This window comes from Triticum aestivum, chromosome 2A (genome assembly GCF_018294505.1).
Source record: "Triticum aestivum cultivar Chinese Spring chromosome 2A, IWGSC CS RefSeq v2.1, whole genome shotgun sequence".
In the NCBI taxonomy this organism is placed as follows: domain Eukaryota; kingdom Viridiplantae; phylum Streptophyta; class Magnoliopsida; order Poales; family Poaceae; genus Triticum; species Triticum aestivum.
Genome location: NC_057797.1, coordinates 142,781,897 through 142,853,360, shown reverse-complemented (window position 1 = coordinate 142,853,360; position 71,464 = coordinate 142,781,897). Strand labels below are relative to the sequence as shown.

Below are 71,464 nucleotides of genomic sequence, written 5' to 3'. Positions count from 1 at the left end.
TCCGAAAAGAAGCTGCAAAGCACAAGGCCACAAAGGATTCTCGGAACAACGGAGAGTACTAGTGGTATCTCGTAATAACAGGAGCAACTAGGGATAAAGGTACAAGCGGCAAGGATGTTATTCAGGGGGATTATCAGTGGTCAAGAACTGCAAGGCAGTTGGCACAGGGTCTCAAGAAACATCGAGCAGTATCCGCAGAATCTTCTCGCGAAGCAAGCAATCATCGATAATGTTGGGGCTCTCCGGGAGGAAGTGGGTATGAGAACCTAATGTCAGAGTTAGTAAAATGTTTAACCCGAATAGACGAGAGATCAGAGTCCCAGAGTATAGACGAGGAATAAAAGATCCTAATACCACCCAATGGCGAAGTGGGCCCGTAAGACACACAGCCAATGTTAGTAAAAGTTTTTTAGTGACTAGACTCAACTTCGGCCAAGGAGTTGGAAAGGGGACTACCTACAGGCAGTCGGCTCTGATACCAACTTGTGACACCCTCGATTCAATCGTACACTAATCATACACGCAAATGTGTACGATCAAGATCAAGGACTCACGGGAAGATATCACAACACAACTCTAGACACAAATTAAAATAATACAAGCTTTATATTACAAGCCAGGGGCCTCGAGGGCTCGAATACATAAGCTCGAAAACAAAAGAGTCAGCGGAAGCAACAATATCTGAGCACAGACATAAGTTAGACAAGTTTGCCTTAAAAAGGCTAGCACAAAAGCATCTACGATCGAAAAGGCAAGGCCTCCTGCCTGGGAGCCTCCTAACTACTCTTGGTCGTCGGCGTCCGTCGCGTGATAGTAGGCACCCTCGGGTAGCAGCCGTCGTCAAAGGTGGCATCTGGCTCCTGGACTCCACCATCTGGTTGCAACAACCAGAAAGAAGAAAGAAGGGGGAAAAGGGGGAGCAAAGCAACCGTGAGTACTCATCCAAAGTACTCGCAAGCAAGGATCTACACTACATATGCAACATTATCAAAGGAAGGCTGTATATGTGGACTGGGCTGCAGAAATGCCAGAATAGAGAGAAGGTCTAGTCCTATCGAAGACTAGCATCTTCTGGAAACCACCATCTTGCAGCAAACAAGAGGGAGTAGAGTAGCATAAAGTAAAGTGGTAGTAGTGTTATCAACCTCGGCCAGAGATCCTTTCTCGACTCCCTGCGAGAAAGCAATCCCAGAGCCATACTATCCAGTTATCATCACAATCAAATCCTCATCACCATCCAGTTCTCATCACAAGTATCCAGTTCTAGTTGTATCGATCGGGATACAACTCCAAGTGTCCGTTACCGTAGGACAGGCTATCGATAGATTAGTTTCTTCCCTGCAGGGGTGCACCAACTTACCCACCACGCTCGATTGACTCCGGCCGGACACACTTTCCTGGGTCATGCCCGGCCTCGGCCAAACAATACGCCGCAACCCGACCTAGGCTTAATAGAGAGGCCAGCACGCCGGACTAAACCTATGCCCCCAGGGGTCATGGGCCATCTCCCCGGGAACTCCTGCACGTTGCGTGGGCGGCCGGTGAGCAGACCTAGCTACCTCCCTAAAAAGGCAGGAGCTTACCAGTCCAACCCGGCGCGCGCCGCTCCGTCGCTGACGTCTATTAAGCTTCGGCTGATGTACACGACGCAGAACGCCCATACTATGCCCACGTGATGGTTAGTGCTATCAGGCCAGAGGCCCCTCGGATCAAATATCCAAATCGTAGTGGATTAGGAACGCGCGGTAACAAGCAGAGACTCACGAAAGATGTGACCCCATTGCCCCGTCTCGAGGACTTGCGGCAAGGGCTAAGAATGCCCGGCCACGCCTCGTAATTATCTCACGGGCACCTTCCAGGTCAACCCGTCTCCACATCACTTTCCAAGTAACAGTTGTAAAGTCCAAGTATCCGTGTGTCCAAACATCAAGAGGAAAACCCAAGGAATCACCCTCGGTGGGTTCCACTCAATGTAATCATCAAGGTGAACGTAGAGGAATCACCCTCGAGGTTCACACTTGAGGGGTTGCACGACAGAGTCGTATCGAAAGTGGTTAAAGAGGAAATCACCCTCGATGACCACGACCGAATAGCTACACTACAGGGTTAACATCAGAAGTGTTGTAGAGGTCTCACCCTCGGCACTCGATAGTATCCCAGCAGTGTCGAGCAACTAAGGGGAAAGTGATGTGCGGTGCCGGGGCCTGGTCTTCAATCCCGTTGATCGGGTCTTCAATGATGAAGCAGGGGCAACAAGGACAAGGTGGGGGTCACTGATGGATCACTAACCAACCTATACTAAGCAGTTTAGGATAAGCAGGTAAGGTGCAATAACAGATACAAAAGCAGGCTATGCATCAGAATAGGAGCATACAATAACAGTAGCAAAATCTAATGCAAGCATGAGAGAATGGAATGGGCGATATCGGGATGATCAAAGGGGGGGCTTGCCTGGTTGCTCTGGCAAGGAGGGGTCGTCGTCGACGTAGTCGATCACAGGGGCAACATCGGTCTTCGGGTCTACCAAAGAGAAGAGGGGGAAGAAACAGTAAATATAAAGCAAACATAGCATCACAAAGCATAACGTGGAAGGCAATAAGCTGTGCCGGGTGTGACCTAACGTATGGCTACACGATATAGGTGAAGGGGGAATTCAACCGGGAATGTATTCCCGGTTCCGGACCTGTGTCAGCCAGATGACCGGAGGGGAAAGTTCCATGTTCAGATAGTTAGAGGCATCCGACCGGTAAACAGACCGCGTATTCGGATTCGTCTCGTCGTTCTGAGCAACTTTCATGTACAAAGTATTTTCATCCGAGCTACGGTCTATTTCCTATGATTTTTCGAAGTTTAAACAATGTTATTGAATTTCCTGAAAATTGGCTAAGTCTGAGAATTGTTCAGTTTTTTTAGCATCACTTAGCTGTTTTCCAGAGGCTATAGCTAGTGTTCTGTACATCCTATGAATTAGTGCCTTTTACCAAATTTTATCATCTTTATGTGATCTACATGACAGTATCATTGACATCCATTTTAGAGTTGAGTTGCTTGATCGAAATTGTATTTGAAAAGTGCCACTTAAAGTTAATTCTAGAAACTGTTAAAATATACGAACATAGGATTTTGTGATTTTCATAGGATTTAATCGTTACATATTTAGAATTTGGACCAATGGGATAAAACGGAGTTTGTCAAGTGTACTTACTGCGAGTATTATCTTACCCACATTAGAAGTCGTTTCGTTGTAGTTTTGCTGCAGTACAGAGGGGTAATCAGTGTGATCGTAACAAAGCTAGCTACTGCTACAGTAACATTCAGTTACTGTAGCAGAGCAGCAGAGTGTGGCGTACCACACCACACACATAGCCGCACTTGGCCATGGCTATGGCCGTCAGCGGCAGCAACAACTAAGCAACAGCGGCGGCTAGCATCATCTACAAAACAGCGACAACAGCAGTAGCATAGCTGCGGCGAGCATCGGCAGTAGCGGCAGCTACAGCAGCAAGAAGCAAGCAACGAGCAGCAGTGCACGGGCATGGGGACAAGGACGCGCAGGGGCGTGGCCATGAGCGCGAGGGGAGGGGCGGTCAGCAGCGCCAGGCGCGGTGTCGCGCGCGTGGACGGCGATGGCGGCCACGGCCAACGCGTCCAGGTGTGGCGGAGGCACGGCAACGGGTGAGCGCGGGGCTGCACGGTGCATCAGTCCAGGGCGCTGGCCTGGACGGGGTGGCCAAGAATGACGACGACGTTGACGGCCGAGCGGCAACAGCGGTGGCGCTCGACGGGATCGAGCTCGAGCCCTTGGGCTCGGATTCGACGAACCGAGAGACTAGGCGGCATCTACACTGCTCCTGTAGCACGCACGCATCGAAAGAGGGAGCTAGGGGACACGGCAGCGATGAGCCCGCCGGCCGTGGTGGACGGCCGAGCCGGAACTCGCGAGGATGAGTGCTAGGTGACGAGCTCGATGGCGAGAACAGAGGGGAAACCATGTGGTGCTCACATCGGTGACGAGGAGCAACTTGGTGCAGTCGGAGCGGGTCGAACGGCGGCGGATCGAAGCGACGATGAGCGGTGGCCGGAGCTTGAAGGAGTTGATGTAGGCGATGCAGGGGTCCCGGCTTGATTCAGTGGGCGAGGAAGACGTAGCAGACGACGGCGGGGCTCCCAGACTCAGTCCCACGGTGCGGGGAGGACAGGGAGCGTGCGAACGATAGTGGCCATGGCGGGGAGCTTCGGGCGATGCGCGTGGGAGAGGGAAACGGCGCGAGGAAGGGGGGGAATGGGGCTAGGTTTTTCAGGGGAGTGCGAGGCGATGCTCTTAACCTCCAGGGAGGGCCGCGGGATGGCCAGCGCGTGGCCGGTGGCCATGGTGGATGGCCTCCACGCCCTCTGCCTCCACTGTAGCGGAGAGGAGAGGTGGAACTGGGCTGGGCTAGGCACAGTAGCTAGTGGGCTCACGTGCACAGTAGTCGATAGGCCTTTCCCTCTTTTTTTTCCTATTTTGCTTTTGTTTACAGTTTTGTATTTTTGTTGAACTAATAAATGAGTATAGTTAAATGTGCCATTTAGCACATAAATACTAGGCAAGGTTTTGAAGCAGAACACAAAGTTCCAAATTATTTTGAACTACTTAACTATTTGTTTAAGTTGAAAAGGTTCAAATAAATACTAATGATTTAGTTTTAAAATAGGTTACGACCACTGTAAATATTCAAAAGAGGTTGGCTCCTACATGACAAATAGTTAGGGAATATTTTCAACCCATCGAACATTTTCCCTAGCCAGTTTGAAGAAATAATAATTTGACTTGTTTTTGGAATTGAATTTGAGGTCGGTTTAGGACAAAGTGATGATTAGCAAATATTTAATTATGATGATGTGGCACCATTAATAGGAGTTTACTGTAGCATGTCACCCGGGGTGTTACAAATCTCCTCTACTACAAGAAATCTCGTCCCGAGATTTTAGTGGGGAAGAGAAAAGTAACTTTGGGAGAATTGACCCTTATAGGTTTTTTTTATCTGGTGAACAATTCAGGGAAAGTGGCAGAAGTATCTCTCAAGTTGAAACTTAAGAAAACATCGAGAGCAAAATAAGAAGGTACCATGGGAAGTTTTAATGGGCAGGCAATCATTCGATGCCTAATCAAAAGGTGAAAGGGGTTCAGAGCAACAACAACAAAATTATTGCGTCTGGTACTAGAATAGATCACTAGGAAGGTGGCTCATGAATTACATACAAAGGCAAGTGAAAAAGGATACTTTGAAATCAAGGATGTACAGGAGTCAGGTTTCGATCCTGTGGAACTGTGGGTTATGGGCCCACCATGTGGTTCAAAAGTAGGAAGGACGCTGACATATTGCACGGTCATGGTAGCAAGGCATGTCAGAGGATAGCCTGTCAGTTATGTTGGCAACAACGTTGGTACCAAGGGCGAGGGACGAAGAGAACCATTTTCCTGATCGTAAGACGAGGCGGACCAATAGGCAAAGTTCTCGTCCATCGGTGGTTACCGGAATGTCACCAGCAATAGTAACAGGGTCTTACTGATAGAGTTGTACACCGAGGTGCTTACTTAAGCATGGATTTATCTCTGCTCAGACAAGTTAGATTACAAGAAAGGTAAAACAAAACAATGGAAAGGAAAATGTGTTTAAGCACAAATATCAGGAGCACATTAATCCCAAGGACAGCAGAGGATGAAATCCATGACAAGGTAGTAGATTACCTTTTAGGTAAAGGGGGGAGGAAATTCATGACGTTACCCATACAACAGTGTTTGGATAAGTGATCAAGAAACATTTAGCATTGCGCCTCCAAATGTTTTTAAAGAGGTTCGGAGTACCACAGTCATGCTTTGGGAAAGCATTGTCATGGTCATCAGGTAAAGGTCAGACCTTGGGAACACAAAGGGTCCATCGGAATTTTTAGAACATATCATGCTATTTTATCAGGGAAAAGATGAGGAGGTGGCCGATGGGTTCAGTAACAATCCATCGACACGTCACAAAGGATGTATTCCCAAAATTTATATGAACAAGTTTGTTGGGGGGGGACAAGAATGTTGTCGATGATAACACAAATCATCGAGGGGTGAGGATGGCATTTCTCATCATGAATTCGATTGATATCCTGAAACAGGTCAGTATATTGATGGGGATCACGACAGATTTTGTCAAGGTACTATGAAGAGGCCATCGAACAACGACAACATCAAGCAAAAGGAATGATGAAGCGAAAGGCTATTGGAACCACGGATGCGACACAAGCTCGAAATCAAGCTTGTTGTTTGAGGTGAAATGACAAGATGAGGAAGATCGACGTAAGCTTCGCTCATCGTCGAAAAGTTGTGCTCCAAGAATAAGGACCAGGTAGCACAGTTAAAATTAGCACGATAATGATATATCCGATCAGGCTAGGAATGATGTGACGGAGTATCACTCCAATTAAGAATTTACAAGAGGTAGTGCAATGACACAATATCCTCGAGATAACATGAGGCAATACTTGAAGGTAGATCAAATTGGAGGTGGACAGATGAAATGACTTGCAGGAGACAAGTATTTTAACTTGTCCGGGAAATGGAATTAAGGAGAAACTATGGTCGGAACCATGATTATGAATGATCAAACCATCGATACAAGATGAACTTATAACAAGGGGTAAATATTTTTACGAGCAGCTTCCGTGATAAGTTCTACATCGGGTCCATGGGCATGAACACAAAGTTCAAGGTCGACTCCCACTTCTTCAATGCATAACCTTTCATTCACTCCTCGTTTTTGAAGAAATTGTAGTGCAGAGGATTTATCTGGCGAAGTACCGGAAGAGTAAGACTCGGGAGAACTCTCGGGTTCACACAGATTATGGAAGGCATAAGTTCAAACCATCGGGGCATTTTTACGAATCTATACAACAAAAAACCAAGCAAAAGATACGAGTTCAAAAGTAGAGTATCGGAGTCAAAGCAGATGATACAATTTACCGAAGGTATTATGTATCAGGGAAAAACTCACAAGACTTTGGATGTGAAGGACATTGTCGGATAACAACCCAGCAATGGATCTGGCGATTCACGACAGAGTTGATGTGAGTATCGGTAATCAATCAGATGAAGAAGGGGATGTAAAGGCATCGGCTTATAGAAATGTCTGAATGATTCGATGCTTGGGTACAAAGGAATTATGTTTTCAAGACGAAGGATCAGAAGCAGAGGCTCTGAACAAAAGATGAGTAAGTCGAATAGACTTAGAGGTGTACCCGATCAAATCTAGATTGGGCAAGAACCAGCTCATATCTCGAAGGATGTCTGAGCCGGAAAGAAAATTTCCAAGGATTGATTGATGATTGCGAGTATTCGCACACACGCTGAATCCATAGGAACAAAATGACAATCACAAAGAATTTTAAAGAATATTGCTAGACATATGGAATTAATCCTAATGCAAGCAAGAAAGGAGAATCAAGAGCAATAGGTTGCAAAGGATTTTGAAAGATCAGATAGCCTTTTCAGGTATTAGGAAAGCAAATGAACAACTAGGGATGAACGAACCCCGGTTAAGTGAATTATCCGCAGTCCGAAAAGAAGCTGCAAAGCACAAGGCCACAAAGGATTCTCGGAACAACGGAGAGTACTAGTGGTATCTCGTAATAATAGGAGCAACTAGGGATAAAGGTACAAGTGGCAAGGATGTTATTCAGGGGGATTATCAGTGGTCAAGAACTGCAAGGCAGTTGGCACAGGGTCTCGAGAAACATCGAGGAGTATCCGCAGAATCTTCTCGCAAAGCAAGCAATCATCGATAATGTTGGGGCTCTCCGGGAGGAAGTGGGTATGAGAACCTAATGTCAGAGTTAGTAAAATGTTTAACCCGAATAGACGAGAGATCAGAGTCCCAGAGTATAGACGAGGAATAAAAGATCCTAATACCACCCAATGGCGAAGTGGGCCCGTAAGACACACAGCCAATGTTAGTAAAAGTTTTTTTAGTGACTAGACTCAACTTCGGCCAAGGAGTTGGAAAGGGGACTACCTACAGGCAGTCGGCTCTGATACCAACTTGTGACACCCTCGATTCAATCGTACACTAATCATACACGCAAATGTGTACGATCAAGATCAAGGACTCACGGGAAGATATCACAACACAACTCTAGACACAAATTAAAATAATACAAGCTTTATATTACAAGCCAGGGGCCTCGAGGGCTCGAATACATAAGCTCGAAAACAAAAGAGTCAGCGGAAGCAACAATATCTGAGCACAGACATAAGTTAGACAAGTTTGCCTTAAAAAGGCTAGCACAAAAGCATCTACGATCGAAAAGGCAAGGCCTCCTGCCTGGGAGCCTCCTAACTACTCTTGGTCGTCGGCGTCCGTCGCGTGGTAGTAGGCACCCTCGGGGTAGCAGCCGTCGTCAAAGGTGGCATCTGGCTCCTGGACTCCACCATCTGGTTGCAACAACCAGAAAGAAGAAAGAAGGGGGAAAAGGGGGAGCAAAGCAACCGTGAGTACTCATCCAAAGTACTCGCAAGCAAGGATCTACACTACATATGCAACATTATCAAAGGAAGGCTGTATATGTGGACTGGGCTGCAGAAATGCCAGAATAGAGAGAAGGTCTAGTCCTATCGAAGACTAGCATCTTCTGGAAACCACCATCTTGCAGCAAACAGGAGGGAGTAGAGTAGCATAAAGTAAAGTAGTAGTAGTGTTATCAACCTCGGCCAGAGATCCTTTCTCGACTCCCTGCGAGAAAGCAATCCCAGAGCCATACTATCCAGTTATCATCACAATCAATCCTCATCACCATCCAGTTCTCATCACAAGTATCCAGTTCTAGTTGTATCGATCGGGATACAACTCCAAGTGTCCGTTACCGTAGGACAGGCTATCGATAGATGTTTCTTCCCTGCAGGGGTGCACCAACTTACCCACCACGCTCGATTGACTCCGGCCGGACACACTTTCCTGGGTCATGCCCGGCCTCGGCCAAACAATACGCCGCAACCCGACCTAGGCTTAATAGAGAGGTCAAGCACGCCGGACTAAACCTATGCCCCCAGGGGTCATGGGCCATCTCCCCGGGAACTCCTGCACGTTGCGTGGGCGGCCGGTGAGCAGACCTAGCTACCTCCCTAAAAAGGCAGGAGCTTACCAGTCCAACCCGGCGCGCGCCGCTCCGTCGCTGACGTCTATTAAGCTTCGGCTGATGTATACGACGCAGAACGCCCATACTATGCCCACGTGATGGTTAGTGCTATCAGGCCAGAGGCCCCTCGGATCAAATATCCAAATCGTAGTGGATTAGGAACGCGCGGTAACAAGCAGAGACTCACGAAAGATGTGACCCCGTTGCCCCGTCTCGAGGACTTGCGGCAAGGGCTAAGAATGCCCGGCCACGCCTCGTAATTATCTCACGGGCACCTTCCAGGTCAACCCGTCTCCACATCACTTTCCAAGTAACAGTTGTAAAGTCCAAGTATCCGTGTGTCCAAACATCAAGAGGAAAACCCAAGGAATCACCCTCGGTGGGTTCCACTCAATGTAATCATCAAGGTGAACGTAGAGGAATCACCCTCGAGGTTCACACTTGAGGGGTTGCACGACAGAGTCGTATCGGAAGTGGTTAAGGAGGAAATCACCCTCGATGACCACGACCGAATAGCTACACTACAGGGTTAACATCAGAAGTGCTGTAGAGGTCTCACCCTCGGCACTCGATAGTAACCCAGCAGTGTCGAGCAACTAAGGGGAAAGTGATGTGCGGTGCCGGGGCCTGGTCTTCAATCCCGTTGATCGGGTCTTCAATGATGAAGCAGGGGCAACAAGGACAAGGTGGGGTCACTGATGGATCACTAACCAACCTATACTAAGCAGATTAGGATAAGCAGGTAAGGTACAACAGTAGATACAAAAGCAGGCTATGCATCAAAATAGGAGCAAACAATAACAGTAGTAAAATCTAATGCAAGCATGAGAGAATGGAATGGGCGATATCGGGATGATCAAAGGGGGGGCTTGCCTGGTTGCTCTGGCAAGGAGGGGTCGTCGTCGTCGTAGTCGATCACAGGGGCAACATCGGTCTTCGGGTCTACCGAAGAGAAGAGGGGGAAGAAACAGTAAATATAAAGCAAACATAGCATCACAAAGCATAACGTGGAAGGCAATAAGCTGTGCCGGGTGTAACCTAACGTATGGCTACACGATATAGGTGAAGGGGGAATTCAACCAGGAATGTATTCCCGGTTCCGGACCTGTGTCAGCCAGATGACCGGAGGGGAAAGTACCATGTTCAAATAGTTAGAGGCATCCGACCGGTAAACAGACCGCGTATTCGGATTCGTCTCGTCGTTCTGAGCAACTTTCATGTACAAAGTATTTTCATCCGAGCTACGGTCTATTTCCTATGATTTTTCGAAGTTTAAACAATGTTATTGAATTTCCTGAAAATTGGCTAAGTCTGAGAATTGTTCAGTTTTTTTAGCATCACTTAGCTGTTTTCCAGAGGCTATAGCTAGTGTTCTGTACATCCTATGAATTAGTGCCTTTTACCAAATTTTATCATCTTTATGTGATCTACATGACAGTATCATTGACATCCATTTTAGAGTTGAGTTGCTTGATCGAAATTGTATTTGAAAAGTGCCACTTAAAGTTAATTCTAGAAACTGTTAAAATATACGAACATAGGATTTTGTGATTTTCATAGGATTTAATCGTTACATATTTAGAATTTGGACCAATGAGATAAAACGGAGTTTGTCAAGTGTACTTACTGCGAGTATTATCTTTACCCACATTAGAAGTCGTTTCGTTGTAGTTTTGCTGCAGTACAGAGGGGTAATCAGTGTGATCGTAACAAAGCTAGCTACTGCTACAGTAACATTCAGTTACTGTAGCAGAGCAGCAGAGTGTGGCGTACCACACACACCAAGCCGCACTTGGCCATGGCTATGGCCGTCAGCAGCAGCAACAACTAAGCAACAGCGGCGGCTAGCATCATCTACAAAACAGCGACAACAACAGTAGCATAGCTGCGGCGAGCATCGGCAGTAGCGGCAGCTACAGCAGCAAGAAGCAAGCAACGAGCAGCAGTGCACGGGCATGGGGACAAGGACGCGCAGGGGCGTGGCCATGAGCGCGAGGGGAGGGGCGGTCAGCAGCGCCAGGCGCGGTGTCGCGCGCGTGGACGGCGATGGCGGCCACGGCCAACGCGTCCAGGTGTGGCGGAGGCACGGCAACGGGTGAGCGCGGGGCTGCACGGTGCATCAGTCCAGGGCGCTGGCCTGGACGGGGTGGCCAAGAATGACGACGACGTTGACGGCCGAGCGGCAATAGCGGTGGCGCTCGACGGGATCGAGCTCGAGCCCTTGGGCTCGGATTCGACGAACCGAGAGACTAGGCGGCATCTACACTGCTCCTGTAGCACGCACGCATCGAAAAGGGAGCTAGGGGACACGGCAGCGATGAGCCCGCCGGCCGTGGTGGACGGCCGAGCCGGAACTCGCGAGGATGAGTGCTAGGTGACGAGCTCGATGGCGAGAACAGAGGGGAAACCATGTGGTGCTCACATCGGTGACGAGGAGCAACTTGGTGCAGTCGGAGCGGGTCGAACGGCGGCGGATCGAAGCGACGATGAGCGGTGGCCGGAGCTTGAAGGAGTTGATGTAGGCGATGCAGGGGTCCCGGCTTGATTCAGTGGGCGAGGAAGACGTAGCAGACGACGGCGGGGCTCCCAGACTCAGTCCCACGGCGCGGGGAGGACAGGGAGCGTGCGAACGATAGTGGCCATGGCGGGGAGCTTCGGGCGATGCGCGTGGGAGAGGGAAACGGCGCGAGGAAGGGGGGAATGGGGCTAGGTTTTTCAGGGGAGTGCGAGGCGATGCTCTTAACCTCCAGGGAGGGCCGCGGGATGGCCAGCGCGTGGCCGGTGGCCATGGTGGATGGCCTCCACGCCCTCTGCCTCCACTGTAGCGGAGAGGAGAGGTGGAACTGGGCTGGGCTAGGCACAGTAGCTAGTGGGCTCACGTGCACAGTAGTCGATAGGCCTTTCCCTTTTTTTTCTATTTTGCTTTTGTTTACAGTTTTGTATTTTTGTTGAACTAATAAATGAGTATAGTTAAATGTGCCATTTAGCACATAAATACTAGGCAAGGTTTTGAAGCAGAACACAAAGTTCCAAATTATTTTGAACTACTTAACTATTTGTTTAAGTTGAAAAGGTTCAAATAAATACTAATGATTTAGTTTTAAAATAGGTTACGACCACTGTAAATATTCAAAAGAGGTTGGCTCCTACATGACAAATAGTTAGGGAATATTTTCAACCCATCGAACATTTTCCCTAGCCAGTTTGAAGAAATAATAATTTGACTTGTTTTTGGAATTGAATTTGAGGTCGGTTTAGGACAAAGTGATGATTAGCAAATATTTAATTATGATGATGTGGCACCATTAATAGGAGTTTACTGTAGCATGTCACCCGGGGTGTTACATTTTGGTAATTAATGTCAACATATCTCTTGTTGGACTAACACTTTTACCTAGTATGTTTTAGATAAGTTCAACAATGGAGTGGCATGGACTAAAGGATGTGGAACCCTTTCAAGATGCTAAGGACAAAGGATTGGCTCAAGCTTCAAGATCAATACTCTACATTTTCTATTTTAGTGATCCAAGATCACATTGAGTCTATAGGAAAAGCCAATACTATCAAGAGGGGATGAGGTGTTTCTTAACGGCTTGCTTGCTCAAAGTGCTTAGTGATATGCTCCAAAACCCTCAACTACCATCCCACATCCACATATGACCTAAACCAAAAGTCAAACTCAACCCCACCGATTCTTTCTATCCGGCGCCACCGAGTTTCAAATGTCATATCCACTGTCACAAACCCTAGGAAAATCGGTCTCACCGATAGGGATCTCGGTCTCACCGAGATGGGATTGTAATCTCTCTGTTTCCCTTCATAACGTTTCGGTCTTACCGAGATGAGCGATTGGTCCCACCGAGATTGCAATGTAAACTCTCTATTTATCTTTTGTAACACTTCAGTGTCACCGAGATGAGCGAATCGGTCCCACCGAGTTTACCTGACCAACTCTCTGGTTAGCTTATTACCAAAATCGGTCCTACCGAGTTTGTGTAATCGGTCACACCGAGATTACATTATGCCCTAACCCTAACCATATCGGTCCTACCGAGTTGCATCTTAGTCCCACTGAAAATCCTAATGGTCACTAGGTTTGCTGAATCGGTCCGACCGAGTTTAACCATTCGGTCCCATCGAGTTTGGCAAATTGTGTGTAACGGTTAGATTTTGTGTGGAGGCTATATATACCCCTCCACCCACTCTTCATTCATAGAGAGAGCCATCAGAACATACCTACACTTCAAATACACATTTTCTGAGAGAGAACCACCTACACTTGTGTTGAGGTCAAGATATTCCATTCCAACCATATGAATCTTGATATCTAGCCTTTCCCAAGTTGCTTTCCACTCAAATCTTCTTTCCACCAAATCCAAATCCCGTGAGAGAGAGTTGAGTGTTGGGGAGACTATCATTTGAAGCACAAGAGCAAGGAGTTCATCATCAACACACCATTTGTTACTTCTTGGAGAGTGGTATCTCCTAGATTGGCTAGGTGTCACTTGGGAGCCTCCAACAAGATTGTGGAGTTGAACCAAGGAGTTTGTAAGGGCAAGGAGATCGCCTACTTCGTGAAGATCTACCGCTAGTGAGGCAAGCCCTTCGTGGGCGACGACCATGATGGAATAGACAAGGTTGCTTCTTCGTGGACCCTTCGTGGTTTGAGCCCTCCATGGACTCGTGCAACCGTTACCCTCCGTGGGTTGAAGTCTCCATCAACATGGATGTACAATAGCACCACCTATCGGAACCACGACAAAAACATCCGTGTCTCCAATTGCGTTTGAATACTCCAAACCCTTCTCTTTACATTTTGCAAGTTGCATGCTTTACTTTCCGCTGCTCATATACTCATTGCATGCTTGATTGATATGTATTGTGTTTGTTAAACTTGTGCTTAAACTCCACTTAAACTTAAGAATATTGAAAACTGCAACTTTTGGCACTTAGTGTCTAATCACCCCCCCCCCCTCTAGACACCTCTTCTCGATCCTTTCAATTGGTATCCGAGCTTTGGTCTCCATTGCCTTAGTTTAAACACCATTGGAGGAAGATGGATGTGTCTACTTTGGGGAGTCTTAGACATAGAGTGCCTATTCTTGATGGAGAGTATTTTCATGAGTGGAAAAATGAAATGCTTGAGATTTTCAATGAATATCATTTGAACACGTACATTACTAGCCCTTGTGCACCTCATGTTGATCCTTTGCACCCTACCCTAGATAAAGATATTGACATGATTCACAATCTTAGAACTATTGAGCTCATCATTAGAGGCTTTCCTAGAAACTTGATTAGATGTTTGCCTACTCTCAAGTGTGCCTACACCATATGGAGATTTCTTGAGGAACGATTTCCAGATTATTCCTTGAAAATTTAGACGAAATTCTCCATAAGTCTATTGCCTTGAGTAAGATGAACTCTAGTGATCCTAGCTTTGGTGATTGTCTATTTGAGCTTACCAATCTCATGCGTGCTAAAGGAAATGTTGGAATCATTAGCGATATCATATCCGAAGCTATTAGAATTCATAAAGGTAAACATTGTGATGATCATTTATCTAATGAATTACCCTCTCTAGGAATTGATCAATCACAAGATGATGTTGAACATGGATACTATGATGAAGATGATGATAGTGACTATGATCTTGATGATGCAATGAGGCATTTTGGTCTTATGGCAAATCTTCGCGGCTACATGGCTGGAGGAAAGGAATGGGTCCTTGATAGTGGATGTACTGATCATATGACCGGAGATAAAGATATGTTCCGTGAGCTTGCTGAAAACGACGGCCCTCGAAAATATGTCACTTTTGGTGATAATTCAAAGGGTAAGGTGGTTGGCCTTGGTAAGGTGGCCATCTCACATGATAGCTCCATACAAAATGTCATGCTCGTTGAATCCCTTGGATACAATTTACTTTCAGTTTCTAGACTTGCGGATTTCGGTTTCAATGTCTTATTCACTGAAGTAGATTGCCAAGTGTTTCGTAGAGACAATCATAAAATGGTCTTTACCGGTATACGTAGAGGAGATCTTTACATTGTTGATTTCACTAAAAAGGCTCAACCTAGAACTTGCTTAATTACCAAATCTTCTAAAGGCTGGTTGTGGCATAGAAGACTAGGTCATGTTGGTATGCGAAATCTTGATAAGCTTATTAAAGGTGATCATATCCTTGGAATAAAAGATGTCATATTTGACAAGGATAGACTTTGTAGTGCTTGTCAAGCAGGGAAACAAGTTGGAGGAAGTCACCGCGCGAAGAACATCATGACCACAAGAAGACCACTCGAGCTACTTCACATGGATCTCTTTGGTCCAAATGCCTACAAGAGTCTCGGTGGTAACTCATTTGGTCTAGTCATAGTTGATGATTTTTCAAGATTTACGTGGGTGTTCTTTCTTGATGACAAATCGCAGGTCCAAAAGATCTTCAAAAACTTCGCTAGGAAGGCCCAAAATCAGTTTGACGTGAAGATCAAGAAGGTTCGGAGCGACAACGGAACGGAGTTCAAGAACGCAAATGTGGACACCTTTCTTGACGAAGAAGGGATTTCACACGAGTTCTCGGCTACGTACACACCTCAACAAAATGGAGTTGTTGAAAGGAAGAACCGGACTCTTATCGAGATGGCAAGAACGATGCTTGATGAGTACAAAACGCCAAAGCACTTTTGGGCGGAAGCGGTTGAGACAGCTTGTCATGCAACAAATCGCTTGTATCTTCACAAGCTACTCGGCAAGACGGCATACGAGCTCCTCACCGGTAACAAACCCCAAGTTGGATACTTTCGAGTATTCGGCTCAAAGTGCTACATTCTTGATAAGCATCGTCGTTCTAAATTTGCTCCTAAATCTCATGAAGGTTTCCTACTTGGTTATGGCTCAAACTCTCACACTTACCGTGTCTACAACAATTTCACCCGAAAGGTTGAAGAGACGGTAGATGTGAAGTTTGATGAATCTAACGGCTCGCAAGTAGAGCAATTGCCAATTGATGTAGGAGACAAAGACCCTTCGGAAGCAATTCAAGACTTGTCCATTGGCAAGATTCGTCCAACGGAAGTGAAGGAGAGTACCTCGTCCGTCCAAGTGGAAGCTTCTACCTCACGACAAGGTGAACCAAGAGTTGATACGGAAGCATCCACAAGTGGGACACGCCAAGATGAAGAAAACGAGGAAGCGCACCAAGATGAACATCAACAACCTCCTTCTCCACCACGACAAGAGAACGACAACGTCAACAATGAAGAAGGCCAAGAAGAAGCACAAGATGAAGAGGATGTTCCACCCCGACCCAAGCAAAAGCTTTCACGAGTTCGAGCAAGAATTGCTAAGGATCATCCCGTCGAGCAAATCTACAATGATATCCAAACCGGGAGAATCACTCGCTCTAAAACTCGTTTAGCTAACTTTTGTGAACATTACTCATTCATCTCTAGCATTGAACCTATGAAGGTTGAAGAAGCATTGGAGGATCCGGACTGGATAAACGCTATGCATGAAGAGCTACACAACTTTGAGAGAAATCAAGTGTGGACATTGGTCGAGAAGCCCGACAACAACCACAACATCATTGGTACCAAATGGGTGTTTCGCAACAAGCAAGATGAAGATGGACAAGTGGTTCGCAACAAAGCACGTCTCGTCGCCCAAGGCTACACACAAGTTGAAGGTATGGACTATGGTGAGACATATGCTCCCGTTGCTAGACTTGAGTCCATTCGCATCTTACTTGCTTATGCTAATCACCATGATATCACCTTGTACCAAATGGACATTAAAAGTGCTTTTCTAAATGGCAAAATTGAGGAGGAAGTTTATGTTAAGCAACCTCCCGGCTTCGTCAATCCTAAGAAACCTAATCATGTTTACAAACTTCACAAAGCCCTTTATGGTCTTAAACAAGCTCCTAGAGCATGGTATAAATGCTTGACCAAGTTCCTTATTGAAAAAGGCTTTGAAATTGGTAAAATTGATTCTACTCTTTTTACTAAAAGGGTTAATGGAGAACTATTTGTGTGCCAAATTTATGTTGATGATATCATATTTGGTTCAACTAACCCTCATTTTAGTGAGAAGTTTGGAAAGCTAATGTCGGAGAAGTTTGAGATGTCTATGATGAGTGAACTCAAATTCTTTCTCGGTTTGCAAATCAAGCAAACTAAGGAAGGTACCTTTGTCTCTCAAACGAAGTACACCAAGGACTTATTCAAGAAGTTCAATATGCAAGAATGCAAAGGTATGACTACACCCATGCCTACTAGTGGACATCTTGATTTGACCAAAGATGGTGAACCGGTTGATCAAAAGGTTTATCGCTCTATGATTGGTTCATTGTTATATCTATGTGCCTCTCGTCCCGATATTATGCTAAGTGTGTGCATGTGTGCACGATATCAAGCTGCTCCTAAAGAGTGTCATCTTAAGGCTGTGAAAAGGATAGTGAGATACCTAATCCATACACCAAATTTTGGCATTTGGTATCCTAAGAGGTCCTCTTTTGATCTTGTTGGCTACTCCGATTCGGACTATGCCGGAGACAAGGTTGATAGAAAATCCACTTCGGGTACTTGTCAATTCCTTGGTAGATCTCTTGTGTCTTGGTCTTCCAAGAAACAAAACTCGGTATCCTTATCCACCGCCGAAGCGGAATACATTGCCGCTGGTTCATGTTGTGCTCAATTACTTTGGATGACCCAAACTCTTAAAGATTATGGGATATATGTGAAACATGTTCCATTGCTATGTGACAATGAAAGTGCTATTAAGATTGCTCACAATCCCGTGCAACATTCTCGAACTAAGCATATTGAAGTTCGTCATCATTTCATTCGAGATCATGTTGCAAAAGGGGACATTAACCTTAAGCATGTTCGCACCGATAAGCAATTGGCGGATATATTCACTAAACCACTTGATGAGAAAGTGTTTTGCAGGTTGAGAGGTGAATTGAACATCATTGATGCTTCAAACTTGGAGTAGGAACTCCATTTGATACATGCGGGGCATGAGCCTATGACTAATCCTCGATATTTCTCTTATGATGCTATTCATATGTCTTGGATATATTTGTACCTTGCATGTTATCTAACCCGTGTAGGTACTTGGTTGAATCTAAATCTATGAGATTGCAACTCACTCACATCTTGAGCAATCTCTACATCACCAAGTCTCTACACAATGGTGGTTGAAGACAAGGAAGCACGAAACCATTCAAACATATCCTTTGGCAAATTCTATGTTGAGTCTCATGATTGTCATTTTGGATACACAAGTGCTCTTCCTTGCAAAGCTAACCCATGTAGGTAGATGAACTCAAACTCCAAGTGGTGCTCCCAACCCTTGATGAACTACATCAACCTTGAGCAACCCACACAAGTTCAACTACATGAGCAAGATCAACACCACCACCCAAGGTATGTTATTCCATCTTAGAGAAGCTTTACTCCAAGTCATGAGTCAAAGCAACTCGACAAGATGTGAATACATCAAAGGCTTAAACGAAAAATGGTAACCCCATTTTGAGCTTAAACGATGAGTATGACCTATGATCAAGTGCTCTCACTTGACTCCTAAGTCAATATACTCTAACATAGGTGACTTTGTCACCGACCATCTCTAGATGAAGTTCTCGTGTGTTCTCCGTGCTTTTGCATCTTGCATATTTGTTTCCCCTTTCAAAAAAACTTCATCTAGAACTTTTAGTTTCTTTTCTTTCCTTTTTGTTCTGCATTTTCTGCATCCAATTCATTGCAAATCTTTCAGTAAATTCCTTGCATATCCTTGTGAGATCTTACTTGTCTAGTGAGCTGAGGTGACAAGTGGTTTCACTCTAATGAACTCGGTCACACCGGTTTGTTCTCTTCGGCCCAACCGAAATCTTTCGGTGCAACCGAAGCACACAACTCGGAGTCACCGATTCCACCACAGGAAAACCAACTTGCCACTTATTCCTGATTTCTGTTTGCTCCAGCTCCACTCAATGATTCTTGTCCTCTACCAGCATCATATTAGACATGCTGCTTTGCTCTGTGACTCGAGGACCAACCCATTTGTATCACATGTCCAGAAGAGCCCTTCTTGGAAATTGATGTCAAAGGGGGAGAGAGAGATCACATCAAAGCTTAATCCTTCCTATAGGGGGAGAAAGAGAGAATACTCAGGGGGAGAGAGTTTCTCAACTAGGAGAAAGTAATATCATCAAAGACCCCAGATGCTTGGTGTTCAAGAGGAGAGATGTCACATGTCTTTAAGAGGGGAAAGACATGTTTGGTTGCTTGCTTTAGCTCAAGCTCTGTTGTTTCTTTTTTGTTGCTCTGATTTTCTGTTCCCTATCTTCTCCCAATATCCCATGCAGATTCAGGGGGAGCAAGACATCTAAGGGAAGGAAATCTCTGATTTTATTGCATATCTTTACCTTTGGGGACATGTCTATATCCAATGTGGTACTTAGTACTCACTCTACATGTCATCCCAGTCTTGGTTCTCTTGTGGTTTCTCTTGCTTGCTCTGGTCAGTAGGTGTATCTGTGTTATTTAACCTTGTTTGCGCAGGTTCATCCCATCCTAAGCCAACTCAAGACCACAAGGTAAGTATATGCATCACAGTCATGTGAATGAGAAGTTCTTGCTGATGTACATACTGTTTGCAAGAAGGACTCATGAGCATGAAGGTACATTTCTCACATTCACATCATTTGCTCTGATGCATATAGCCAAGATACATGTAACACATTGCTTACTCTGTCATGTTTACGCATTCACATGCTCCTATATTCAATATTCACATGATTGCATACATGTAGGGGGAGCCTATGCATGTTACATGTCTTTCCAAAGCTTTACTTGCTATTCTCTATATCTTTATCTAAAGCTTTGATGTATGTTGTCATCAATTACCAAAAAGGGGGAGATTGAAAGCACAAGTGCTCCCTGGGTGGTTTTGGTAATTAATGTCAACATATCTCTTGTTGGACTAACACTTTTACCTAGTATGTTTCAGATAAGTTCAACAATGGAGTGGCATGGACTAGAGGATGTGGAACCCCTTCAAGATGCTAAGGACAAAGGATTGGCTCAAGCTTCAAGATCAAGACTCTACATTTTCTATTTTAGTGATCCAAGATCACATTGAGTCTATAGGAAAAGCCAATACTATCAAGAGGGGATGAGGTGTTGCTTAATGGCTTGCTTGCTCAAAGTGCTTAGTGATATGCTCCAAAACCCTCAACTACCTTCCCACATCCACATATGACCTAAACCAAAAGTCAAACTCGGCCCCACCGATTCTTTCTATCCGGCGCCACCGAGTTTCAAATGTCATAGCCACTGCCACAAACCCTAGGCAAATCGGTCTCACCGATAGGGATCTCGGTCTCACCGAGATGGGATTGTAATCTCTCTGTTTCCCTTCGTAACGTTTCGGTCTTACCGAGATGAGCGATCGGTCCCACCGAGATTGCAATGTAAACTCTCTGTTTCCCTTTTGTAACATTTCGGTCTCACCGAGATGAGCGAATCGGTCCCACCGAGTTTACCTGACCAACTCTCTGGTTAGCTTATTACCAAAATCGGTCCCACCGAGTTTGTGTAATCGGTCACACCGAGATTACGTTATGCCCTAACCCTAACCATATCGGTCCTACCGAGTTGCATCTCAGTCCCACCGAAAATCCTAACGGTCACTAGGTTTGCTGAATCGGTCCGACCGAGTTTAACCATTCGGTCCCACCGAGTTTGGCAAATTGTGTGTAACGGTTAGATTTTGTGTGGAGGCTATATATACCCCTCCACCCACTCTTCATTCGTGGAGAGAGCCATCAGAACATACCTACACTTCCAATACACATTTTCTGAGAGAGAACCACCTACACTTGTGTTGAGGTCAAGATATTCCATTCCAACCATATGAATCTTGATCTCTAGCCTTCCCCAAGTTGCTTTCCACTCAAATCTTCTTTCCACCAAATCCAAATCCTGTGAGAGAGAGTTGAGTGTTGGGGAGACTATCATTTGAAGCACAAGAGCAAGGAGTTCATCATCAACACACCATTTGTTACTTCTTGGAGAGTGGTGTCTCCTAGATTGGCTAGGTGTCACTTGGGAGCCTCCAACAAGATTGTGGAGTTGAACCAAGGAGTTTGTAAGGGCAAGGAGATCGCCTACTTCGTGAAGATCTACCGCTAGTGAGGCAAGTCCTTCGTGGGCGACGGACGTGATGGAATAGACAAGGTTGCTTCTTCGTGGACCCTTCGTGGGTGGAGCCCTCCATGGACTCGCGCAATCGTTACCCTCCGTGGGTTGAAGTCTCCATCAACGTGGATGTACGATAGCACCACCTATCGGAACCACGACAAAAACATCCGTGTCTCCAATTGCGTTTGAATACTCCAAACCCTTCTCTTTACATTTTGCAAGTTGCATGCTTTACTTTCCGCTGCTCATATACTCATTGCATGCTTGCTTGATATGTATTGTGTTTGTTAAACTTGTGCTTAAACTCCACTTAAACTTAAGAATATTAAAAACCGCAACTTTTGACACTTAGTGTCTAATCACCCCCCTATAGACACCTCTTCTCGATCCTTTCACCTCGTCATGTCCGTGATCACATCCGGGACACCGAACAACCTTCGGTACATCAAAACACAAAAACCCTAGATCGTCACCGAACTTTAAGCGTGCGGACCCTACGGGTTCGAGAACTATGTATACATGACCAAGACACGTCTCCGGTCAATAACCAATAGCGGAACCTGGATGCTCATATTGGCTCCTACATATTCTACGAAGATCTTTATCGGTCAGACCACATAACAGTATACGTTGTTCCCTTTGTCATCGGTATGTTACTTGCCAGAGATTCGATCGTCGGTATCTCAATACCTAGTTCAATCTCGTTACCGGCAAGTCTCTTTACTCGTTCCGTAATACATCATCCCGCAACTAACTTATTAGTTGCAATGCTTGCAAGGCTTGAGTGATGTGCATTACCGAGAGGGCCCAGAGATACCTCTCCGACAATCGGAGTGACAAATCCTAATCCCGAAATACGCCAACCCGACAAATACCTCCGGAGACACCTGTAGAGCACCTTTACAATCACCCAGTTACGTTGTGACGTTTGGTACCACACAAAATGTTCCTCCGGTAAACGGGAGTTGCATAATCTCATAGTCATAGGAACATATATAAGTTATGAAGAAAGCAATAGCAACAAACTAAACGATCAAGTGCTATGCTAACGGAATGGGTCATGTCAATCACATCATTCTCTAATGATGTGATCTTGTTAATCAAATGACAACTCATGTCTATGGCTAGGAAACTTAACCATCTTTGATTCAACGAGCTAGTCAAGTAGATGCATACTAGTGACATACTGTTTGTCTACGTATTCACACATGTATTATGTTTCCGGTTAATACAATTCTAGCATGAATAATAAACATTTATCATGATATAAGGAAATAAAAAATAACTTTATTATTGCCTCTAGGGCATATTTCCTTCACTAACATATTAATCCAGTGCATAATGTCAGTTGCTATTTTCTACTTGTTTTTTGTTTTCCAGAAAATCAGTAACAAATGGAGTCCAAACGCTACGATTTTTTTGAGAATTTCTTCTGAACATAAGAGACCCTAGAAGGTTCGGGAGGAGACCAGAGAACGAACGAGGAGACGACAAGGCAACAGGGCGCACCCAGGGGGTGCGCTATTGCCTTGTGGGCCCTCGAGGCTTCGTTTGACCTAATTCCCCTTCTATAATTCTCAAACATTGAGAAACCCCCAGGGAGCCACCCGAAATACTTTTTCCGCTACTTCAAGCTTCTGTTCTTCTGCAATCCCATCTAGAGGTCTTTTTCGGTACTCTGCCAGAGGTGGAATCGGTCACGGAGGGCTTCTACATCATCCTTGCCACCTTTCGATGATGCGTGAGTAGTTCACCACAGACCTACGGGTCCATAGCTAGTAGCTAGATGGCTTCTTCTTTCTCTTTGATCTTCAATACAATGTTCTACTCGATCTTCTTGGAGTTTTATCCGATGTAATCTTCTTCTTTTTTGCGGTGTGTTTGTTGGGATCCGATGACTTATGAGTTTATGATCAAATTATTCATTAAAAGTAATTGCGTCTTTTCTAAACTTTATTATGCATGATTGTCATAGCTTTGTATTTCACTACAATCTATCCGCTTGGTTTGGCCAACTAGATTGATTTATCTTCAGTGGGAGAGGTGTTTTGTAATGGGTTCAATCTTGCAGTGCTCTACATCCTAGTGACACAAGGGGACAAGACACGTATTTGTATTTTTTTCATTAAGGGTAAAACAACGAGGTTTATTCATATTGATTGGGTTTACTTTGTCTACATCATGTCATCTTGCTTAAGGCGTTACTCCATTTTTTATGAACTTAATACTATAGATGCATGTTGGATAGCGGCCGATTGGTGGAGTAATAGTAGTAGATGCAGGCAAGAGTCGGTCTACTTGTCTCGAACGTGATGCATATATACATGATCATTGCTGTGAATACATCCTAATTATGTGCTTTTCTATCAATTGCCCAACAGTAATTTGTTCACCCACCTTATGTTCTGTGTTCGAGAGAGAAGCCTCTAGTGAAAACTATGGCCCCCGGGTCTACTTTTATCATATTATAAAAACTAAAATTCCTTTGCTGCAATTTATTTAACTTTATTTTATTTTGCAATATCTATCTATCTATAAAAGATTTAAGTCTTGCAAGTAACGACTTCAAGGGGATTGGCAACCATGTTATCCACGTTGGGTGCAAGTATTTGCTTTTGTATGTGTATGTGTTGTTCACGAGGCTTTGCATGATTCTCCTATTGGCTCGATAAACCTTGGTTCTCATTGAGGGAGACACTTATCTCTACTGTACTGCATCTGCTCTTCTCTTCGGGGAAAATCCCAACGCAACTCACAAGTAGTAGGAAGAATTTCTGGCGCCGTTGCCGGGGAGACATCATCAAATTCTTGTAAAGTTCCTACATACAAATTATCATTTACTTGCTCTACTTTTTATTTGCCTAGTCATGTCATCACACCAAAACAGAAAGTAAAAGTAAAGACATATGGATCCTCATTCACTTGCTAATCTTTTCAAACTTGCTGCATGTTGCAAACCAATAGCTAAAAATGAAGAAGTGATAAAAGAAAATATTATTGGGATACATCTATTGAATGAAAAGCATGATTTCAATTCCGTTAGTGTAAATCCTATTAATGTCAATTGTGCTAACGATCATGATTGGCGTGATAATTATGATGTTTCTTGAGATCTTGAGAATTCCGAGCCTCGTAATGAATCTTTTATTGAGATAAAATTTGCAATACTATTAAAAATGGGTTTGGAAGAGCGTAAATTTTAGGTAATAATGATCCCACTACTTTGGAGAATTATTAATCTTGTGAATTTTCTGATAAAGTGAGTTTGGAGAGGTCATGACTTTAGTTGATGTTAATCCCACTATTTTGGATGATGATAAAACTTTTATGCATGTGGATCGTGAAGAGAAAATTTTATATGATAGCTATATTGTTGAATTTGATTATGATCCTACAAGTAATTATTATGAGAGAGGAAAATATTGTTGTAGAAATTTTCATGTTACTAAATTACCTCTCGTTATGTTATTAATTTGTTTGCTTATAAAATACCTATGCATAGACAATATGTTAGACTTAGGTCCTGTTTGTTTGAGCTTCAGGAACCAAATTTAGCTTTGTCAGCGAAGCTAAATCTGAAATCTGAAACAAACAGTTATTTCAAATAAGCTTTACCTGTCAGAATCGGGGCTCCGGGGACCCAAGAGGTTCGAACTCTAGGGTGCACTTGTTCCAACCGCCCTGCTCTACCCTCTCAACCCCACGGCGACGCTGCAGCGAGCACGAGCTAGGAAAGAAGAACAATGGACACTGAAGTTACCCAGGTTCGGGCCACCTTACAGTGTAAAAACCTACTCCTACTTGTGGTTGGATTGCCTCACGAAGGAGAATGAGAGTAGAATGGTGTGGCTCTAGCCGCCAAAGTGAATCGATCGAACCTTTGGTGAGATAAAAACAGACATTGCGAAGGTGGGAATTGCCTGAGCGCATGCTTTTATCAATAATTCCTTTCCCACCTTCATGAGAATCTTTTGTTTCCACCCTTGAATGTGTTGCCATATTCGATCTTTCAAATACGCGAATACTTTCATTCGGGACTTCCCAACATACACCGGCAGCCCCAGATATCGTTTATTCCAAGTCTCCCTTATCAGCCCTAGTCGGTCCATCATGCGTCTTTTGTTCACTCCTTTGGTGTTTTTACTAAACATAATCATTGACTTTTCCACATTGATAGTTTGCTCTGGGCATTCCTCGTACAAATTAAGAATATCTTGCAGATGAAGTGCACTATCTTCTAAGATCGAGAAGAATTAACGAGTCATTAGCAAAGAATAGATGATTAAAGCTCGGTGCATCACAACACACTTTTACTCCCTCCAGCACACCTCCTTGTTTAGCGCTATTCAGCAGGCTCGAAAAAGTTTCCGCACAAAAATAGAAACAAATACGGTAATATAGAATCTCCTTGCCTCAAACTTCTCCTTGGAACAATCTCCTCTGTCAAAGTATCAATGAATCTGAACCGGAATTTTGCTATTGTACAATACTTCATGATTAAACTTATCCAAGACTCGTAAACCCCAACTTCTTCATCATTGCTTCGAGAAAATGTCACTCAGCCTTGTCATAGGCCTTGCTCATATCCATATTTTTTATCAGTATACCCAACAGCCCCTAACCTTTTATTCTGCATAAAGTGTGTGACTTCATAAGCGAGCAAAATATTATCTGTGATTAGCTCTGATTTGGGGCAATGGTCTCCGGTAGGATTAGCAAAATATTAGTCTTCAATAGATGATATAGACGTAAAAATAACTAACTTTTGCACCTCCGAAGCCCCAAAACTCTTCTCCAACAGATGATAATGTAGATGTAAAAAAATCACATCTCCACCTCCTAGAGATGTAAACTATAACACCCCGTGGTGCTTTTTTTTTGCATCTCCACCTGCAGGAGTTGTAAAAACGCAACCACACGCCAATTGCCCAACTGTCGTTTATTTCACTTCCACGCGACCAGTCGCTACCAGCCGACCACTGCCCGGGCCACGGCCAACTCCGACGACCCCGCCATTGGTCTGCCCACCCCGCCGCGCCGCCGTAGTCGCTGAGGAGCCACCGATTGGATCCCATCCCACCGCACTTCCGCCGCCGCGACACTTGCCCATTGCACCACGCCACCGCCGCCCCAGTGCCAAATCTGGCCTCTCCACCACCCCTGCTGCCGGTTCCGCTGCTACTCTGTCGCCGCCCTCCTCCAAATCGACCGAATTGTCGCTTCTTCGCCGAATCGCCGCCGCATGATTTGAGCTCGCCCCTCTCTCCCGCCGAATTCAAGCCGCACACTTGCCTCCACGTCGCCGCCACTTTTCCGCTGCCAGACTCAACCTTCTTGCGCCGCACGACCGTCTCCCCGTCGCCCCTCCACGACCAATCCGCCGCTCGATACACAGCCACACCGCCCGCCATTCAAGCTTCGCCCGCCGCATTCGACCTTTAAATTTGCATCTTTTATTGGAGATGCAAAGGCACTTTTTGAAGATGTAAATTTTTACATATCTTGTTTTACATCTTTAAATTTGCATTTTTTATTGGAGATGCTCTTAGATACTAGTACTATTTATAGACTACATTTACATTTAGATGCTCTTAGAGAAGAGAAGAAAGAAAAATAGAGGTTTCAAGATGATTATTCGTTTCCTTATTTCTCACGTACACGAACCCAAACCTAGCAACCTAACGGCGAAGCTCTCGAGCTCTCGGCGGCCATGGAGATCGGCGACGACGACTGCCCTCCCCTCGCTGTCGAGCTCCCGCCGCAGACGGCCTCTCCTCCGTTTCCCGCTTCCTCCTCCGCCTCCGCCTCCGCGCCGGTCGGCGTCACCGTCATCACCGGCTACCTCGGCGCCGGCAAGTCCACGGTGAGATTCCTCTGCGTGCCTTAACCCCGCTTCCCTCCCCGTCCGCTGCACCATCCATCCACTGTTTCTGTATAAAGTAGGCGCGAGATATCCTGGTGCTGCATATACGACCAAAGACAAATCGCCAGCTACTACCGACTCCTTACTGACAAGGATGCCTCTAATTTTACCAAAATTGAATCGTAGTTTAAGCCTGTATTTGTGTCCTATGACTATGAGGAATCACTGGCATGAACTGTAGCACTGTTCTTTGTGTTTTCTGTCAGCACTCAAGTGTCATCTCCAATTAATGTCATCATGTTGATACTTTAGGCTGTATATCACCTTTTTTCCCCCTTTCTTCACAATTGTGCTCTATAATTTCCTAGTCATTTTATTAGTTGAGCTAGTTGGGACCCCATGGGTTAACAGTCACTCGCCGTGCTTAAAAATTTCAGTTAGTCAACTACATTTTGAGTGGACAACATGGGAAAAGAATAGCAGTAATACTGAATGAGTTCGGAGAGGAAATTGGAGTAGAAAGAGCAATGATCAATGAGGGGCAAGGTGGTGCCGTTGTTGAGGAGTGGGTGGAGCTAGCAAATGGATGCGTTTGTTGCACTGTAAAACACAGCCTGGTTCAAGCACTTGAGCAACTTGTGCAGACTAAGGAGAGGTAAGAGACACATTTTCCTATCTAGTATCTTGAATGGGTACTTAACATACAACATAGGACTCGACTGTAGATATGTACAATACTATCATTACTCGATTGTTCTATGGTTATTTGTTGCTTGTGATGTTTTGAGTCACCAAAATTGTCTACCTATATATGCTGACTTCGTGTTGACATTCTGTTTTTACCTCAGAAAGTTATGTTGGGGGGAAGGGGGGGGGGGGGGCAATTTCCAGACTCGGTGTTGAAGCTCTGTTTTTACCTCAAGTCAAATTATGTGTATCCTGCTTATTCCTTCAAAGGGGCCATTTTTTCTGTTGCTAAATTTGTCTGCTTTCCTATTCTAGTTCTACATGAAGTGCTAGAATTAGTTTAGTGCTTCTTATTCTAAAAATAAGTTCAACGCTTCTTTAATTCAATGCACTGGTCTGTTCCGCTGTATATTTATATTTAGAAATGTTTCAGAGCTCATGCTCTTCCATTGACTTCCATTCAATGTTGGATTTGATAGTAATGCACTCCCCTAACCTGTCAGACTCACTACATCTGCTGCAGAATGGATCATATATTATTGGAGACAACTGGTTTGGCTGATCCTGCACCACTTGTCTCCATTCTCTGGCTGGACGATCAATTGGAGTCATCAATCAGACTAGATTCTATCATTACGGTTAGTTTAGTTCGCTTTCTATTGTTATGTGATGTCTTTTTGTTGCCACAGTTTCCTATAATTAGTTTGTAATAGGAAGAAAACACATGCTGCAGTGCAGTTTCTCATTTAAGCTTGTCATTCTGCTAATATCTTACAAGTTCAGATAAATGCTTATTTCTCTGGCAATTGCTCTTCGGACCAGAATTTATAACATGAGATCACATTTCACTGTTTCCTGCTCAACATGTTACTGTATATGCTCAGGTTATTGATGCAAAAAACTTCAGGCGGCAAATTGATGAACACACGAACTCTTCCTCATTTCCTGAAGCATTTCACCAAATCGCGTTTGCGGTAATTTACTGTTTTTGGCACCAATCTCTCATTCACACATTCTTTTTGGGGTCTTGCTTCTTGAATCCAAGATTCTTGTATTGATCCCTATGGGCTGATGCAGTTAAAACTTCTCTTGTTCGTGATAATTATCCAAACGAATATAACAGAGTGTCAATTCTTGTGTAACAGGATGTTGTGATATTAAACAAAATTGATTTAGTAAAAGACGATCTCGAGGATTTGGAAAGGCAAATTCATGATGTCAATGCGCTTGTTACAGTGGTGCGGTCTGTGCGGTGCCAGGTTGACTTAAATACAATATTTGATCGACAGGCATATGGTGTGAAGGTAAATAAACTACTGAAGTCTGATTTGGTCACTACCTTTTGGTGCTTCTCCGACTTACTTTGTTTTTCCTCCCCTAGAATTCATCACAACTACAGGAGCTTCTGGAGTACAGTAAATCAGCACCACCTAATAGTCGCCATGATAACAGTATTTCCACTTTGTGCATTTATGAACAGGATCCAGTTTGCTTGGCTAAGGTACTTTATTTCCTTGAATGAGATGTGTCAGTGATGTCTATGTTCTTAGGGTAGCTTTATAACACATTATTGCAAGCAGTTATAAACAACTGAATAGAGTATTTAATTCATTCATCCGTGCACTTAGAATTGGAGTCCGGAAGGACATCTGTTTTACATATTTGCCTTATGCATTTTGCTTTACAGGTGGAATCATGGCTTGAAGATCTTCTTTGGGAGAAGAAATCCAACATGGATATATATCGTTGCAAAGGGATTTTGAATATCCATGATTCAAACCAACTTCATACATTACAGGTTTTTATGACATATTACAAGGCATCTGAAAGAACTACTCTCTCCGTCCCGAATTAGATGACTCAGATTTGTCTAGATACGGATGTATCTAGACAAGTTTTAGTGTTTGATACATCCGTATCTACACTAATCTAAGTCAACTAATTTGGGACAGAGGTTGTACATGATAAGCTAGAACTGTTGACGAAATTTTCTACCCAGTCCTCTGCAATACAAAGTTACCAAAGTATGCCTTCTTTGTTGAATAGATTGTCATTACTGAAGTCTGTTTTTGCCCTTATGCAGGCAGTGAGGGAAGTCTATGAGGTTGTGCCGGCTCGAGAATGGTCGGAGACACAATCTCGCATGAACAAGATAGTTTTCATAGGTATAATCTTAAAATATGATAGTTGATCATCCATTACTTTCAAGTTACAAGTCCAGTCCTGAATCTTTCCATGCCTATTTTGCTACAGGCCGTGATTTGGATATCAGTATCCTCCAAGATTCATTTAGTCGCTGCAAGCACTAATTCTCTAATGATTTGCATGCCACCTTGTAAGTCATTCACCTATGTCCTCCGTTTTGACGATTCTTGTTCACGTTTTCTGTTTTGGGGAACACCTTGTAAGCGGGTATGTATGGTTTTGCTGTTTGAGGCTTTTGCGCTGCTTATCATCATGAGTTGCTGCTTGCAAACAGGCATGGTGTTTGTACTTCGTTCACATAATCCCGTAATTCTGCCCTATCGGCGTTTAGCATTTTAACTGTGTCCTCTGTGCTCTCAGGCACCTCTGTCACTGAATACTTCATGGACGCTCACACGGCCTGGACTGGGATTAGGTTGTTCTCGTATGGTTCCCCGAAGTTACATTCTGTTGAACGATCTTCAGTAGAGGCGAAGCAGTTTGCAGTGCCGAGACCAAGAGACGACTTCAATTGCTGCTGTGAGGCTATGTGCCATGGGAGCACCTCCCTGATACACTAGAAAGGCATTGTGCTGAGCATTTGTAAATGTTCAGTATAGCGAATGCAACCGTGTTAGGGTTTTGCAGAGGGAAAATGTATCCAATCGTAAGAGGATGTGATCTGAACATGGTGCAGAAAGACCTAAATTGAAATGAACGGAAGATGCCTCTGGAACTTTTTGGTTATTTTTTTGGGGTGATTTTGGTTCTATCCAAGCTGATGGTTGCGTGCATCGGTTGATGCAGACAGGGGCATCCTGGAGACCTTACTTGAGCCGTAGCTTGCTTCCATGATTCGTCGCCTCTTGTGCTGCTGTCATTTAGTAATTGCTATTTCGAGCTTAATTCTGAGACTAATTACGTCAATTCCGAGCAACTTCGAGCTTACACTAACATGCTGCATGACGCGTAGGTGAACCGAGATAGGATGATAATCCCAGGCTTATAAATTGAATACAACACTATCTTTTTTGGACAAAGAATACAACACTATCTTAGTGTTAGTATTAGTATTTGGGTCGTAGAATACTATACGGTGAACACCATGTGAGTACGGAGAGTTCATTTTTTTATAAAACCATAGAAATTATATGACACAACTATACTACTACAAATATCCTCGAAAATCCATCTTAACTCAAAGCAGACCATTTTCATATTTAATCCATCTTTAACTCAAAGCAAGCCATTTCTGAAACTCATATTTACTACTCCCGCACATGTGGTTCATAGTGAAATATCATAAAGACTTATATTTAGGAACAGAAAGAGTACTTCCGTATCAAATGTACTCCCTCCGTCCCATAACCCTACTAGTTTACAGAAATAATCTATGGGGCTTCGGCGCATCTACAACTTCACGATTTCATCCCAGGATCACTAGTGTCCCAGAAGGAGAGGAATTTTTTTTTCCTGAAAAAAGGAAGAAGAAGGGCAGTGACGAAACAGCCCTTCGGAAGGTCCACAGCGCACAAGAGCTCGGGCTTCCTCTTCTGTTTCCCATTCCGCCTACTCCCCCGCCCACCCGATCTCAGCCGCCGTCCCCCACCCCGCCACTCCCCGAGCCCCCACTAAAACCCTAGCCCGCCGCAATGGCAGCGGCGGCGGCCGCCACCTCCCTCCTCCTCCGCCGCCACCGCAGGGGCCCGGCGCCCCTGCCCCTCCTCCTCCGCGCCGCGATCTCCTCCACCCGCGCGCTGCCGCAGCAGCCCGAGCTCTCCCCGCTCCCGCCCCCACCCCCGGCCCACGCCCAGGCCGACCCCCCCTCCCCGCTCCCCCCGAACCCCACCGCCGGCATCCCCTTCTACGGCGACAACTGGCGCAACCCGGCCGCCTCTGGCCCGGCCTCGCTCCTCCCCGCCGTCGTCGCCTTCCCCGACCGCCACCGCGCGGCCGCCTTCTCCGCCGCCCGCAGCGCCGCCGACCTCAAGCAGACCTTCGCCGCCTGGATGACGGAGCAGCACTGGGAGGACATGAAGCAGCTCTTCGAGCTCTGGGTCCGCTCCCTCGACGCCGCCACCGGCAAGCCCAACCGCCCCGACGTCGACCTCTTCAACCACTACCTCCGCGCCAACCTCATGTCCGGCGCCCTGCCGCACGAGATGCTCGACCTCGCCGACCAGATGCGCGAGTTCGACCTCGCGCCCAACACCGCCTCCTACAACCTCGTCCTCAAGACCATGGTCAAGGCCCGCGAGGTCGAAGGGGCCGAGAAAATCGTCGAACGGTGAGTTCTCCTCTTTCTGCCTGTCTGCGACTCAACTGCTCTAGTGTACTCTAGGTAGTTAACAAACTCGTAGCATATCCTAAGTTATTGTCAACATATGGATTGCTTAGTTATCTCTTGTTACACAAGAATACGTTTGTTTTAAAATTGTACTATTGTGGAACCTCAACCCAATCTACAAACAAATCATCTTCTGTCTGGTATTAGCATGGTAGGGTGATCTGATGCTAGTCGCAAAGGTCATATATTCGTTGTGCTCAAGCGCAAGCCCATTCTCATTTTCCTTTTTCTATGGATGTGCTGACATACAACTTTGATCCATGGTACGTTTGAGATTTGCTTCACCGACAGACTAGATTTGTAACTACTTTTGTCATCAAAATATGTAGACTATCGAGTTTTCCTGCAGAGGGTTACTGTTAATACAATTCTGGTTAACTGCTTAGCTTTGATTTTTCCGGTCGAGATAGCTTATCTTTGGTTTTTCCCTACATGGTTAGCATGGCAGTAGCTTATGCTCTCATTTGTACCAAATGTGTTATTTCGAGGCCATCATAAATTTTTGTGACTCGCTGCTGCAATAAAGTCGGCTTTCAGAATGATCGTCTATCACTCTATCTGTTGAAATCAGGATGCTGCAAACAGGAATTGTGCCAGATGATGAATCCTACAATTTGGTTGTAGATCTGCTTCTTAGACACAACCGTGCTGACTCAGCCTTCAAATATTTGGAATTGATGCTTAAATCAGGCTACGCGGTATCTTCACTTGTATTTGCTGAGTATGTCCGAGTATGTGTTAAATCTGGGAGTTTGGACACATTGGCATCAATCATAGAGAAGTGCAAGGTACTTATTCTAAACAACAGTTCATTCATTGCTTGTATGCTATTTAGGAATTTGATATTACAGTTGACCTCATTCCTTAGATGTTTGTGAGTTACACTGATGGCCTCTGACATTCATACTTTTGGCATGCTTGTCAAGTAAAAATCATTTGTCTGCCATATTTATGACCGTGCAATTTGGTTTATTTCAGGCAACAGAGAAGAACAAACTCTTGTGTCCACAATGGGCCTGGTGCATTGACATAGCAGAAGCTGCTTTTGAAGCTAACAATAGCAAGCTAGCCATGTTTGGTTTGGAATTTCTTGCGAGATGGATTGCACATGGCGAGGGTTCTAAACCCCCTATTCACCGTTCAGTCGATGAAGGTTTAGTACTCTCAGCTTTCAGTGCTGCTGGTAGAACCTGCAGCAGTGACCTCTTGAACGCTGCTTGGTCAATATTACGCAAGTCCTTGCGCCAGAAAAGGGCACCCATGCCAGAGACTTATCTTGCGAAGATTTATGCTCATTCATCAATTGGTCAACTCCAACGAGCTTTTGGCACTCTTCGTGAATTTGAAAATGCCTATAGGAACTTTGAGGGTATCGATAAAGAGCTCTTCTCACCATTTACTTCATTGCAACCACTTGTTGTTGCTTGCTGCAAGGATGGCTTCACCACATTGGACTCGGTAGATCCGCTTACACTTGCTATTCATGATACAATGAGTCTTCTTTCAAGAAAAAGCATCTACCATATAATTCCGTCGGCGACATGATTGCATCCATTCTATATGCTGTGACATCGCTTGAATGCTCCCTTTTTTATAAAAAAATTATGCCAGTTTCTTCTCTACTGTTATTTTCACTTGGTCAGCATTACTACTGTAATATTTGTGGGAAATTGTGCGTTGGCTCTCCACTGGCAATAATCTCTCATGGCTTTCTGTACCTTAATTCCATTCTGCTAGCATTACATTATTTCTTGAATGACTTGGCTTGCATTCGTACATAACTGCGACTCACTTGCTTACTTAGACTTGGAAGATACTTGTTGTACAACGTCTACATGGTTAGCCAGACTTCATTTGTTCATGACATGCTTACAACTGCATGATCTTTGTCAATTGGACTTCATAATCTGGAATAAGCATTTTATTGGCCTGCTATGTCTTTTTGTTTTCGAAGTATGATTGAATGCTCTAACCTATAGGCTACCATTTGCAGGTTTATGTTCAATTAGAGAATCTGAGTTCCGCGGATCCACCATACAGATCTGTTGCTGCTCTTAACTGTGTTATACTAGGCTGTGCAAATATTTGGGACATTGAGCGAGCATACGAAACTTTTGAGGCAATGAAAGAAAAGTTTGGGCTTACGCCTGACATACATTCGTACAATGCCCTGTTGCATGCATTCGGGAAGCTAAAAAAGGTATCATTATTGTTGGCCATATTTCCTTTGTTTCTTATGTCTCTTCAAAGTACCTGTTTGGCAGCTACTCCCTCCGTTCCGAATTACTTGTCGCAGGTATGGATGTATCTAGATGTATTTTAGTTCTAGATACATCCATTTCTGCGACAAGTAATTTGGAACGGAGGGAGTAGATAACAAAATCCCTTTTAATGTGTTCCCCTTTGTGTTTCACAGACAGAGGAAGCTAGTAATGTATTCCAGCATTTAGTAAGCCTTGAGGATGTTAAGCCAAATGCAACAACATACTCCCTGCTTGTTGATGCGCATCTTGTCAACCGAGATCCAAAAGCTGCTCTTGCTGTTCTTGACGAAATGGTCAGTTGAACTGAACCCGCCCTTTATACATTCCTTATGTACGGTTCCCTCAAACCAACATTTTGTTCAGGTTGATGTGGGCTTCACTCCTTCAAAGGAGACTCTTAAGAAGGTCCGAAGACGCTGCTCCCGTGAATCAGACTTCGACAGCGACGAGAAGCTGCAGTCCCTGTGTAAACGGTTGAACTTGCGGATGGGCGGTGAGGCCCGTAGGGAGTTGCTGTATAACATCGAATACAGTGCCGAGTACTGAAGCAGTGAGTACTGGGCAACCTTCCCTGATTTCAACATCTACCTGTTATCAGTACCTCAGCCGCAGTCATTTTTACTGATTATGCCTTGTTTGCTGATTTTGTTTCTTCCAGTTTGATTTTGATGATGCCGGTGTTCTTTCAATCAAGTAGGCACGTGTAGTGTTTGCCGGTACTCGAAGAGCACAGAGGCTGTAGTCTGTAAATTATACTTTGTAACAGTTTTCCTAATCATTCTTCAGTATCCCAGGCTTCCTTTTTTCGCTGGAGAGACAGGATGAGATTTTATTTGTTAGGATTTCAGAATAAGGTCCTAATACATTTGTTTCTTTGCTCAACGCGCTATCTTCCACAGTCAGAGGATGGATGTAACGTTAGTTCATCATAATGTTATCCTTCTGCATGGCTCTTGTATTGTTTTTGATCACACAGGTCGTGTCAATTCTGCTTGACTCTAGATTTACGTAATGTGCAGTGCACGACGTACTTATGGTTTGTTTGCTGTAGGATTATCAGCGCAATACTGCTTTTCTAGATGCTCTGATTATCAAGATTACCGTTGATCGTCAAACTTTTGATTGATGAACGCAATGGAGTCATTCCCGATGGCTCAAGAGCATTACCTTGGCATGTAAGCGTATATTGCCTCTGCTACCGAGCGGACCGAACCAGATTATGAGAAATTTTGGGAAAATGACTAAGGGGCTACTCGTGTTACATTGAACAGTCCAAAAGAGTGATCCCAACCACAATTTTCACTGAAAACCTACAGAGCAGAGGCCGGCAAGCTTAACGGAGGTACACGGCGACCACAGCAGGCAAAAGAGAGCTTCGAACGCGTCCACCCCCTGAAAACAACAAGGGGGAGTATCACACCATGTAGGATTCGCTGTGCACAAAGTGCAACAACGTACACATAACAGCTAACAATACAAATTTGCATAGGAGGTGTGGTGTTTCTTTTCTGGTTTGATACAACGCTGTTGCGAAATTTCGAGATGATCCACCCAAACGTCTGCATCTTTTCACAAGATAGCAGAGACCGAGCTACCCAGATATACAGATTATACAGGCCAGTTGGTAGCCCACAAAGGATACCCAATAATACTGCAAACATCTTGATTCATTGCACAAGAAACAAAGAGGTAGTTCTTCCAAATTTTTGAACAAAAATAGAATTATCCCATCAATATCCAGAACCTATGATTAACTAGAACAAGTCCTCAAACCATGCCTAAAAAAAACACTTATACCAAGACTAATCTTTTTTGGTGAATACGCATTGTTGCGTATCATTTCATTGACAGAAGGAGTCAATAGTAGAAAACAGGGTTTTAGTCACAGGGCAATATTCACATTAGTCCTGGTTAAGTCACGAACCGGGACTAATGTAAGCATTGGTACCGGTTCATGCGGCTAAGGCATTAGTCCCGGTTCACCTGAGACCAGTGGCGGATTCAGGCCCCAGGCAGCCAGGGCCTCGGCCTGGGGCGTGGCTGGCTAGCACTTCGTTGGCTATAGGTATAGCTATAGTAATTTTTACTGTTTGACACTGTACATGCATAGTTTGCCTGGGGCGTCACTTTAACCTGGGACCGCTACTGCCTGAGACCTTTAGTCCCGGTTGGAGACACGAACCGGGACTAAAGGGTGCGATGCCCTTTAGTCCCGGTTTGTGTCTCAAACTGGGACTAAAGGTCCCATTTTCAAACTCTACACCCCCCCCCCCCCCCCCCCGATGGATCATCTTTTTTGTTTTGGAAAAATCAAAAGAAAATGATAAAAACTTCAAAAAAATAAAATCCTTCGAGAGGTAGTTATATTACTACATCTACTAATTAGGAAAATTTAAAAACTTAAATTTGGACATGTTTTGCAAAAAATGTAGGGAAAATGTAAAACGGCTATAACTTTTGCATACGATGTCGGAAAAAAACATATAATATATCAAAATGTTCAGAACGAAAATCCGCTTCTGATTTTGACAGCCTATGGCTTGTTTGCAAATTTTTAGAATCCTCAAATTCTAAAAGGAAAAAAAGTTATGCTCAAATTTCAGTTTTTTTTGTATTTTTGTTAAATCTGGTCAAACTACTTATTCAAGAAGTATTAGTGTTATTAAATAATTATTCAAGAATATTAGTGTTACTAAATAATTATTCAAGAATATTAGTGTTACTAAATAATTATTTTAGTTTTTTTGAATTTTTGTCAAATCTGGTCAAATTGTGGTCTAACTATGGTCAAATTACTTATTCAAGAAATATTAGTGTTACTAAATAATTATTTTGGTTTTTTTTGAATTTTGGTCAAATCTGGTTAAACTGTGGTCAAACTATTTATTCAAGAAATATTAGTGTTACTAAATAATTATTGTTTTGTACAATAATAGTTTCAAACTCAAACAGTAAAATGTGTGACTTCATGCTCAAGCTAAACTCCCGAGGGTTAATAGGATTGACATCTTATTATTGTTAGGAAAACAACAAATGCAGACTTAAACGAAGGAGAATAGAACCCGAAAGTTAAGCGTGCTCGAGCTGGAGTAGTGAGAGGGATGGGTGACCGTTCGGGAAGTTAGATGATTTGGAATAATGAGGGGTGATTAGAGATTAGAGGTTAAATTGAGCAGTGATGAGGGGTGCGTGATTAGAGATTATATTATAAAATAATTCAGAAATTTGAAAATCGAGAAATTTTTTCAAAAAAAACCTTTAGTCCCGGTTGATGTTACCAACCGGGACTAAAGGTGGAGCTCTAGCCAGCGGCCACGTGGAGGGCCTTTAGTCCCGGTTCGTGTAAGAACCGGGACTAAAGGGGGGGGGGGCTTTAGTAATGACCTTTTAGTCCTGGTTCGAAAATCGGGACTAAAGGCCCTTATGAACCGGGACTAATGACCCTTTTTCTACTAGTGAGTTGAAAGAGTAAAATGAAGGAAATATGCCCTAGAGGCAATAATAAAGTTATTATTTATTTCCTTATATCATGATAAATGTTTATTATTCATGCTAGAATTGTATTAACCGGAAACATAATACATGTGTGAATACATAGACAAACAGAGTGTCACTAGTATGCCTCTACTTGACTAGCTCGTTAATCAAAGATGGTTATGTTTCCTAACCATGAACAAAGAGTTGTTATTTGATCAACGAGGTCACATCATTAGTTGAATGATCTGATTGACATGACCCATTCCATTAGCTTAGCACCCGATCGTTTAGTATGTTGCTATTGCTTTCTTCATAACTTATACATGTTCCTATGACTATGAGATTATGCAACTCTCGTTTACCGGAGGAACACTTTGGGTACTACCAAACGTCACAACGTAACTGGGTGATTATAAAGGAGTACTACAGGTGTCTCCAAAGGTAGATGTTGGGTTGGCGTATTTCGAGATTAGGTTTGTCACTTCGATTGTCGGAGAGGTATCTCTGGGCCCTCTCGGTAATGCACATCACATAAGCCTTGCAAGCATTACAACTAATATGTTAGTTGTGAGATGATGTATTACGGAACGAGTAAAGAGACTTGGCGGTAACGAGATTGAACTAGGTATTGGATACCGATGATCAAATCTCAGGCAAGTAACATACCGATGACAAAAGGAACAATGTATGTTGTTATGCAGTCTGACCGATAAAGATCTTCGTAGAATATGTAGGAGCCAATATGGGCATCCAGGTCCCGCTATTGGTTATTGACCGGAGACGTGTCTTGGTCATGTCTACATTGTTCTCGAACCGTAGGGTCTGCACGCTTAACGTTACGATGACAGTTATTTTGAGTTTATGCATTTTGATGTACCGAAGTTAGTTCGGAGTCCTGGATATGATCACGGACATGACGAGGAGTCTCGAAATGGTCGAGACATAAAGATTGATATATTGGATGACTATATTCGGACACCGGAAGTGTTCCGGATGAATTTCGGATAAAACCGGAGCACCGGGGGGTTACCGGAACCCCCCGGGGGTTAATGGGCCTTATGGGCCTAATGTGGAGAAGAGGAAGGGGCTGCCAGGGCAGGCCGCGTGCCCCCTCTCCCCCTAGTCCGAATTGGACAAGGAGGGAGGGGCGGCGCCCCCCCTTTCCTATTCTCCCTCCACCTCTCCTAGTTGGACAAGGAACGGGGAGGGGAGTCCTACTCCCGGTAGGAGTAGGACTCCTCCTGCGCCCTCCTCTAGGCCGGCGCACCACCCCCCCTTGGATCCTTTATATATGGAGGCAAGGGGGCACCCTAGGACACACAAGTTGATCCTTGAGATCATTCCTTAGCCGTGCGCGGTGCCCCCTGCCACCATATTCCACCTCGATCATATTGTAGCGGTGCTTAGGCGAAGCCCTGCGACGGTAGAACATCAAGATCGTCACCACGCCGTCGTGCTGACGAAACTCCTCCCTGACGCTTTGCTGGATCGGAGCCCGGGGATCGTCATCGAGCTGTATGTGTGCTAAGAACTCGGAGGTGCCGGAGTAACAGTGCTTGGATCGGTCGGATCGGGAAGACGTACGACTACTTCCTCTACGTTGCGTCAACGCTTCCGCAATCGGTCTGCGTGGGTACGTAGACAACACTCTCCCCTCTCGTTGCTGTGCATCATCATGATCTTGCGTGTGCGTAGGAATTTTTTTGAAATTACTAAGTTCCCCAACAGTGGCATCCGAGCCTAGGTTTTATATGTTGATGTTATATGCATGAGTAGAACACAAGTGAGTTGTGGGCGATATAAGTCATACTGCCTACCAGCATGTCATACTTTGGTTCAGCGGTATTGTTGGACGAGACGACCCGGACCAACATTACGCGTACGCTTACGCGAGACCGGTTCCCCCGACGTGCTTTGCACATAGGTGGCTTGCGGGCGACTGTCTCTCCAACTTTAGTTGAACCGAGTATGGCTACGCCCGGTCCTTGCGAAGGTTAAAACGGAGTCAAATTGACAAACTATCGTTGTGGTTTTGATGCGTAGGTGAGATTGGTTCTTGCTTAAGCCCGTAGCAGCCACGTAAAACTTGCAACAACAAAGTAGAGGACGTCTAACTTGTTTTTGCAGGGCATGTTGTGATGTGATATGGTCAAGGCATGATGATGAATTTTATTGTATGAGATGATCATGTTTTGTAACCGAGTTATCGGCAACTGGCAGGAGCCATATGGTTGTCGCTTTATTGTATGCAATGCAATCGCGATGTAATGCTTTACTTTATCACTAAGCGGTAGCGATAGTCGTGGAAGCATAAGATTGGCGAGACGACAACGATGCTACGATGGAGATCAAGGTGTCGCGCCGGTGACGATGGTGATCATGACGGTGCTTCGGAGATGGAGATCACAGGCACAAGATGATGATGGCCATATCATATCACTTATATTGATTGCATCTGATGTTTATCTTTATGCATCTTATCTTGCTTTGATTGACGGTAGCATTATAAGATGATCTCTCACTAAATTATCAAGAAGTGTTCTCCCTGAGTATGCACCGTTGCCAAAGTTCGTTGTGCCCAGACACCACGTGATGATCAGGTGTGATAAGCTCTACGTCCATCTACAATGGGTGCAAGCCAGTTTTTGCACACGCAGAATACTCAGGTTAAACTTGACGAGCCTAGCATATGCAAATATGGCCTCGGAACACGGAGACCGAAAGGTCGAGCGTGAATCATATAGTAGATATGATCAACATAACGATGTTCACCATTGAAAACTACTCCATCTCACGTGATGATCGGTTATGGTTTAGTTGATTTGGATCACGTGATCACTTAGAGGATTAGAGGGATGTCTATCTAAGTGGGAGTTCTTTAAATTTGATTAATTGAACTTAAATTTATCATGAACTTAGTCCCTGATAGTATCTTGCTTGTTTATGTTGGTTGTAGATAGATGGCTCGTGCTGTTGTTCCGTTGAATTTTAATGCGTTCCTTGAGAAAGCAAAGTTGAAAGATGATGGTAGCAATTACACGGACTGGGTCTGTAACTTGAGGATTATCCTCATTGCTGCTCAGAAGAATTACGTCCTGGAAGCACCGCTGGGTGCCAGGCCTGCTGCTGGAGCAACACCAGATGTTATGAACGTCTGGCAGAGCAAAGCTGATGACTACTCGATAGTTCAGTGTGCCATGCTTTACGACTTAGAATCGGGACTTCAACGACGTTTTGAACGTCATGGAGCATATGAGATGTTCCAGGAGTTGAAGTTAATATTTCAAGCAAATGCCCGGATTGAGAGATATGAAGTCTCCAATAAGTTCTATAGCTGCAAGATGGAGGAGAACAGTTCTGTCAGTGAGCATATACTCAAAATGTCTGGGTATAATAATCACTTGATTCAATTGGGAGTTAATCTTCCAGATGATTGCGTCATTGACAGAATTCTCCAATCACTGCCACCAAGCTACAAGAGCTTCGTGATGAACTATAATATGCAAGGGATGAATAAGACTATTCCCGAGCTCTTCGCAATGCTGAAAGCCGCGGAGGTAGAAATCAAGAAGGAGCATCAAGTGTTGATGGTCAACAAGACCACTAGTTTCAAGAAAAAGGGCAAAGGGAAGAAGAAGGGGAACTTCAAAAAGAACGACAAGCAAGTTGCTGCTCAGGAGAAGAAACCCAAGTCTGGACCTAAGCCTGAAACTGAGTGCTTCTACTGCAAGCAGACTGGTCACTGGAAGCGGAACTGCCCCAAGTATTTGGCGGATAAGAAGAATGGCAAGGTGAACAAAGGTATATGTGATATACATGTTATTGATGTGTACCTTACTAGAACTCGTAGTAGCACCTGGGTATTTGATACTGGTTCAGTTGCTAATATTTGCAACTCGAAACAGGGACTACGGATTAAGCGAACACTGGCAAAGGACGAGGTGACGATGCGCGTGGGAAACGGTTCCAAAGTCGATGTGATCGCGGTCGACACGCTACCTCTACATCTACCTTCGGGATTAATATTAGACCTAAATAATTGTTATTTGGTGCCAGCGTTGAGCATGAACATTATATCTGGATCTTGTTTGATGCGAGACGGTTATTCATTTAAATCAGAGAATAATGGTTGTTCTATTTATATGAGTAATATCTTTTATGGTCATGCACCTTTGAAGAGTGGTCTATTTTTGATGAATCTCGATAGTAGTAACACACATATTCATAATGTTGAAGCCAAAAGATGCAAAGTTGATAATGATAGTGCAACTTATTTGTGGCACTGCCGTTTAGGTCATATCGGTATAAAGCGCATGAAGAAACTCCATACTGATGGACTTTTGGAACCACTTGATTATGAATCACTTGGTACTTGCGAACCGTGCCTCATGGGCAAGATGACTAAAACACCGTTCTCCGGTACTATGGAGAGAGCAACAGATTTGTTAGAAATCATACATACCGATGTATGTGGTCCAATGAATATTGAGGCTCGTGGCGGATATCGTTATTTTCTCACCTTCACAGATGACTTAAGCAGATATGGGTATATCTACTTAATGAAACATAAGTCTGAAACATTTGAAAAGTTCAAAGAATTTCAGAGTGAAGTTGAAAATCATCGTAACAAGAAAATAAAGTTTCTACGATCTGATCGTGGAGGAGAATATTTGAGTTACGAGTTTGGTGTACATTTGAAACAATGCGGAATAGTTTCGCAACTCACGCCACCCGGAACACCACAACGTAATGGTGTGTCCGAACATCATAATCGTACTTTACTAGATATGGTGCGGTCTATGATGTCTCTTACTGATTTACCGCTATCGTTTTGGGGTTATGCTTTAGAGACGGCCGCATTCACGTTAAATAGGGCACCATCAAAATCCGTTGAGACGACGCCTTATGAACTATGGTTTGGCAAGAAACCAAAGTTGTCGTTTCTTAAAGTTTGGGGCTGCGATGCTTATGTGAAAAAGCTTCAACCTGATAAGCTCGAGCCCAAATCGGAGAAATGTGTCTTCATAGGATACCCAAAGGAGACTGTTGGGTACACCTTCTATCACAGATCCGAAGGCAAGACATTCGTTGCTAAGAATGGATCCTTTCTAGAGAAGGAGTTTCTATCGAAAGAAGTGAGTGGGAGGAAAGTAGAACTTGACGAGGTAACTGTACCTGCTCCCTTATTGGAAAGTAGTACATCACAGAAAACTGTTTCTGCGACACCTATACCAATTAGTGAGGAAGCTAATGATGATGATCATGAAACTTCAGGACAAGATACTACTGAACCTCATAGATCAACCAGAGCGAGATCCGCACCAGAGTGGTACGGTAATCCTGTTCTGGAAATCATGCTGCTAGATCATGATGAACCTACGAACTATGAAGAAGCGATGGTGAGCCCAGATTCCGCAAAATGACTTGAAGCCATGAAATCTGAGATGGGATCCATGTATGAGAACAAAGTATGGACTTTGGTTGACTTGCCCGATGATCGGCAAGCAATTGAGAATAAATGGATCTTCAAGAAGAAGACTGACGATGATGGTAATGTTACTGTCTACAAAGCTCGACTTGTCGCAAAAGGTTTTCGACAAGTTCAAGGGGTTGACTACGATGAGACTTTCTCACCCGTAGCGAAGCTTAAGTCTGTCCGAATCATGTTAGCGATTGCCGCATTTTATGATTATGAAATCTGGCAGATGGATGTCAAAACTGCATTCCTGAATGGATTTCTGGAAGAAGAGTTGTATATGATGCAACCGGAAGGTTTTGTCGATCCAAAGGGAGCTAACAAAGTATGCAAGCTCCAGCGATCCATTTATGGACTGGTGCAAGCCTCTCGGAGTTGGAATAAACGCTTTGATAGTGTTATCAAAGCATTTGGTTTTATACAGACTTTCGGAGAAGCCTGTATTTACAAGAAAGTGAGTGGGAGCTCTGTAGCATTTATGATATTATATGTGGATGACATATTACTGATTGGAAATGATATAGAATTTCTGGATAGCATAAAGGGATACTTGAATAAGAGTTTTTCAATGAAAGACCTCGGTGAAGCTGTTTACATATTAGGCATAAAGATCTATAGAGATAGATCAAGGCGCTTAATTGGACTTTCACAAAGCACATACCTTGACAAGATTTTGAAGAAGTTCAAAATGGATCAAGCAAAGAAAGGGTTCTTGCCTGTGTTACAAGGTGTGAAGTTGAGTCAGACTCAATGCCCGACCACTGCAGAAGATAGAGAGAAAATGAAAGATGTTCCCTATGCTTCAGCAATAGGCTCTATCATGTATGCAATGCTGTGTACCAGACCTGATGTGTGCCTTGCTATAAGCTTAGCAGGGAGGTACCAAAGTAATCCAGGAGTGGATCACTGGACAGCGGTCAAGAACATCCTGAAATACCTGAAAAGGACTAAGGATATGTTTCTCGTATATGGAGGTGACAAAGAGCTCACCGTAAGAGGTTACGTTGATGCAAGCTTTGACACTGATCCGGACGATTCTAAATCGCAAACCGGATACGTGTTTACATTAAAACGGTGGAGCTGTCAGTTGGTGCAATTCTAAACAAAGCGTTGTAGCGAGATCTACATGTGAAGCGGAGTACATAGCTGCTTCGGAAGCAGCAAATGAAGGAGTCTGGATGAAGGAGTTCATATCCTATCTAGGTGTCATACCTAGTGCATCGGGTCCAATGAAAATCTTTTGTGACAATACTGGTGCAATTGCCTTGGCAAAGGAATCCAGATTTCACAAAAGAACCAAGCACATCAAGAGACGCTTCAATTCCATCCGGGATCTAGTCCAGGTGGGAGACATAGAGATTTGCAAGATACATACGGATCTGAATGTGGCAGACCCGTTGACTAAGCCTCTTCCACGAGCAAAACATGATCAGCACCAAGGCTCCATGGGTGTTAGAATCATTACGGTGTAATCTAGATTATTGACTCTAGTGCAAGTGGGAGACTAAAGGAAATATGCCCTAGAGGCAATAATAAAGTTATTATTTATTTCCCTATATCATGATAAATGTTTATTATTCATGCTAGAATTGTATTAACCGGAAACATAATACATGTGTGAATACATAGACAAACAGAGTGTCACTAGTATGCCTCTACTTGACTAGCTCGTTAATCAAAGATGGTTATGTTTCCTAACCATGAACAAAGGTTTGTTATTTGATCAACGAGGTCACATCATTAGTTGAATGATCTGATTGACATGACCCATTCCATTAGCTTAGCACCCGATCGTTTAGTATGTTGCTATTGCTTTCTTCATAACTTATACATGTTCCTATGACTATGAGATTATGCAACTCCCGTTTACCGGAGGAACACTTTGGGTACTACCAAACGTCACAACGTAACTGGGTGATTATAAAGGAGTACTACAGGTGTCTCCAAAGGTAGATGTTGGGTTGGCGTATTTCGAGATTAGGTTTGTCACTCCGATTGTCGGAGAGGTGTCTCTGGGCCCTCTCGGTAATGCACATCACATAAGCCTTGCAAGCATTACAACTAATATGTTAGTTGTGAGATGATGTATTACGGAACGAGTAAAGAGACTTGCCGGTAACGAGATTGAACTAGGTATTGGATACCGACGATCAAATCTCAGGCAAGTAACATACCGATGACAAAAGGAACAACGTATGTTGTTATGCGGTCTGACCGATAAAGATCTTCATAGAATATGTAGGAGCCAATATGGGCATCCAGGTCCCGCTATTGGTTATTGACCGGAGACGTGTCTCGGTCATGTCTACATTGTTCTCGAACCGTAGGGTCCGCACGCTTAACGTTACGATGACAGTTATTTTGAGTTTATGCATTTTGATGTACCGAAGTTAGTTCGGAGTCCCGGATATGATCACGGACATGACGAGGAGTCTCAAAATGGTCGAGACATAAAGATTGATATATTGGATGACTATATTCGGACACCGGAAGTGTTCCGGATGAATTTCGGATAAAACCGGAGCACCGGGGGGTTACCGGAACCCCCCGGGGGTTAATGGGCCTTATGGGCCTAATGTGGAGAAGAGGAAGGGGCTGCCAGGGCAGGCCGCGCGCCCCCTCTCCCCCTAGTCCGAATTGGACAAGGAGGGAGGGGCGGCGCCCCCCCTTTCCTATTCTCCCTCCACCTCTCCTAGTTGGACAAGGAACGGGGAGGGGAGTCCTACTCCCGGTAGGAGTAGGACTCCTCCTGCGCCCTCCTCTAGGCCGGCGCACCCCCCCCTTGGATCCTTTATATACGGAGGCAAGGGGGCACCCTAGGACACACAAGTTGATCCTTGAGATCGTTCCTTAGCCGTGTGCGGTGCCCCCTTCCACCATATTCCACCTCGATCATATTGTAGCGGTGCTTAGGCGAAGCCCTGCGACGGTAGAACATCAAGATCGTCACCACGCCGTCGTGCTGACGGAACTCCTCCCCGACGCTTTGCTGGATCGGAGCCCGGGGATCGTCATCGAGCTGTACGTGTGCTAAGAACTCGGAGGTGCCGCAGTAACGGTGCTTGGATCGGTCGGATCGGGAAGACGTACGACTACTTCCTCTACATTGCGTCAACGCTTTCACAGTCGGTCTGCGTGGGTACGTAGACAACACTCTCCCCTCTCGTTGCTGTGCATCATCATGATCTTGCGTGTGCGTAGGAAATTTTTTGAAATTACTACGTTCCCCAACATAAAATAGGGGTACAACACATGACACGGACGCACACAGGCGTGAACATGATGCCCAGAGCAGAGAGAAGTGGATGCTCAGCCTGAACAAAGGAAACATCACAGCTAGACCTACCAAACCCGAACCAAGAACGGCAATGCCGGGCCAACAAGAATTCCAACATCGTTCGAGCCAAAATCGGGGACACCACGAGCTCGCAAGATAGCGCCTTCAAGAAGGAGGACGACGCCGGGACGCCGCCGCTATCCGATCCGGGAGAGTCAGACCTCAGGTTTCCCCTGAGCTCGAAGAAGGGCACCGCTTAAGGCCTTGGCAACGTCTCCAAGAAGAAAACGACACCCACGAGCGCCGCCGTTGCCAGCATCGACAAGCCGAGCAGGGATCTCTCCCTGGCCTGAAGCTGAGCAATCCCATAGCCGCCGAGTCTGAAATCAAAGATGAGGAAACCAAAGTTGGTCGGAACTACCATGTCAGGCAAGGGTTGGCGGGGTTGCACTTGTCATCGGAGGGTGGCACTGCCCTTGAACCAACGAGCACAGGATCTGGCAAAAGGGGTGGCTTTGAGTCATACGGGGCGGGGCAGGCGACAAAGCAAACACGCGAGTGGGTCAGGGGCGGCGGCGGCCAGCAACACCGGCAAGCAAGGACTGGAGGGACGCAGATCCGTGCTACCGTGGCCTTAGCCGTCGGGACGTCGGCGAGCCAAGTAATCTGGAGGGACGCAGATACACAGTCGTCGAGACCGGGGCAGCCCGGCAGGACGCCGGCAGCGCCGGACACTGGAGGGACACGGGCCCGAGGCTACCGGGGCCGGAACAACACCAGCAATGATCCACCACGAGGAGCCCCGTGTCTGCCACACCACAGAAGCATCGCTGCCTCCACGCGAGAGCTTTCACCATGGCTCGAGGCAGGGGAGGGCCACCAGAGATGAGAGGGCTGCCTGCACGGAAGGCAGGCCACGAACGCCGCCGCCTCCAGACGCAGATCCAACGCCCCGCCCACGGCCAGCAGCAGAACCAGCAGGGCTGGGTCACGTCACCGGGGAGGGGAGGGAGCTACTGGGGGCGTCCATGGCCACGGCCAGGAGCGGCAGATCCGCCCCGCGTCCCCGCGCCCCCGAGATCCCATCTGGTGCCTCTCGGGTGTCCTTCTCCGGCTTATACCAAGACTAAAGAACAATAAGTATTTCTCTATTACTCCAAACTACATCATCCACAACTTCTATGATATCACACTTCACAAGCTCCCAGCTTATGACCATGAGACGATGATAAGCAACTGTAATCATGAACAGCTGTCAAATGTCCATTCATCACTCCCCTCTTATCCCTTGTGGCCATCCTCTCGCCGTAGGTTAGAAAGATGTCACCAAGATCAACAAGCCTTGTTTCCCCCGGTCATCTTCCAACTTCCTCAAACATCGCCACCCCCTCCTCATTACAGAAGTAGTGCAAGAACTTTTTGTAATCAAACCTCGGAACATCCACTCCACCCCACATTGTTCTCTTCACAAACTTCTCTATATGACTTCTTCACTGAGGAACTGCGAAACGGAATGCAACAGCTTACAGAGCTTCTATACTGAACTCGGCGACGCACAGAGCACGCAGAAGGGATTTTAACACAGCCATCGGCTGATCGACCAACACTCGACACCACACTACCACAGCAGTGAAAAACCAGCAGTGGTGGCTTCTCTACATTGCAGACAGGGCAACTGAAGCATTGCAAGCAGCGGTGGCTTCTCTACAATGCAGACAGGGCAACTGAAGCATTGTAAAGAACGTACACACAACCAATAGCAACATTACAAGTTTGCTGCTGTAAAAAGATAACGTTACAAATTGGCAACCAAAGTGTGATGTTTCTTTTCTGGTAAAGTACAACGATGTTGCAAGATTTCCAGAGTGATGCTAATCCAAAAACATACTCTACTATGTATTCACGACCAGGTAGCAGAGACCGAAGCCATCCAAATATCGACTCTACAGGACAGTAAGTCCCCCTCAAAGAATGTTCAGTAACACTGCAAATTTCTTATCCATTGGAGAAGAAAAGACAGACGGTAAACCGTCTCAACAACTCATCCTTGATGTCCACATATCTGTACAGATCACCAGAAACAAAAAAAAAGATTTGGCTATTGGCACTTGAGACCTGATTAACCAAATATTGACGTGTCGGAAATTCTGAATCCTGTCAAGAGTACAGCTCACGCATGTTCAGCGGTGCCCGTATTATCAAAACCAGATGTTTCCTCTGTAATCTATTGCTGGACCTGTCCGTGCTGACTTCCATTGTTTCGCCTTGAAAGTGACAGTAGGTTGGTTGGGATTCCTCCTAGCTTCATTCCTCAAATAGTGCACCATAGCTTCCGAGTTATGGCATGGATCAGCGTGGACCAAGACCTCCTGAAGATTTGCAAGAAAATTGATACCTGAAGGCTGCCGGATGGAAGCATTTTCGAAGAAAGATAGCTCCAGCCTATGGAGCTTAGGTGCAGTGCCTTCCTCAAACCTCAGGTTCAATGCCTGGTATACGGCGAGATGAATGGTGAGCAGTTTGAGACTTGGGAACTCTGACGCAGAGAAGGTGAGTGCTCTTCCGGTGTATGCACTGTGATGCAACCTAAGGTAGAGCAGGCTTGGTAACTGAGAGGTAACTTTCAGGTGCTCCTCAGATTCCAATTCAGTGGCGCGAAGGGTCAACTCAGTTAGATTAGCCAGCAAACCAATCCATTCTGGTAGCCGTCCCAACTTACCTCGGAAGTTTATGCTTTTTAGAAACATTGGTGGCCTGGATAGTGTATCAAGAATCCTGAAATTCATTACTCCGTCCGGTCGCCAAATCAGCAGTGACTGAAGGCAGCTGCTCAGTTTTGCAATGGCGGTGATCAAGGACATCCAGTTCATGTCGTCGTCAACAAACATCATTACCCCTAGCTTCCTCAACTGTGAAAGCTTCCCTAATTCAGATATGTAACAGGAAGTAGAGTCTGTGATCTCTATTTCTGCAAGTGTTGTAAGCATTTCTAAATTGCCAAGCTTGTTAGGGATGTGCATTCCCCAAAAATTGGAAATGGGAAACAAACCACTGTAGTTATAAACTCTTCTCCCTCCAAGTAGGTTTGACAAATTTGGCAGATTGGTAATGTGTGGAGGCAAATGCTTTATGGCTGTGTCCCTGACATCAAGTGTCTCCAACTTTTTGAGGTTTCCTATTTGCACAGGGAGTTCAGTGACATATGTACTCCGGAGACTGAGATATTCCAACTGAAACAGTTTACAAATATTTCTGATATCTCCATTCCTGGCAAACCCAGAACCTTCTAAGTCTAATATTCTAAGAAGTTTTATCCAAGCAAACTGTAACATTTCTCCATCAGCAAATATACTCAATGATCGGACATGGCTTAACAATTTGCTTGTGGCAATATTTTTGTTACTTCCTCCATGAATGGATAGCCGCCGAATCTTCTCTTGAGGAGCTAAAGTAGACTGTTGACCTACCAAAGTGACGAAATTCTCTTCAATTGATTTTGAAACAATGATCTCTAGCATTATATCATGAACTCGAAAGGTCTTGACCTTCCCATCAAAGCTCATTTCAATTGGAAGAACCATACTCCTGTTGAGTAATTCATTGAAATATTTCTCAGACACCTCCAAGGCACTTAATCCACGCTTCTCTGTCACAAAGCGTTCTGCTATCCATCTTCTCAATAAACTTTTCCTTCTGATCTTATAATCCTCAGGGTAGGTGCTTAAATATAAGAAACAAGTTTTCAAATGATATGGAAGGTCATCATAACTAAGCTCAAGAATTTTCTTCAGTTTTTCAAGCCAGGGACTGGTTTCCAGCTCCAAGCCAAGAGAGTTGTAGATCTTCTCCCAGCGATCATAACTGTACAAGGGTGTGCTAGCCAAAAGACCTGCAATGCTGACTATGGCCAAGGGTATACCACCACACTTTCCCAGGATCCTCTCTGAAATGTTTTTGAAGGCAGCTGGGCAATTTTCCCTGTTACCAAATATTCTCTTGAAAAATAACTCGCTAGATTCACTACCATTGAGTTGTTCAATTTCGTAATTTCTGTCATACTCATGGAGGCAGCAGGCTTGTGCTACAGTTTTCATTCTTGTGGTAACAATTATTCTGCTTCCAGTATGTGAGTTAGGCAAACAAAATCGAATACCTTCCCATGCTGACATGCTCCAAATATCATCAAGAACAATAAGATACCTCTTATCTTCTAGATGCTGCCTTAGCATATCTGCAAGCTGTCCCACGTTCCATTCTTCCATGCCTTTGAGTGGGTCTACTGCTGGTGCTGGACCATTTTGATTTACTGGTCGAATAATCTGACGAAGAATGTCCCTTATGAGACCCTTCACATCAAATTTCTGGGATACAGTTACAAAAGCTCGGCACTGGAAACTTGCACTAGCTGTCTGATATGTCGTCATAGCAAGAGTTGTCTTTCCCAAACCACCAAAACCGAATATAGATAGCACCAGTAATTGTTGTACGTTTTCATCCACCAACCAATTCACAAGATTACTCTGACGCGCTTCAATGCCCACAAGTTCCGTTATCTCTGGGAAGAGTGCGGGGGTACGAATATCCAGAGAAGTAATATAAGATGGTGCTGGTTGTGCAGCAAGTGTGTTTCCTTCTGCTCCAGTAATGAGATGATTACCACCATACCTACGAGAAGAGTTTGTAAGTTACCCCGCAAAAAAAAAAAAGAGAAGAGTTTGTAAGTTATTGCTACAGCTCATACATAGTAGACGGGAAAGAGGAAAGAACTTCCATGTTTTTTTACAGCAAAAACACATTGTAGCTATAAAGTTTCGAAGGCTGAATTACTCTCATCTAAAGTTCACTCTCTCACATACAAAATAGATAATGTTTGTGACTTTGCACAATCTCTAAGGAGCAACTTTGGCCATTTTGTTCTCTATAAATATGTAAGTAAATGACAATTAAAATTTATATTGTGATTGTTTTTCATGACAAATCCAGTGGTAGTACAATTTTACTCAACTAATCTAAACATTTTTTTCTTAGTCAGTTGTCAAAGATAGAGAAAGTTTGACGACATGCTTAACAATGTCATCTATTTTGGGACACAGGTAGTATTTACAAAATTTTATCCAATAGTTGCAACAGTGGAATGAATCTTTTCAATTTTTATCACAACACCAGAACACATAATTTATACCTCCTCCAGTCCTCCTGCTACAGAGCTACCACATTTACCATGTTTCATTTAGAGGGAAATCATAAGGTAAATGCCAAGACGCATAAGAATTTTATATAAGGCAATTACCTTGAGTTTCGGTCGCTGATACTTGTAGCGCGCGCTTTCAGTTGTTGGATTTGTTTCGCAATCTGACGCCGCACCCTGACAGTTTGCATGAAACGGATGCATCTGTGGAAGAGCCCGGCAAGGCCAGAACCACTTGTGGTGCTGCCAAGGTGATATGTAAACTCATCAACGCAATCCTCAACATCATACGCGACCTCTCGCACCTGTTTAATCCAAACCTTAACCTGCTTCCTGCGGTTTCCCTCCTCAGCAAGGTCCTGGAGGAATGCTGTCATGCTCTCAAGCTCATCCTTCATGTACTCCAGCTCGCCTCGGATGCCTCCAAGGAGCTGTGCTTCTTGGATGAGCACCGCACCCAGCTTACATAATAGTATGTTAATGGCACCCCCACCAGCGCTAACAACAGGATGCTCCATCTCTCTATCAAGTACCAAAGGGGGATAAGAGTTTCTGCTGTTGTCTGTTTGAATGGGACTGGGCAATATGTGTGGGGGGCACAGGAAATGGTCCTCACCATCCTCCAAGCGAAGAGTCCAGGCCACACATGTGTACTGATATAGTCCACACAAGCATCTTATGACTTTTCAATGATATGTCGTTGTCATATTACTGCCCAATGGTTCAAAGGGGAGAGCAGCTGAAGGACACCTTCCAGGAAATGTTGGATTCACGTTGTCTGACTTGAATGGTATACACCATCTCACCTCAAAATTAGGTACATCATCTCAAATCAAAATTGATAAGAACAGACCACTGGTATAAAAAATGTCAGTTAAATAGCATAAATCAAGGCGGTTATGTTTGAATCCAAGTGCCATTCACATCAACTTTAAATGATACTCACTGAAGCCTTTGTTTACGTCATGCCTAAAAACTTGTTTAGACCTTTAGGGGTGGTTGTTTATCTTTCAAGTGGTTATTTCAACAACTTGTAGGTGATTATTTACCAAAAGTAATTTATGTAGTTGCAGAAATTAACGTGCAACATTCTTATTAAAAAAAAGACTGTTCATTCAGATGTTCTGTTTTGAAGAAGGATCTGAAAATCTGAACCAGAGAGAATCACACAAAAAAATGCTAAGATATGAACCATGAAGTCATTTAGATGGATACGCATGCCACCTTAATGAATGAATGAGACTTCTTACCAGTGTGCTTTTGGTTGATTACTTGATAACCAAGCGATGGTTTCACTTGTAGGCTATGAGATTTCACCACATGGAGGCAGCTGGCTCGCTCAATCTTGCCCCTCAATTATTTATCCAATCGTACATCATGATGATAACAACAGGTCATTTGAGTCATGGAACCAATGACCATTGAATCAGCCATTGCTGCCAACAAAGAATCTTATGACTTTTCAATGATATGTCGTTGTCTTGCTGCCCCATAATTCAAATGGAGCAGCAGCTGAAGGAGCCTTTCAGGATATGTTGGATTCACATTGTCAGACTTTGATGGTGTGGTTCATCGTGTGTAATTTTCCTAATTAGATACATTACCTTATCTCGAAATTGATAAGAACAAACCATCAGTATAAAAAAAATTCAGCTAAATAACATAAATCAAGGTGTTATGCAACTTATATTTGAATCCAAGCGTCATTCATGTCAACTTTAAATGCTACTCATGGATGCCTTTTTTATGTCTAAAATTTTGTTTAGGCCTTTGGTGTGGTTGTTTCAACTATGTATGTTATTGTTAGGTTAGGAAAATCTTTTGAGTGGTTATTTCAACAATTTATAGGTGATTATTTACCACAAAGAATGTATGTATGTGCAGAAATTTAACTTGCAACATTCTTATTTCAAGAAAAACTGCTCATTAAAAGATTCTCTTTTGAAGAAGCATCTAAAAGTCAGAACTAAATAAAATCACAAAAAATGCTAAGATATAAAAGTCATTTGAACTTACATGCGTCATTTGGATGTTTAAATGAAATGGTTAAGAGAGGGCTGGAAGTGAACCGTGTATCCTCCTAATTCCTAAAAGAACTTACCAAGACACTCGGAAAAAAGACACATACTACCAGAAGTGCAAAGAGAATGGAAGCAAGAGGCAAGAATGCAAGCACAAAATATTTGTTTGTTCGTCAAAACTGTACTGTATTTGACACTTCTATGATATGTAATACACATCACACGCTCCTAGCTTCTGACTCCTGAGATGATGGTAAGCAGCTATAATCTTCAACTGTTGTCAAACGCCCATTCATCGCTCTCCTCCTCCTGTCCCTTGTGGCCATCCTCTCGCCATAGGTTAGAAAGATGTCCCCAAGATCAACATGACCTGTTTCCCTCAACCTCCTTCCAACCTCCTCAAACATCGCTACTCCCTCCTCATTCGAGAAGTAGTGCAAGAACTTATTATAGTCAAACCTCGGCACATCCACTCCACCCCACATTGTCCTCTCCACAAACTTAGTGGCCTCCAGTGTCCTCCCCGCCTTCACCAATCCGCCGACGAAGATGCTCTCAAAATTCACCAATGGATCCCTGCCCTTCCTGCCCCTCTTCCCCAAGTGCCCCTGAAGCATCATGATGTATGTGTGCATGTTTGGCTCACACCCACTGGCAACCATCTCCCTAAACACCTCAGTCGCCTCCCCAGCTCGCTTGATCCTCACCAAACCCTTCATCAACCCATGGTACAGTGCAATATCCTTCTCCTTGACACCATAGAAAACACTGTACCCTTCCCTCACCCTCCGCCTCGCCAAGAGCCCATACACCAAATCCCCAAGCACCTCTCCGTCCACCTCCACCCCTCTCTTAACCATTTCGGCCAGCACCATGAACGCTGAACAGGTCCTTCCTTCCTTGCACAGCCACGAAACCACAGCGTGGTAGCACGCGCCACCACCGCCGGCAGACAATCCCCTCCTCCGCATTCCGTCGAACACCTTCATGGCGTCAGGGATACGGTTGTTCTTGAACAGCGTCACCACGATCTCTTGATATGCCGCCGCGCCGGGCTCAATCCCGCGCTTCTCCATCCCGTTCCACACACTGCACGCGTCGGAAAACATCCCCGCGCGGCAGTACGCGACGACCAGCAGCTCGCAGCACCTGCCGCAGCGCGCGAGGCCGTACCGGTGCTCGGCTTGCTTGACGACCTTCTCTGCCACGTCGGGCAGCTTGCAGACGGAGCAGACGACGTCGACGATGAAGGCGAGCGCGCGGGGGCGCTGCGCCTCGGGGAAGAGGGTGAGGAGGGCGGAGACCTTGCCGACCTCGCGGGCGGGGGCGAGGCCGCGAACGGCGGCGCGGAGGGCCGCGTCGGAGAGGAGGCCGGGCGGGAGGGCGAGCAGCGTGGAGTGGAGCAGGTCGACGTTGCTGGACTTGGCGAGGACGTCGAGGAAGCGCGCGGCGGTGGCGGGGGAGTGCGCGAAGCCGTGGCGGGCGGTGAGGTGCGCGAGGAGGCGCTGCACGGGGCGCCAGGAGAGCGGGAACCGCGCGGACGCCTGGAGGAAGAGCTCGCGGAGGTCGGCGGGGGCGGAGGGGAGGGGGAGCGCGGAGAGGCGGCGCTGCAGGGCGGCGTCCGGGGCGTTCTGCTGCTGGTAGATGATCGTGCAGAGGCGGACGAGCAGCGCCGGGTCGGTGGGCCTCGGCGCGGCGGCGGAGGCGGCGGCGGCCTCCGGAGCGGGCGCTGCGACGGCGGTGGAGAGGAGGCGGCGGAACAGGAGGCGCGGAGGCATGGAGGTGGTCGCGGGTCGCGGTGGCTGAAAAGGCGGGGTACTGAAGAGGGCGCGCGTCGGCGCGAATGCTGCTCGGAGAGAATCGCAAGATCTTCATCATGGGCCGGTTTGTTTTGGCAGCTTTTCATGTGCCGATTTGTTCATGGTCGGTAAAGATTTTTTTACTGAACTTAGGTGAAATGCATTTTTTACACAGAGTGCACGTTAAATTCGTTCATGGTGCCTCACCCATCAAACATCTATTCCTAATGGAAGAGTCCTCACGTCACCCTCTCCGTCGAACAATGCCTCCACCACGGGTCGATCCCAGCCCCATCGATTTTGTTCAGTACGGGCGCTCCTTCTTGCAGGTCGAGGGCGACAAGGAGCGCCGGCGTTCGTCGCAACTGTTGTCGAGTAGGAGAAGTCCGCCCTGCGCGCGCCCCGCCTGCTCCTCCTCAACCTCGGTAAAGAAAACTTTGGAGCAAGCGACACGTGCGAGAGGGAGAGAAAGTGGCGACGCGCGTCCGTCTGAGGGAGGCGGCGACGCGGGCGAGAGGGAGGCGGCAGCGCACATCGTCGGAGGAGAGCTAGGGATTCGGTGGAGGGGAATGAGAGAATGATGCGGAGAGAGTGAGGGGAACGAGAGCATTGTGCGGCGTCGGTGTCGTGCTATATTGGGAAGTAGTCGTTACGTGACAAAAAACGTGTATTGATCCCAAAAAAAGTGTGTTATGTATTTTTTCAGCGATATATTTTGTTAAGAGAGTATAATTTACATAATTTACAAAGACACTAGGGCGCTCAGGGGAACGGAACGCGGACAGCAGGAGCACAACTTGGAGCCGCAAGGGGGCTAGCGATAAGTGGTAGGGCGACCCTTCTGCACCTCCCGGCTGACGACAGACCTGGCTGCTCACTACGCCAGATGTGCTAACGGCTGTTAACCGGATCCAGTCAAAACTGTAAACCATGGCGGGGAGTGGAGGGGACGGGTGACATCGCGGTGGAGGGGATAGGAGGCGGCAGTGAGCGTGGAGGGGTGGCAGCAGATCCAAGCCACAACGGGGAGAGAGATGGCGACGACGACATCATGAGGAGATAAGGCGGTGGCGACACCGTGACGAGGAGACATGGCGGTGTCGACTTGTGCGGGTTGAGTGAGATGTGAGTAAGGGCTTGTGTCCGTGCAGCGAGGGAGTGAGAAGGGTGACCTGTTTATTTTAAAAAAGCCGGTTGTTTTTTATATAAAGGGAAATCAACTATTTGCTCTTAGAGAAGTGTAACATATTTTTATAGTGAACAATATAACATACCTTAAATAGTAAATTCTTCAGAATAATCATCGGCAAGTGATTTATAAGTGAGCCTAAATTTATTAAAATCAGGATGCAACTTACATATAAACATTTGCTCTACTAGTGGAAATGATAACGCACACGTTGGACAACAAATGGCAATTCCATTTTATGCTATCGATCGAGCAAATGGAAATCAACCACCAGCTAGCTACGTAGCTAGATTAATAAGCCGCGTGAGGCAAGAATTAAACTTAGACGTCGGTGTCGAGGAGATGAAAATCACAACTAATCTTCAAAAAGTCCTCATTCTTCAGGAAATAAACATGGCAGTGCACATAACATGCAGATTCATGTGAAATATAACATCACAGTGCACATGATTATGCTCATAAGCTTGCTTGATGAAATAAATATGACACTGCTACGTAGTTTCAAAAGTAAATGTTCCATTCCCTAAAAAAGTGAAAGGTTCCAAGTTCGCATCACAACTTCATAGTTTCAGAAAGTATCACAACCAAATCTCCAATTTTTATAAGCATGACAGAAACCAGGAAATTAACTAATGAGACCCAAAAAGCAAGTGGTACAATCTTCCGTGTTTGATACTTCTCTCTCTCTCTCTCTCTCTGGCTGCACCATCTCCTCTTCCTCCACTTCTTGGTCTTCTTGTGCTTGCTCTTGGGACATCATCTACCATGTTTGAAGCAGCACCACTTGCTCCTGTAGCATCATTAACTACAGAAATACTTCCTGTGACCCTGCTTGTACTTGCTCACCTTGTAGTGCCTCTCGCTCTTGCTCTCCCTCTGGTAGTTGGCACAACATCATCAAGTATAGAAGTACTTGTAGCAGAGCTAGTTGCTCTTCCTCTTCCCCTTCCTCTCCCCTTTCCTCTTCCCCTTGCTATGGCCATCCCTCCCCTTGTTGCTGTTGTTGCCCTTGAAGCAGGAATATTATTTATGTGCTCTTCAACGAAAGCATTGCTAGGCAGTGGACCTTTCCTTCGACTGTGAAAATTCTCCAACTCAGTGATCTGCAAAAATAATAAAGCAAGGATTAGTGGGAAGTAGTAACTGAAATAGAGTATTAAACAATTTGTTCAAATGATTATATGTACTTCTTCTACTAGCAGTTCGTCAACTAGAGTTTCACTGCATTGTGTTGGAATTAACTCAGGAATGCCCTCTTCAGGAACAATATGCTGAAAATAATGAAGCAAAGATTAGCTGCATTAAATATAACAATTCATTTAGCTCTAAGGAATAAAAACGGTTGCTCTTTTTAACCTCTAAAATAGAAGAATCATCAATATCTTCTTCATTGTTTCTTCTTTGTGGTTGAAGTTTCAGTTCTGGATGTAGGATAGGGCAACCTGGCCTCTTGTGGTTAGGGTCTCTGCAATGGCTACAGTGCATCTTCACACCATGCTTGTTGAGCCTTGTACCTTGTTCTTTCTCTGATGGGTGCTCTCTCCTTTTATTTGCTTTCCTTCCAGCTTTCTTCTTATACAATGGTGCTCCCACTTCCCTTCCATTTGTCTTTTCCCAAAAACTTTTGTCCCTAACTGGCCAGATAGTGTGTCCATAAGTTTTCATATACTTGTCCCTTGTATAACAAGCTGCTATCCATGTTTCGGGCTTTATTCTCTCCTCTCTCATGCAAGCAGCTGCATGAGAACATGGAATGCCTGTTAGTTGCCATCTCCGGCAGTCACAACTGTTTTGCAGCATGTTGACCTCATAGCTGAAGGATTTGCTCTTGACTTCGTATACTCCATGCCCAGGTCTGTGAGGAAAACAATTGTTTGCATACTTCACATTCTTCTGCAGTTTGTCCATGATTTTGGGGCATATGTTGCTAGTCCATTTATTCTCACAAATCCTTGCATACTCAACCATTTTGTGCATAAGCTGCATCCTTATCTTCTCCCACATACTAAGGATAGGAAGCTCTCTAGCATCAAGTATGTATCTGTGTGCACATGTAATGAAGAACAAGATCACTATAAAGAACATGAATGGCACAAAGAACATGAACACATATATGTTTAGTAGCTTACTTGTTGAACACTTTACAATGATTATTCATTAGTGTGTCACTCTTGCAGAAACAATCAAAGAAGGCTCTACACCATTGGTCTGGTGGGTGCCCATCAAGCCATGCATGTGCTTCTGGACTCAACAACTTGAGTTTCTCCATGTTTCTTTCCAACTGTTCTGTGTTGCTAGATCTAGCGCAAGCCCAAAGTTGATCCTTGAGAACTTCCCCCTTGTGAATCGTGTTGAAGTTTTGGTACAGATGTCTTACACAAAACCTATGTGGACAATCTGAAAATTCTTGTTCTACTGCAAGTATCAAACCTTTCTGCTTATCTGACATGATGGTATATGCCGCAGTGTTGCTGATGTTCAAGTCTCGCTTCAAAGTGTTCATGAACCACTTCCAGCTATTCTTGTTCTCCCCATCCACCACAGCCATTGCAATTGGAAAAACACAATCATTAGGGTCAATCCCTATTGCTGTCAACATCACACCACCATGCCTAGTTTTCAAGTGGCAACCATCAAAGAAAAGTAGAGGCCTACAGCCCTCTAAGAACCCCCTCTTACAAGCATCAAGGGAGAAGTACATAGTCTGGAACAAACCATGAACATCCAAGTTTAGGAAGACACTGCTCCCTGGGTTTGATCTCCTTATCTCCTGAGCATAATCCCAAAGCAAATTGTATTGCTTCTCCTCATCACCTCTAATAACAGTCATTGCTTTCTTTTTTGCCCTTTGTAGTTTCATTCTTCCAGCAGCCAAGTTGAAGTCCTTCTGCACTTTTTCCCCCAATGATTGTGCATCAATCGTCTCATTATCTCTGATATCTTCAAGATATTTTTTGGCAATATATGGAGCCGTCATTGCCTTGATAGCCCACTCTTTGCTGCAGGTGTGCTCATTGATATATCTTTTGACAAGCAAACTCTTGGACCTGGTGTCATGACTTACATACAAGCACCAGTGACAATCTTCAACACATATCACCTCAACCCTGGTTCTAGTATTTCTGATCTTCTTCACAGGCACTCTGTTTTTATGCTATATTCATCTATTGCTTCTCGCAACTGCTCAACAGTTGAAAAGAACATTCCAACTTTAAACTCGGGTTCCTTCATGTCCACTGATGTGAATGACTTGAACTTGAACTTGAAGTTCTCATCTTCAGAATCTGGTAATTCAAGCTCACCATCAGAATCTTCCCTCTTCCTTTTATCCTTCTTATCCTTGTCCTTCACCTCATTGTCTTGAACTTGCTGTCTACCTTTGTCAGGGATCATTGAATCTTTCACATCTTGATCCACAAAGGCGGCAAACAAATCATCATCTCCATCAAATGGATCATTGTCACTGTCAAAAAAGTCTGCATCTGAATCAAGCCTGTCACTGTCACTACCATCTTCCTTCGAGCTCTTAAATTTCTGCAATCTCTCCAGCTTCTCATCCATCTGGCGAGTGATATCTCCCTCTGGCTGCCCTGAAAACTGCTCTGTAGGCTTGCATTGATTCACAATGATACTAGGCTGTTCTGAAGCATTTGCTTCTATCAACACATCATCCCATATGCTATTGTCAATCAAATACATCTGATCCAAATAAAGAACTATATTGTTGTCCCTGGGCACTGAAGAAATGAGCTTCTGAAGGTTATCATCATTGCACACAAAGAAAAGACCATCAGCAATTGTGTGGCCAGGCAGCAACCAGTACACCTTGTACTTGGTATTGTCGGGGTAGCCCAATTTCTCCAACAAATCCACAATATAAAGTACTGACCATTCCTCAACAACACAAAAGTCAAAGAAGTCAATTTTATCATCAATATATGTTTTGTTGCTTCCTAAACCACAGAAAAATCCACCATGATGAACCTCAATAGTGAACACTGGATCATTGAGACTTACAATGCACAATAACACAAAGTAAAGGTTCAGTCTTTGCACTTCAACAAAAAACATACATTACTTTTGTGCACATATATTCAGTTCAAACAGAGTGCAAGGTTCTGTTTTTTCCCCTTAGATCACCACCTATATTCAGTTCATGCAATGAATACGGCACATATATATTCAGTTTCTCCACTAAATATGAGAATATGTTCAGTTTTTGCGCTGAACATGAGTAGATGTTCATTTTTTCAGTTAAAACAGAGGATAAAGGTTCAGTTTTAGCACCGAAAATGATCTGTTCTTTCACCTAGACAGTGTAGATTTCACACATAGGAATAATTTGTAAAGGTTTAGTTCTTTCCCACATATATATTCAGTTACAACAAAGTGTAAAGGTTCAGTTTTTGCACTGAATACGATTTGTTCTTCCACCTGTCCGGAGCAGATTTTCACACATAGGAACAAGTGTAAGGGTTCAGTTTTTTTGCACATATATATTCAGTTTAAACTGAGTGTAAAGGTTCAGGTTTTCCCCCTTATATCACCACACATAGGAACAAAACGGCAGCCATGCTTACAAACTAGACCTCAGTACAGAAATTTGGCATCAATCCATCGAAAATGATTAACAACAAAGAAAAGATCCAATTGTCGATGATCACATATGCCCTATTCCATGGAAGAGGACACAGAAGCAAAGAGAAGAGGAGAGGAGGAAGATCATACCATATAAGGGTGGAGGATCGGTTTTCTCACGCAGCCGAGCCATCCACGGCTTGCCGGCGTTGAGCCGCCTTAGGTCGCCGTCGATCGTCCTGCTCCACGGAAACCGTCCAGAGAAGAGTACGAGAAAGGAAGGGCTTGGTCCAGCCGTGATTGGCGCGGGATTTCAGTTTCGTCCATTTTACAATTAACACCCTGGGAAAGATAACACTCGCAGAGCGGTCTAGTCTTAGCCGAGGTGGCAGCCACGTGTGCAGGATCAGACCTCCGAAACGTTTTTTTGGCCTAAAGTGTGCTCATAATCTAGTTTGTGGCCTAATCTGTGCAGATTTTGAGTTTGTGGTCTAAAGTGTGCTTTTAATTTGAGTTTATGGACCAACCATGCATTTCACTCCGCCAGTCGGAACAGCCAACGGGCGTCGTTGTTCTCCTCGCTCATCGGGTTCTTCTCCGCTCTCCCCTCGAGCAAGAGGATGTCGTAGTCGCTGGGCGCAAAGGAGGCATGCAGCAGTTTGTCGGTCGCCGCTTTGAGGCGCCCAGCAGCTAGGTCACCGAGCACGCCCTCTAGGTTCTTGTTCATGTGCCTGTAGGAGCGGAGGCACTCCCCGAGGTTCTTGACAAGGTCGTCGAGGACGAGCACCGTCGACGTGACATTGGCCACGATGAGGCTGGTGGCGACGACGACGAGCTCACGCGCGTCCTTGGCGGCCGCGGCGGCCGGGGCGGCCGGGGCGGGGCGGCGGCGGCCGGGGCGGCCGAGAGCGCGCCCACGCAGGAGTCGTAACCCACTCCGACAGCCGCGCATGTCGTTCTGATGATCGCGGACGGAGTGCCGACGGCGAGGCTGCCGTCTCCGGTACCCAGGAGGAGGACGAGGGTGAGAAGTAGAACAGCATGAGGATCCATCGACATATGACTGTCGTCGTCCTCACCTCACCGTGACTATCGTATCACACCAGTCGGCGGCGTGTATTTATGCATGCAGGCAACGAATAGAATGGATTAAGTAAGGAACAGTTGGAATGAAATCAATAGAAATATATCAATTATTTTTGCTTTTGCAGTCTTTACCAAATCAATCAGATCTAGCTGGCTAGCGCTTTAGTGTCTTTAACGACGCAACATAAAATCTCGTATTTATTGAGAGAAATCAGTTACTAGATCGCGCGTTAATGACTGCCATTTGTTGATCATAAATCGGAAAGTGTGGAAGTAATCGTATATGTTTTTCTTGTGTGTTTCTAATCCTCGAAAAGCTCATTCAAACCCGCGCGCTCCAACGAGCTAATTCATTAAAATTTGACCGCTTAACTAACAAGCTTCTCTGATCGGGTCTCATCATGTGAATAAGGTATGTGTGTGCACGAGATGTGCATGCAAGACTTTGCCCCTGTTTGATTCATAAGTCTTAGGATTTTTTTTAGTCCTAACTTATAAGTTCCAAGTCCTTAAAAAGTCTCTATCTGTTTGGTTCCTGAGACTTATAAGTCTCTATAAGACCATATTACAACTATAAGTCCCTATAAGTCCCTCCTTGATAGTCTTATTTCATAAGTCCCTATAAGTCCCTCCTATTTGGTTTAGATGGAACTTATAGGGACTTTTTTTAAGTCCCTAAACCAATAAGTCCCTGAAAACAAACACCCTCTTTAATCTCGGAAAAGCTCTTTCAAGCCCACACACTTCAACGAGCAAATTCATCAAAGCTCGACCGCTCAACCGACATGCTTCTCTAATCGGGTCCCACCACGTGAATAAGGTATGTGTGTCCACGGGATGTGCATGCATGACTCTAATCCCGGAAAAGCTCTTTCAAGATGTGCGCTCCAATGAGCGAATTCATCAAAGTTCGACCGCTCAACCGACAAGCTTCTCTGATCGGGTCCCGCCGCATAAATATGGTATGTGTGTGCACGGGATGTGCATGCAGGACTCTAATCCTGGAAAAGCTTTTTCAAGCCCGTGCGCTTCAATGAGCGAATCCATCAAAGCTCGACCGCTTAACTGACAGGCTTCTCTGATCAGGTCCCACCACGTAAATAAGGTATGTGTGTGCACGAGATGTGCATGCAGGACTCTAATTCCGAAAAAGCTCTTTCAAGCTCGCGCGCTCCAACGAGCGAATTCATTAAAACTTGACCACTCACCCGACAGGCTTCTCTGATCGGGTCCCACCACATGCATAAAGTATGTGTGTGCACGGGATGTGTATGCAAGACTCCAACCCACCTAATTCCTACTGTAAGACTCAATGGAAAAATTCATATCCTATGCATCAAGTGGCATCTCTTTCTTTATAGAAATTAAGATACATGCCATCTCACTTTCTATGATTTTTCTATTTCTATAACATTTCTATCATGTGAACCAAAGGAGGCCCTAATATCTCCACCCCCTGATTTTCAGGGGGTCCACCCCTAATCCACCCAATAACCTTCCATTTAAATAAACAGTAACATTCAAATAGGGAAACCAAGTCCTATCGGAAACCGAGCACGCTACATGGTTAATTTTTGCCTCACCTCTCAACTCTGTTTTTTCATGGTAGGTGCTGATTCAATTAAATCACGTAAATATTAGTAATCAAAAATTCAAAAATCACACCATATATATGCTATCACTTTTTCTAAAACATAGACAAAAGATTTTTCTCAATAACCTTCCAAAATAAAATTATTCATTGAATCTATAACTAAAATAACGTTCCAAAAGATTTTTAGTATTCCTCAATACTAAAAAATTGCTAATCCCATGCAATATATCATTTATTATCTATTACTATTAACTCTACTATTGAATCACATTTACAATTTTTCCTAATACAAAAATAAAATGTTATATTTTGCAAATCTCTAACATTAAAAGGAAACCCCCAGGTTACCTTCGTCGATCTCCTCTCTCCCACCGAACGACCCCACCTCCCCGTCATCCATGTTAAAATTTGATGTCAAAAAACAAGAAAAAAAACAGTCGCACCTATGGCTCCCTTTCTCATACTAGTAAATATGCACGTGCAATGCACGTCTATTTGGACTAATAAGTGTGCACGTGCAACACGCGTCTATTGGGATTAACACATTATACTATATTTAATACAAGACAATTTATTAATAAATTTGAAATTTCCCTATAAAGTACACAATCTCTTATTCCCAACTCATACAAATAATTTGAAATATCGTTTCTCCTTAATCAACATGTCTCCTGTATTAAAAGACCACCCACTTTTCCCAATGTATAAAACTCAAAATTATTTAGAAGATTCATCATGATTCTCCATATACACATATTTATGCAAGTATAATCACACATGAAAATGTCACTTAGGCCTTGTACAATGGAAGGTGCTTAGGAGAGGTGCTTAAAGAAATAAATCAGACTTTCCTTAAGCACCGGTGCTTATTTGTACAGGATAGACGCTTAACTAAGCGTCTCTCCTGTAGAAATAGGCACCGGTGCTTAAAAAAAACTCGGTTTATTTTTTTAAGCACCCCTCTAAACACCTCCCATTGTACAAGGCCTTAGGACAAGCTAAGGAACCGTTTCAGTGCCAACAAACTCCAGTCAAGAATTATTATTACAATTGAGTGTCAACCACACAATAGCGGGAAGAGACCTCTATGGTTTGTTGAAAAGAGGAAGCCATTGTCACATAGAGAAGTGTAGAGATGTCTTGACTACATAGAATCAGCTGTGAAACAAGACAAAAAAATATTAGTTGGACCATCCGATTCTACTATTACACCACAAGTGTTGTAATGTCTGGAAGCAAGAAAAATGACTTAATTTATTATGAAAATAGAACATGTAAGCCAAATAAAAATTACATTGATAAATTGCGTAATTATACTTGTTAATCACAGGACAAAAGCATTAATATGACAATTTGGAACAGTTACTTGAGTACTACACATTTCTTTAAGGGCTCAACATTCTAAAATTTTGACAATATAACAAATATCCTCTCAGTTTGTAGTAATAATGATACGTAGGCTACCACTTGTAAAAATAACAGTGGCAAAAAGGGGCCAACAAATGCCGATTTAGAAAGAAAAAACTGCAGATATGCTTCCAATTTTAGCAACTCTAGTGGATAAAACATACCTTACCTCCCAAGTCACGAAAATAGTCAAATGAAAAAATGTACTTCTTATAAGTAGTAGAGATGAAGTCATAAGGATCATAATTCAAGATATTCGGAGAAACATGGTTGGTCTCTCTGTATGATGCGAAGTCGTTGCAGTCAGTAGAAGAGTGACCTGCCCTCCAAGCAGAAGACGAAGGCGGCGACGGCACGTGTGCGTGTTCGAAGGAAGCCGCAGCTCCTCTTCGCATGTCTCCCATTGTGGCTCGCGTGGGTGGTGGGCTGGTGACGACAGGCGACTCGCGATCGCGATTCCCTGATAGGAGACGATAGGATGCGCTCGCGATTAGTTTCCTAATAATTAGATGTGTTCGTGATTAGTTATCTAATAGGATGCGTCCGTAATTATTTTCCTAATAATTAGATGTGTTCGTGATTAATTTCCTAATAGGATGCGCTCGTGATTATTTTCCTAATAATAGGATGCACCCGTGATTAGTTTCCTAATAATAGGATGCGTTTGTGATTAGTTTCCTAATAATTAGATGTGTCTGTGATTAGTTTCTTAATAGGATGTGTCCGTGATTATAGTTTCCTAATTGACCAGGCGTGGACTTCATATTTTCCTCCACGGTGAAGTACGGTCAGTCAATGTAAATTGCTAAGTGCACACAGAGAACAGATTAGGTTAAGGCTAGCCGTTAGATTGACTTTAGTGGGACTAATCATGCGGTGGTAATGTATCCGTGTACGTTTTGTGGGGTGTATTTAAAGAAGATCATGTTTGCTCTTTTATAAGTAGTATAGATTCGCTTCAGAGCATTTACAAACGGCAAGTACCAGTCCACCTTGTTTCCCTCCGAGAAAAGAGGATCCGGGCAATCCTTCTGCCCCCAACTTCACTGGCCTCCAATCCGCTGCCCGCCGGTCCTTGCCTCCTCCATCCATCGCTTTGGCGACGGGAGGGGTGGGGACCCTGGTGCTTCGGCTCTGACTTGTGTTTAGGGTTGGCGTAGTGTTTTCTTGGGGCGCTGCTTCCATGGAGGAGACGGCACCTCGTCAGAATAAATTGCCTTTGCTCTTCCTCCATCTCGGCGTCATTCCAACTGGTGGCAACGGGGGGCAGGTGGCTCGGTCGTCTCGCTGATCTTTGGGTCCAGCGAGGTTCGTGTCTGGTGGTCGGCTGCCGGCGCTCTCGCGGGTGGCGTTCGTGTCAGCTGCTATAGTTGTGTTTACTGTCTTGCAGTTGGGTGCATAGACGACGTTAGGCGGCGACGTTCCTCTTTTTCGACTATTTCGGATGAAGTTGACGACGTCGAGATCTGGTGACCACCGAGAAGATCCCTGGCCTACATGCCACAAAAACTCGGTTTCATAGTTTGCGGCGACCCGCTTCATCGGCTCGAAAAGCATCTTTGTATGCGATGGTGCTCTCCCAGATCTTGGTATGGCGGCTATTCTTTTTCTGGCGTTTCCATGATGGTGGCGGAGGATGTTTGTGGACTACGTTTTGGCAAGGCACAAGTTTTTCCAAGGGTGGAATATTAATTTTACTTATTGTGAAATTCTTTGTGCAAAATTGCTTGACAAGCATATTTGTCTCGTATGGTGACCATATGTGTAATCTTTGTAAATCGATTGTCTAATGAAATATATGGTTGCTTAAAAATACGCAAGTACCAAGATCCGGTCCCCAATTGCATGTGGACGCGTCTGCGTACAGTTACAGGCCAGCACACAAACAATCGATTCCTCAACCAGATACTTCATATTCAAATCATCAAATCCATATTACATGCAACATCAAACCTAATCTCCGCCGGAACCTTGTCTAGCGGCCGGTTGCGCCCCTCAAAGTGTTGCTCCGGTCGCTGGCGAGGTTCAATAGGACATGGGACACGTACCGGCTAACAGGACTCGAGTTGCCGCCATCTCCCATGCGTTACTCTTCCTCGTCAGAGCCTGTCGTCTGCACGTCTCCGGTGGATGTGGGATCGATGATGGATTGAGCCGGCTACGTCCACCATAACCGGTTGCAGCACCCGGGGTGGCCGTGCACCATACACAGCACCGGAGAGTGCGACCCCGCCTCGCCAACGTCCGCTGCGAGGGCCGTGGCCGCCTTCGCGCATGCTGTCTTGCATGACGGGCACGCCGAGCCATACTTGCGTCGAACGACTCCTATGCGTTCACCTCCATCTCAACGCGTCAATGAAGCGGTTTCCCATCCGCCACCGTGTTTGGATGCCAGATGGACCGGACCCCCTTCGATGAGGCAGGGGCAACAAAAAAGAGGGTAATGCTGAGTTAAACAAAATTTAGGAAATAATCTTTATGAGGGAGTCGCAGAGAGGGAGAGAGTGGGAGGAAGGGTCAGTGGAGGATGGGAAAAATGAATATAAATATATATAATATATATATAAATATTATATATATATATATATATATATATAGGTAAAACTGTGTCTACCATAGCTTGCCACAGAACTAGTTAAGTGTCCCTAAACTTTTAACGGTTCAAAAGTTATCAAAAAATATGAAATAAATATGGGAGCATCTCTCTAATGTAATAAGATGATCCAACGGAGGGATTGTCAAAATATGCATTTATGTGTCCTAGCCAAAAATAATAAGCATTTCAGCTCACCGCGACATAAATATATGCTGAACTATTTGTTTTTTTGTCCAGAACACATACAGTCGTATTTCTTTAATCCCTCCGTTGAATCATGTTATATTATAGGTGTGCTGGTTCAGTATTTTTTTTAGAATTTTTGAGAACTTTTGCACCATTGAAACCCTTAACTAGTTCTGTGGCAAGCACTTGTAGAAAATCCTACTATATATATATATATATATATATATATATATATATATATATATATATATATATATTCCCCTAATCTCTACTCCTAAAGTAGCAGTCTGTACGTCGTTGGTTCGTTCGTTCGACCTCCCCTCCCATCGATCCCACATGTTTTTTTTCTCCCCTTTGAAGTCCACCTGGTCGATCAATTTTGTTGGCAAACCGATTCCTTACCTTCCTGCTTTTGTAATCTTCCTTTTTTAGACACTTTAATCTTCCTTTTATGGCCACGGACGATCAATCCCAGATCATATCCTTCTCACCCACGACAGCCAAACCCTATGAGCCCTTCCCATCACGTTTTTCTCCTGTGGCATCTAGATAGATGAAACAGTGGCGCTCAGGGCAGCATCGGCGGCGGGCTTAGGATGATGGTGGAAGACGGGCGTGAGGTACAGATTTTTCCCTCTACCTGAGCCTGCTCATCTCTCCCATCTTGGTCTCTCTAGGAATGACGTGCGGCGGCATCGAAGCAAGACAGCGGCACGGCTGCGTGATCGCGCCCTCGAGCGAGTGCGGTGGAGACGAACTGAGGGGCGCGGGGGAGGCAGACTGGAGGCACGACCGTCGGTGGGTTACTCTGCCATGCCGCTCTTCCTCTCCCCTTGTGTGTGCATCTTCTTCCATCTGGTAATGGTCGCTCCACTCTCCTCTGTTCCGGTTAGAGCGCCTTAATTTTCATTTGCCTTACCAACTTGCCGTCAGCCGGGTGTCCGCCATCGTCGCGATGTGAAGTAATCTATTTCATGCATATAAGCTTTGTCTCTCCCTTATATCTCTCTTCCATGGGACTTGCTGGCCAGCCGTCGCCCAAATCAAACTCATCAGCAGCAGTTCATGGCAGCAGTCAATCGATCAATGGGATCAATACAGACCGCTGCGTGAGGCAATAAGTAATAAGACTTGTGCACGTACAACCCTGAGCTAGAAACTCGATCTATGTCAGTATTTGTTCAAAGCTAATGTATCGATTTATTTGGACTGCTACAGTGATGTGATGTCTTAGAATTTGTTCATCATAACACAGTGTGAACAATTGATTTGGTTCATTGGTTCGGTGAACTGGTGCAGGTGTGGTCATGCCGGTGCCGCCATCACTCTTGGAGGTTTGAAGGGAACAACTTGATGCAATGGTGAATGGATGCAATTGTATGCTTCTTTCTTGTTCTTGGTGTTCAACAGAAGTTGCAAGTTTATTATGCCTAGAGCTGTTATTTTGTGTATGTACTATAGCCTGTATATTTGCCAAACTGTGTGAATTCTCCTATGACCCGGTATAAATTTTAGCTATCATTTAGTTTATCAATTCAGAACTGATTTTTTATGTTGGTTTTGTGAACCCAATTGCTGCTGTCAGATGGAGCTGTTTTGTTGGAGAAGTTTTGTGGCTGGGACAATGTCACCAATGACGAGGGACCTCCATCCTATAGATTATCTACTGCTGACATGTTTGATTTGCAGAGCTGATGTTGCATGAAGAAACAAGAAACATGTTTGATTTGCAGGGTGATGCTGCACTAATTCTTCAGTTTGTTGTCTTTCCAATCCAAAAGAATTAAGCGCTTGATTTGGACAAGCCATGGTGACATCAACTCCCAGCCAAAGTGATATGTAATTTGACATAACTTATCCCTGGTTGTGTAATGGAGAAATTAGGGATGCCTGAGATCAGTGATGAGGCGGTGGCATGCGCTCGTCCTCTCAGCCCATGTTTTGCTGCCATGGTGCCCTTCACTTACGTCCGCCTCTAGCTGACGCTTGCAACACCTATCCCTTTCCGCAACTCATCCATAACGCAGGACAACACCACTAATGTGAGCACTGTTGAGTTAATGGTTGCTTTTATTCTTGAAGTCATCTTGGCTCCCTAATTCTAAGCATGACTGTAGTTGTTTGAATTATGTTTGCTACTTCATGTACTCATAAGCATTATTCTTATGTATACACAGTATTCTTCTTCTTCTTTTCCTTCACCAAAGTGGTTTCATGAACTCATAAGCGCTACACTTTGGTGGCCATGATATTTCTCATATGGCATCATGTCTTTTTCTATTCAGATCTCAACATGAAATTGTTGGACCAGTTCTAAACTTGATTGGTGGTCGAAGAACAAAAAACTTGGACTCATGTTCACAACCTTGGAGGAGGGAAACATCAAAAGTTCGTTAGTGCAGGACTGTGCTGGGCAGCATGTGAGGCCCCAACCGACGCAGTCGTGCACCAAAAGCCCAGTACACATATACGCTACATCGTGAACTGTGGTTACTGCGTCTACTGGGACTATTTAGGTAATTTGAATTACCCTTGTCTAAAAAATAAAGGCAATTTGAATTTTCTTCCAATCCCACATGAATGTCAGTAATTAGTATGACGCTGGTATTGCAAATCTTCAGTGTCCAGTTTTTTTGGTAATGGAACATTTTGACCTACATAAATGGATTCCAGGAGAACATGATGCGAGCAGTACTGGCAAAAGCATGTGTGGTTAGATATTTGTTCGGAGGAATCATTACAATAAAATGTGAAAAAGTAAGGTTTGGGAAGGATATGAAAGGAAGCATTGATATTCATGATGGAGTGCTGGTTATAGGATGACAGCCGGCTAGAGGATGAGGGTAGCTTTCTTTCTGTTGATTAAAGATCTCGTGGGTTCCC

General features: G+C 44.6%; 5 protein-coding genes and 1 pseudogene across 5 annotated transcripts; 2 read left to right on the top strand and 4 right to left on the bottom strand.

Annotated features, from left to right (window-relative positions):
- The first annotated feature begins 26,956 nt into the window (after nt 1-26,956).
- On the top strand, nt 26,957-30,843 carry LOC123188042 (COBW domain-containing protein 1). The gene is made up of 10 exons (XM_044600069.1): nt 26,957-27,225; nt 27,663-27,880; nt 28,436-28,550; nt 28,797-28,886; nt 29,058-29,216; nt 29,294-29,413; nt 29,600-29,710; nt 29,996-30,077; nt 30,166-30,247; nt 30,478-30,843. The coding sequence occupies exons 1-9, from the start codon at nt 27,073-27,075 to the stop codon at nt 30,219-30,221; spliced, it is 1,104 nt and encodes a 367-aa protein (XP_044456004.1). The 5' UTR covers nt 26,957-27,072; the 3' UTR covers nt 30,222-30,247; nt 30,478-30,843.
- Nucleotides 30,844-31,695: 852 nt separating this feature from the next.
- LOC123188041 (pentatricopeptide repeat-containing protein At1g26460, mitochondrial) lies at nt 31,696-35,678 on the top strand. The gene is made up of 7 exons (XM_044600068.1): nt 31,696-32,383; nt 33,015-33,231; nt 33,422-33,901; nt 34,437-34,643; nt 34,860-35,000; nt 35,071-35,257; nt 35,366-35,678. Exons 1-6 carry the CDS (start codon nt 31,749-31,751, stop codon nt 35,251-35,253), a joined length of 1,863 nt encoding a protein of 620 aa, XP_044456003.1. The 5' UTR covers nt 31,696-31,748; the 3' UTR covers nt 35,254-35,257; nt 35,366-35,678.
- Nucleotides 35,679-48,739: 13,061 nt separating this feature from the next.
- Nucleotides 48,740-53,419, bottom strand: LOC123188039 (disease resistance protein Pik-2). The gene is made up of 2 exons (XM_044600066.1): nt 52,228-53,419; nt 48,740-51,602 (listed from the first exon to the last, which is right to left on the bottom strand). Exons 1-2 carry the CDS (start codon nt 52,641-52,643, stop codon nt 49,136-49,138), a joined length of 2,883 nt encoding a protein of 960 aa, XP_044456001.1. The 5' UTR covers nt 52,644-53,419; the 3' UTR covers nt 48,740-49,135.
- Nucleotides 53,420-53,986: 567 nt separating this feature from the next.
- Nucleotides 53,987-56,430, bottom strand: LOC123188040 (putative pentatricopeptide repeat-containing protein At1g26500). Its single transcript, XM_044600067.1, has one exon. The coding sequence runs from the start codon at nt 55,922-55,924 to the stop codon at nt 54,365-54,367; it is 1,560 nt and encodes a 519-aa protein (XP_044456002.1). The 5' UTR covers nt 55,925-56,430; the 3' UTR covers nt 53,987-54,364.
- A 2,220-nt stretch (nt 56,431-58,650) lies between these two features.
- Nucleotides 58,651-61,228, bottom strand: LOC123185032 (uncharacterized). Its single transcript, XM_044597051.1, has 2 exons — nt 59,264-61,228; nt 58,651-59,175 (listed from the first exon to the last, which is right to left on the bottom strand). The coding sequence occupies exon 1, from the start codon at nt 61,203-61,205 to the stop codon at nt 60,267-60,269; it is 939 nt and encodes a 312-aa protein (XP_044452986.1). The 5' UTR covers nt 61,206-61,228; the 3' UTR covers nt 58,651-59,175; nt 59,264-60,266.
- A 447-nt stretch (nt 61,229-61,675) lies between these two features.
- On the bottom strand, nt 61,676-62,778 carry LOC123185031 (uncharacterized; annotated as a pseudogene).
- Between the last annotated feature and the right edge of the window lie 8,686 nt (nt 62,779-71,464).

Coding starts and splice junctions, on each gene's coding strand:
- LOC123188042 (XM_044600069.1), top strand. CDS start 27,073: ATGGAGATCGGCGACGACGACTGCCCTCCCCTCGCTGTCGAGCTCCCG. Junction 27,226..27,662: donor TCGGCGCCGGCAAGTCCACG/GTGAGATTCCTC, acceptor TAAAAATTTCAG/TTAGTCAACTACATTTTGAG. Junction 28,551..28,796: donor GACTAGATTCTATCATTACG/GTTAGTTTAGTT, acceptor GTATATGCTCAG/GTTATTGATGCAAAAAACTT.
- LOC123188041 (XM_044600068.1), top strand. CDS start 31,749: ATGGCAGCGGCGGCGGCCGCCACCTCCCTCCTCCTCCGCCGCCACCGC. Junction 33,232..33,421: donor CAATCATAGAGAAGTGCAAG/GTACTTATTCTA, acceptor GGTTTATTTCAG/GCAACAGAGAAGAACAAACT. Junction 33,902..34,436: donor GCTTCACCACATTGGACTCG/GTAGATCCGCTT, acceptor TACCATTTGCAG/GTTTATGTTCAATTAGAGAA.
- LOC123188039 (XM_044600066.1), bottom strand. CDS start 52,643: ATGGAGCATCCTGTTGTTAGCGCTGGTGGGGGTGCCATTAACATACTA. Junction 51,603..52,227: donor ATCAGCGACCGAAACTCAAG/GTAATTGCCTTA, acceptor CTCTTCTCGTAG/GTATGGTGGTAATCATCTCA.
- LOC123188040 (XM_044600067.1), bottom strand. CDS start 55,924: ATGCCTCCGCGCCTCCTGTTCCGCCGCCTCCTCTCCACCGCCGTCGCA.
- LOC123185032 (XM_044597051.1), bottom strand. CDS start 61,205: ATGTTTTTTGTTGAAGTGCAAAGACTGAACCTTTACTTTGTGTTATTG.